The following is a 72,089-nucleotide window of genomic DNA, read 5'->3' on the forward strand; positions in this document are numbered from 1 at the left end:
CCTTTCTCTGTACAGCTGGTCCCTGATGGCTTCTATCTGATAGCTGTTTCCCAAAGTTTCCCTTTATCTTATTCAAAGGACTCAGTAATAACTCTCCACATTCAAATTTAGGCTGAAGCATTCTCATTGCTTCCCCAGTTCCAGAGATGCCACACCCTGAGGCCCAGACTCTACACTTGCCACAAATTCTGCCTCAAACCAAGCCCAAAGCTCTGGTTCATGTCTGCCCCAAGTTCACCTTGAAACTTTTTCTCCAGTTTCTGCTCCTTCTCCCTACAAAGAGTCAGTTAGGTGTCCTCCATAAACCAAAATGAGATATGGTCTCTAACCCAAACTGAAACTCAGCAAACTCTGCAGAGCGGCACTGCTGCAGAGGCAGCTGGACAATGGGTGGGGCTTGCCCCCCTCCCCCAGCCCCCCGAGGTTCAAGAATCTTGGAAAGCATTTAGTCCTTTATCTCCTAATCTTTCTGCTTACAACCTCATCTTCTGTGGATCAGCCTCCATCCTTCCCACAGCGTTCCCCCCTCACCCAGTAGCACGTTCTGAAAGCAGCTGTCTGCTGGGGTGTGGCCCACAAGAATCAAGAGTCTCGAGCACTCATGAAACATCAGAGCAAATTTCCAAAGATATTGCAGTCCAAGAGCAAAAATGGACTCTCGTGGCTTCTTGGTTAAGGACCAAATGAGCAAAACTCCAAGGGTTATAGTGTCGAGGCGCTCAAGAAACTTTCATGTGAGCAACTCAGGAAACAACCAACAAGGAAATGACCTGTAGGAGGTTCTAGAGCAAGTCTGAGGAGAGGCCCAAAAGATCATTTATCAAAGGGCCTAGAATGCTGTCCCACAAGGGGTCTGGGGACTGACTCTGAAGGAGGTAGAAAAGGATTTAATGAGTCTCTGAAGGAATGATTCAGAGAGTGACTTATTGGGATCTCGAAGACCTGGAGAAGAGGGAAGTAGAAAACACCTTCATGGTACGTCTGGGCAAGAGCTGGGACAGATCAATCCAAGTAGGATCCCTGTCCATGGCGTGCCACCCATGGCTTGCTGCCAGCTGCACATTGTCCTCCCTGGGTAGTTCCATAGCCACTTCCAGATCAGAAATTTGTCCTCGCTGGGTGGGAACTTGGCCTGACAGTACAATGAGAGTATTTTTCCCCTTGATGCAGCTTAACCAATTCAAGTCCATACTATGTGACTTGGGTGTGGCAGATGTGGGATTTCCCTCCTAATCTCCTTGAATCCATAAAACTGCTTCAGTTGAAAGAGGCCAATCCTGGCCCCATTCCCTCCTTTGTCACTCATGTTTCAGGGGCTGACCTCATAGTAAAGTTTGCCAAATTCTTTGGAGGAAATTCTCAGACAGGTTGCAAAGATAAGGTACTGTAATCAGGTGTTGAGCTAAGTTGCTTCAGTCATGTCTAACTCTTTGCAACTATGGACTGTTAGCCCGCCAGGCTCTTCTGTCCATGGGATTCCCCAGGCATGAATACTGGAGTGGGTTGCCATGCCCTCTTCCAGGGCCCAAACCAAGGGTTTAACCCATATTTCTTACATATCCTGCATTGGCAGGCAGTTTCTTTACCAATAGTCACACACACACACACACACACACACACACACACACACACACACAAATTGGCCCCCACCCCAAACAGATAACCCTTTATCTTCTCCCTGCCCTCTCACCTCAGCATAAACAAGGGCCAAAGAGTGCTGAGACTGTCCCCTCTGATATTGGCCATGGCTTCAGAGGGCCCTGAGATGAGGGAAGAGAGCAGACTCTTCAGTCCCTCATACCCAGCCTACACACAGAAGCTCTGCCTTCTGATATAATGAAGTTCAGTTCAGTCGCTCAGTCATGTCCGACTCTGCGACCCCATGGACTGCAGCACACCGGGCCCGCCTGTCCATCACCAACTCCCAGAGTTTACTCAAACTCATGTCCATTGAGTCAGTGATGCCATCCAACCATCTCATCCTCTGTCATCTCTTCCTCCTCCCGCCTTCAATCTTTCCCAGCATCAGGGTCTTTTCCAGTGAGTCAGTTCTTCCCATCAGGTGGCCAAAGTATTGGAGTTTCAGCTTCAGCATCAGCCCTTCCAATGAATATTCAGGACTGATTTCCTTTAGGATGGACTGGTTGGATCTCCTTGCAGTCCAAGGGGCTCTCAAGAGTCTTCTCCAACACTATAGCTCAAAAGCATCAATTCTTAGGCACTTAGCTTTCTTTCTTTTTTTTTAATTTAATTTTATTTTTTTTAATTTAATTTTATTTTTTTATTTTTAATTAGTTGGAGGCTAATTACTTCACAACATTTCAGTGGGTTTTGTCATACATTGACATGAATCAGCCATAGATTTACACGTATTCCCCATCCCGATCCCCCCTCCCACCTCCCTCTCCACCCGATTCCTCTGGGTCTTCCCAGTGCACCAGGCCCGAGCACTTGTCTCATGCATTCCACCTGGGCTGCTGATCTGTTTCACCATAGATAATATACATGCTGTTCTTTCGAAACATCCCACCCTCACCTTCTCCCACAGAGTTCAAAAGTCTGTTCTGTACTTTTGTGTCTCTTTTTCTGTTTTGCATATAGGGTTATCATTACCATCTTTCTAAATTCCATATATATGTGTTAGTATGCTGTAATGTTCTTTATCTTTCTGGCTTACTTCACTCTGTATAATGGGCTGCAGTTTCATCCATCTCATTAGAACTGATTCAAATGAATTCTTTTTAACAGCTGAGTAATATTCCATGGTGTATATGTACCGCAGCTTCCTTATCCATTCATCTGCTGATGGGCATCTAGGTTGCTTCCATGTCCTGGCTATTATAAACAGTGCTGCGATGAACATTGGGGTGCACGTGTCTCTTTCAGATCTGGTTTCCTCGGTGTGTATGCCCAGAAGTGGGATTGCTGGGTCATATGGCAGTTCTATTTCCAGTTTTTTAAGAAATCACCACACTGTTTTCCATAGTGGCTGTACTAGTTTGCATTCCCACCAACAGGGTAAGAGGGTTCCCTTTTCTCCACACCCTCTCCAGCATTTATTGCTTGTAGACTTTTGGATAGCAGCCATCCTGACTGGCATGTAATGGTACCTCACTGTGGTTTTGATTTGCATTTCTGTAATAAGGAGTGATGTTGAGCATCTTTTCATGTGTTTGTTAGCCATCTGTATGTCTTCTTTGGAGAAATTTAGCTTTCTTTATAGTCCACTCTCACATGACTACTGGAAAAACCGTAGCTTTGACTAAACAGACCTTTATTGGCGAAGTAATGTCTCTGTTTTTTATTTTTTTATTTTTATTTTATTTTTTTTTTGGGAGGCTAATTACTTTACAATATTGTAGTGGTTTTTGTCATACATTGACATGAATCAGCCATGGATTTACATGTGTTCCCAATCCTGATCCCTCCTCCCACCTCCCTCTCTACCGATCCCTCTGGGTCTTCCCAGTGCACCAGGCCCGAGCACTTGTCTCATGCATCCAACCTGGGCTGGTGATCTGTTTCACCATAGATAATATACATGTTTCGATGCTGTTCTCTCGAAACATCCCACCCTCACCTTCTCCAATGTCTCTGTTTTTTAATATGCTGTATAAGTTGATCATAACTTTTCTTCCAAGGAGTAAGCGTCTTTTAATTTCAGGGTTGCAGTCACCATCTGCAGTGATTTTGGAACCCCCCAAAATAAAGTCAGTCACTGTTTCTGCTGTTTCCCCGTCTATTTGCCATGAAGTGATGGGACCAGATGCTATGATCTTAGTTTTCTGAATGTTGAGTTTTAAGCCAACTTTTTCACTCTCATCTTTCACTTTCATCAAGAGGCTCTTTATTTCTTCTTCGCTTTCTGCCATGAGTGTGGTGTTATCTGCATGTCTGAGGTTATTGATATTTCTCCTGGCAATCTTGATTCCAGCTTGTGCTTCATCCAGCCCAGCATTTCTCGTGATGTGCTCTGCATATAAGTTAAATAAGCAGGATGACAATATACAGTTTTGATGTATTCCTTTTCCTATTTGGAACCAGTCTGTTGTTCCATGTCCAGTTCTGACTGTTGCTTCCTGACCTGCATACAAATTTCTCAAGAGGCAGGTCAGGTGGTCTGGTATTCCAATTTCTTCAAGAATTTTCCACAAATTTCCAGTTTGCTGTGATCCACACAGTCAAAGGCTTTGGCATAGTCAATAAAGCAGAAATAAATGTTTTTCTGGAACTCTCTTGCTTTTTCGATGATCCAGCGGATGTTGGCAATTTGATCTCTGATTCCTCTGCCTTTTCTAAATCTGGCTTGAACATCTGGAAGTTCACAATTCACGTACTGTTGAAGCCTGGCTTGGAGAATTTTGAGCATTACTTTGCTAGTGTGTGAGATGAGTGCAATTGTGTGGTAGTTTGAGCATTCTTTGGCATTGCCTTTCTTTGGGATTGGAATGAAAACTGACCTTTTCCAGTCTTGTGGCCACTGCCGAGTTTTCCAAATTTGCTGGCATATTGAGTGCAGCATTTTCACAGCATCATCATTTAGGATTTGAAAAATCTCAACTGGTATTGCATCACCTCCACTAACTTTGTTCATAGTGATGCTTCCTAAGACCCACTTGACTTCACATTCCAGGATGTCTGACTCTAAGTCAGTGATCACACCATTGTGATTATCTGGGTCGTGAAGATCTTTTTTGCATAGTTCTTCCATGTATGCTTGCCACCTCTTCTTAATATCTTCTGCTTATGTTAGGTCCATACAATTTCTGTCCTTTATTGTGCCCACCTTTGCTTGAAATGTTCCTTGGTATCTCTAATTTTCTTGAAGAGGTCTCTAGTCTTTCCCATTCTTTTTTTTTTCCTCTATTTCTTTGCATTGATCACTGAGGTAGGCTTTCTTATCTCTCCTAGCTATTCTTTGGAACTCTGCATTCAAACGGGAATATCTTTCCTTTTCTCCTTTGCCTTTCTCTTCTTTTCTCAGCTATTTGTGAGCCCTCCTCAGACAGCCATTCTGCCTTTTTGCATTTCTTTTTCTTGGGGGTGGTCTTGATCCTTGCCTCCTGTACAATGTCACGAACCTCCGTCCACAGTTCATCAGGCACTCTGTCTATCAGCTCTCATCCCTTGAATCTATTTCTCACTTCCACTGTATAATCATAAGGGATTTGATTTAGGTCATTCCTGAATGGTCTAGTGGTTTTCCCTACTTTCTTCAACTTAAGTCTGAATTTGGCAATAAGGAGTTCATGATCTGAGGCACAGTCAGCTCCCAGTCTTGTTTTTTCCTGACTGTATAGAGCTTCTCCATCTTTGGCTGCAAAAATATAATCAATCTGATTTTGGTATTGACCATCTGGTGTTGTCCATGTGTAGAGTCTTGTCTTGTGTTGTTGGAAGACGGTGTTTACTATGACCAGTGCATTCTCTTGGCAGAACTCTATTAGCATTTGCCCTGCTTGATTCTGTACTCCAAGGCCAAATCTGCCTGTTACTCCGGGTATTTCTTGACTTCCTACTTTTGCATTCCAGTGCCTTATAATGAAAAGAACATCCTTTTTCTTGTTGTTAGTTCTAGAAGGTCTTATAGGTCTTCTTAGCCTTGTAGGTCTTCATAGAACCGTTGAACTTCAGCTTCTTCAGCATTACTGGTCAGGCATAGACTTGGATTACTGTGATATTGAATGGTTTGCTTTGGAAATGAACAGAGATCATTCCGTCGTTTTTGAGATTGCATCCAAGTACTGCATTTTGGACTCTTTTGTGTCCAATTTAATGCAATCTTACCTCAAATTCCAGCTCCCTTTGACCCTTTCTTCAACTTTCTGCCTCTATCCTCACAGTGGATGTTCTGGGCCCCCACGGAGGAACTAGAAGTCACCCTAAGGGAACTTTTCATTTAAACACCTTAAAAAATACTTGCCTGCCATCCCGGTTTTTCTCTTTCCTTCCTGCTAGGGTGAAGATCCCCCAAATTAGAACTGATGCCCTGACGTCCCCCATTACAGCACTCTTCACACTGTGTTGTAACTTGTGGCTTAACTGTCCATCTTTCCTGAGGTTGGAGGCTCTGCTTACCTTTCCTGATGCTCTACTCCCAGCATATGGCGCTTAACATCCAGTAGGTACTCAGTCTTCCGGGAGAATGAGGATCCTCAAGGGAGCATACCTGGGTGAGAGGTTCCACTCTGGGGGCAGGGAGGGGGGGCGAGGCCAGTTCCTACACACGGGCAGCTTCCTAGAGGCACCTCTCTGGCTTCATAAGTAGAAGCTACCTTGTCTCCATGGCTTCCAGAAGATGGAGTTGGAGAAATAATCTCACTGATGAGGTTCTGCCAGAGTTTTCTAGATCCTTGAGGGATCTTTAAGCCTCCCTGGCCTGAAAGATTCAGCTGGGCAAGAGTGACCCAAGCAGAGCTCTTCAGAAAACGTACTCTAAAGTTCTGGGCGTGCTTGCTAGGTCACTTCAGTCATGTCCAGCTCTTTGCAACGCTATGGACTGTAACCCGCCAATTTCCTCTGTCCTTGGGATTCCCAGGCAAGATTACTGGAGTGGGTTGCCATGCCCTCCTCCAGGGGATCTTCCAACCCAGGGATCAAACCCCCATCTCTTAAGTCTCCTGCATCGGCAGGCAGGTTCTTTATGACTAGTGCCACGTGGGAAGCCCACTCTAAAGGTCTAGGTTGGGCTAAATAACACTTCCTCTGATCAATATCTAATTATTTATTTTACTGAAATTATCATTTTAAGTGTATATCTCTCTACAGCAGAACACTTGGGGTACAAGTGATAGAAATCCAAACCAAACTATCTTAAGAATAAAAGAAACAGCTGCTACCCCGGAACCTAGGTGGGGGGGCGGGGGGGATGGGGGGTGGGGGGTGCCAGGGTCGGGGTGCGGGGCATCCCTGGAGTAGGGGCTGTGGCGGTGTGCAGGGACCCAGTGCAGTGGCTGGGATTGCTGCGGAGCTGATGAGAGACTGCTAAAGTTCCTGTGGAAGCCAAATAGAATTTCATAAGAACATAATGGGTGGAGAAGAGAAAACCTATGGTGGCTTGAGGGCCCTGATGCCATGTATGTCAAACTGATATCTTCAGATGGTTGTGAATTTATTGTAAAGAGAGAACATGTGCTAACACCGGGACCAGTAAAAACCATGTTGAGAGGCCCAGGTCAGTTTGCTGAGAACAAAATGAATGAAGTCAGTTTTAGAGAGCTCCCTTCACATGTGCTATCAAAAGTATGCATGTATTTTACCTACGAAATTCAATACACTAACAGCTCCAAGGAGATCCCTGAATCCCCAATTGCACCTGAAATTCCACTGGAACTGCTGATGGCTGCGAACTTCCTAGACTGTTAAACAAAATAAATTACAACAAACGGCTAACTCTTTTTCAGTATTTAATACCTGTAGTTCAGTTAGCAATTTTTCGTATATAGCATGTTGCCTGTGTGCAGTTGAACTTTAAAGTTCATTGCAAAGCAGATTATCTTTTGTTCTTTTGCATAGCAATCAGACTTGAAGTTTGCTTGCTACATCAACAAATTAAGAACATTTTCACAAATTGAGAGGGAAACAAATATACAAAAAAAAGAAAACATCTCCACATAACCAGGGCAGGGAAATCCAGGGAGGTAACTAGCTTCTGGCCCTACTGAATCCAGGGGACCAAACAATGTCTTTGCGGTTTCTCATCCCGGCTCTCAATTCTGCTTATCACTGCTTGGCTTTGCGCTTCAAAAAGAATTGGTTCTTTCCATGTGGTAGGCAAGATGGCCACCAGTGTCCTATACTTCCTGTCCCTAGATAAAAAATCCTAGAGGAAAATGAAATTTTTGCTGTAGCCACATATCAATCCCTACTAATGACCTACCTTATTAACCTTATATGAGTCATGTGCTTATCTCTAAACAAAAGGCTATGGCCAAGGGGACGGAGCTTTGTGATGGGTCAAACAGATCCTCCACATCAATACGGCTTACAGTTTTTTGTTTTGATAAACTGGCTAAATATCTGTTTTTTAGATATTTATTTTGATGCTCAAATAGTCACAGATTTGTTCAGTGGGAGCCCCTGGAATCTACCTTCTGTGTCATTTTGACAAATTTCTTCATCCTTTGAATGCTTACTTCCTTTCTTCTTCAACAACATGGTCCAAACTCATCTTGCATATTCCCAGCACCTGTCCAGAGTCAACCACTTCTCTAAGTAGTCTTGTTTCCTTTTAGTAGACAATGGTAGTTAGAAGTCAAGATCTAGATACAAAGTTTTCTGGTTGCTATTGGTATTGTGTTATTCTTCCCAAGCCCTTTCAGTAGACAAGACTAGAGCACCAAAGAATTGATGCTTTCAAACTATGGTGCTAGAGAAGACTCTTGAGAGTCCCTTGGACAGCAAGGAGATCAAACAAGTCAGTCCTAAAGGAAATCAACCCTGAATACTCATTGGAAGGACTGATGCTGAAGCTGAAACTCCAATACTTTGGCCACCTGATACGAAGAGCCGACTCATTGGAAAAGACCCTGATGCTGGGAAAGATTGAAGGCAGAAGGAGAGGGTGACAGAAGATGAGGTGGTTGGATGGCATCACCAATGCAATGGACATGAACTTGGTCAAACTCCTGGAGATGGTGAGGGACAGGGAGGCCTGGCAGGTGGCAGTCCACAGGGTCGCAAAGAGTCGGACACGACTTGGCGTCCGAACAAAAACAAAATGTATATATATGGATATGTGTATACATGTGTATAAGTGTGTATACATATTTAAATCTATATTTACTTGTATGGAAAACCATGGGCTCACAATACCTCCAGTTTCAGTCCAAAATCAGAGCAGAGTTTTTGCCTTTGCATATTTGTAGCTCCTTTCTCTATAAGTAAGAAATCTTATTAATATAGTCATTTATTCAATCTGCCCCCTTTACGAAAGCAATTTCCCATCACTGCCACAACCCTCTTCCATGTGCAAATACCCTCCTTACTTTCACTGGGCTCCAACAAGCCACGCTGGGCAGCCCTCCTATGTGACCACAGTACTCACCCAGGTGAATCTGGACAGCTCTCCTGCACATGCAGTGCCCTCCTTCAGCTCATGCTCAGATTCTCCAAGACACTCCACCCATTCCCCAAACCCTCCACAGTGTCAATGCCTGCCTTAACTTGACTCATCGTTACGGCGTTGAGTGAATTCAGCACCTCATTTTTTTTAATGTTATTTTATTACTAGGTATTAAATTATAATGTATATCTATGTCCTTATTTTTTAATTATAGCATTGCAAATAATACTTAAGTCTCTTTTGACAATTGGCCTCAACTTATGGTGTTTTCTCTTTCTCTAGTAGTAACACCTGCCTGCCATTAGCTTAATGTATATTCTTGTATTTTTGAAGTTTATATTCATATATATATGTTTATGCTCCCCAAAGAAGCATAATGTACATCTTACATGGACTTCACTGGTGGCTCAGACAGTAAAGAATCAGCGGGCAATGCAGGAGACCCAGGTTAGGTCCCTGGGTCAAGAAGATCTCCTGGAGAAGGAAATGGCAACCCACTCCAATATTCTTGCCTGGAAAATTCCATGGACAGAGGAACATGGGGGCTACAGTCCATGGGGTCACAAAGAGTTGGACACAACTAAGCAGATTTTATTTTGGGGGGCTCCAAAATCACTGCAGGTGGTGACTGCAGCCATGAAATTAAAAGACGCTTACTCCTTGGAAGGAAAGTTATGACCAACCTAGACAGCATATTAAAAAGCAGAGACATTACTTTGCCAACAAAGATCCATCTAGTCAAGGCTATGGTTTTTCCAGTGGTCATGTATGGATGTGAGAGTTGGACTGTGAAGAAAGCTGAGTGCCAAAAAATTGATGCTTTTGAACTCTGGTGCTGGAGAAGACTCTTAAGAGTCCCTTGGACTGCAAGGAGATCCAACCAGTCCATCCTAAAGGAGATCAGTCCTGGGTGTTCATTGGAAGGACTGACGCTGAAGCTGAAACTCCAGTACTTTGGCCACCTCATGTGAAGAGTTGACTCATTGGAAAAGACCCTGATGCTGGGAGGGATTGGGGGCAGGAGGAGAAGGGGACGACAGAAGATGGGATGGCTGGATGGCATCACCGACTTGATGGGCATGGGTTTGGGTAAACTCCGGGAGTTGGTGATGGACAGGGAGGCCTGGCGTGCAGCAATTCATGGGGTGGCAGAGAGTCGGACACGACTGAGCGACTGAACTGAACTGAACTGAAGCAGCTAACACTTTCACTTTCACGGTCTTTCCCCTTCACTTGGTTCCCCCTTTTCTAGGATTTAGTGTAGAGCTGAAGGTTACAGTAATTTCAGTCTGCTGCCATCTTTTTTAATAACTTTAGTTATTTCTGGCTGTCCTGGATCTTGGATGCTGTGCGGGTTTTTCTCTAGTTGCCGTGAGCAGGGCCTACTCTCTTGCTGTGGAACTCGGGCTCTAGGTCATGTGGGCTCAGCAGTTGCAGCTCCTGGACTCTAGAGCACGCTCAGTAGTTGTGGAGCTTGGGCTTAGTTGCTCTGAGGTGTGTGGGATCTTCCCGGCCCAGAGATCAAACCCGTGTCTCCTGCGTTGGTGGGTGGATTCTTTAACCACTGAGCCACCAGGAAAGCCCCTGCTGCCGTCTTGAAATCGAGAGCTGTATTTTACTTTTCCTCCAGCACGTGGCCCAATGACTAGGATGTAGTGGTTACTCAATAAAGTGTTGTTCTAATTTGATTTCTTAAGCTAGATTTCAGAAATCAAGTTATTTATTTTTTATACTTTTTATTTTGTATTGGGGTATACCCAATTAACAAAAATTGTTGTGACCATTTCAGCTGAACAGTGAAAGGATGCAGTTGTATATACACATGTATCCATTCTCCCCCAAAGTCCCCTCCCAACCAGACAAAATTTTTTTTAGTCTGCAAAATTATTAGAAGAAAAGAGGTTAGATTTTTCTACCATCAGGATAAATGCTATGCTTATCAGGGCTTACAGTGAGATCACTGTACTTACCACATATCTCACATATTTGACTCTTTTAGCATACTATTTAAATGGTAGCAATATTCATGTGAAATCTCCAACTTAGGAGGATCTTAACATATGATGATTTATTTATGATGATTTGATTCATTGGTCACCTCATTTTAGAATTATTATTATTGAAAATAATGGCAGAATGGTGATGACAAATTTTCCTCTATAAATGTCCACTTGATTCAGACCAGGTCTGTGCAGTCAAAGATAGCAGAAATCAATATTCTCTCATTTACAAAGTAGAATAATTCTGACAGGATGAACGTATTATGCAGACAGCAAGTTCCCATGTCTCCAAACATAGCAATAATTCCAGCACAGACTTAATTTTCTCTTTGAAATACCTAAGATTCTGCCTGGGTAGGACATCAAATGAATAATTCTTCAATGTGAAAAATGTATGATTTTATCACTACAAGAATAGAAATGTTGGCATAGCATGAGAGTTCTATTTATCCATTTAGGCAACCATGGGACTTGGAGTCAGGAGACCTGTCCTGCCCTTAGCTGGAGATTCTCAAAACTAAGAGAAATGAGCCATCCTCAGTTTGAGTTGTCACACAAGTAAGTGAGGATAATAAGAGGTTACCTGTCTCAGTGTGGCTCAGACGGTAAAGCGTCTGCCCGCAATGTGGGAGACCCGGGTTCGATTCCTGGGTTGGGAAGATCCCATGGAAAAGGAAATGGCAACCCACTTCAGTATTCTTGCCTGGAAAATCCCATAGATGGAGGAGCCTGGTGGGCTACAGTCCATGGGGTGGCAAAGAGTTGGACACGACTGAGCGTCTTCACTCACTTTACCTCATAGCATTACCCCCCATGAGCTAAGTATTTTTAAATGTAGATATGGTATGATGAGTCCAAAGCATCATATAATTAGCTATTGCTAATAGAGTCCTAGGTGGCTCAGTGGTAAAGAATTTGCCTGCCAATGCAGGAGCCTCCGGAGATGCAGGTTCAATCCGTAGGTTGGGAAGATCCCCTGGAAAGGGAAATGGCAACCCACTCCAGTATTCTTGCCTGGAGAATCCCATGGACAGAGGAGCCTGGTGGGCTACAGTCCACAGGATCACAAAGAGTTGGACATGCCTGAGCGATGAAGCATGAAGAGAGAGGCAGGACAAATGGTTAGTTTTAGAATATTTGAAGTGTAACTTCCAAGAACATCCTCCAGAGGCAGAAGGAAGGAGCCATCTCAGAGCACCTTGAGTCTTTCTGAACCCTTGAAACAGACATATGGGACAATATTATTCTCATTTAAGAGAAGTAAATTCAGAGCAATACCTTTGCCCAGAGTTACACAGTCAGAAATAGCAGAGTTGGGATCCGATCTCGGCCCTTTTTGATTCCCAAGGCCAGTTTCCTTACGCTCAACGTACTCTCCCCAAAGCTAAATTGGGACGGGAGCAGCACTGAGAGGAAGTGGGTGAGGGGAGGAGAGTGAGGTTGATCTGGGGCAGAGCAGGAGTCAAAAAACAAGGCAAGAACGAGAGGAACACTGTGGCAGAGTCTGCAGGTGACCACTGCCGGGGGATCTGGGCAGAGGTGGTCGTGTGTGAGTCTGTGTGTTACTCGCTCAGTCGTGCCCGACTCTGCGACCATGTGGACTGCAGCCCACCAGGCTCCTCCGTCCATGGGATTCTCCAGGCAAGGATACTGGAGTGGCTTGCCATTTCCTTCTCCAGGGGATCTTCCCAATCCTGAGATCGAACCCAGGTCTCCCGCATGGCAGGCCGGTTCTTCACCATCTGAGCTACAAGGAAAGCCCAGGCAGAAGTAGTTAAGTCTGAGTATTTCAGAAGTTGACAAGAAGAGGACTAAATTATTTAATCCACTGATTTATTTGATAAACTAATTTAATGATTAGCTAATTTAATTTTTAGAAAACTAAGATTTAAAAAAGAAAACTGTTGGAAAGAAAATAATTTATACTTAAAATAGAAAACCACCAGTAATGTGAGACTCTCAAGTTAGTAGCTATGACCATGCCCACACCTCTTACACCAGGTTGTTAAGAGACCCGATAGCCCTTTGAACTTTGAAAATTCTCTGGGCAGAGTCATCCCACACTGGGGTGATCCAGCTAGAAAGTGAATGCCACAAGGCGGGGACCTTGTTTTGTATATGGATGAATCTTTAGCACCCAGAACTGTGCCTGGAATTTTTGAAAGTAATTACACCAAGTATTTTTTGAAAGAATCTGAAAATTTGTGAACTAAAATATGGCATCATCTCTGAGGACCCACTGGAGCAGAGAGCTGCATGTTCGTTCCCCTTTCAAGAGGAAAATCTGACGACTGCTCCCTATCTAGAATCAAGTGTTTAGGTTGAACCCACAGACTACAAAGCATTTTAGGGCCTGATTGCCTATAACATATGACAAAGGATAAAGTCTGCTTCAGGTGTTGGTAAGTAAGACAGAGCAAAAGTGAAGCATTTGCTGTCCCAGTCAATAGAGTCGTGGATACGAGGGTGAACAGCGGTCAGGGCGTGCTCCGTGCAGTTGGTGACGGGGCTCAGATTCTCCTTTCCTTTAGCAGTGAGGCCATGAAAATCCTGGCAATCTGTTACAGAGGAGGGGGAAAGTTAGAACTGTGGTAACACATTAACTTGAAAAGAAGTAGGAGGAAATACAAGGTACAAGCAATGTTGGGGGAGTGGGGGAGTGCAAGACAGGAAGAGAGTGGTTTTCCAGGTCTGAGGCTGGGTGGGGGCTGCTGGAGGCTGTTCAAGAGGGTGCAGGGCAGGGCTCAGGGCACAGGCTGTGCGGTCCCGCACTGCGGCCAGAGCCACATATGGCATAAGAAATGTGGTCAACCTGATTGAGATGCACAATAATATAAAAATTCACATTGGCTTGCAAAGACTTAGTGCAAAGAGAGAATGTAAAATATCTCAGTCGTAATTTTTTATATTGATTTGTTAAAATGACAGCATTCTGGATAGAGTCTGTTCTAAATTAAATTCACCTGTTGTTTTTCTTTAATGTGGCTATTAGAAAAATTGAAATTGCATATGTGGCTTACAGGTTGTGGCTAACATTGTATTTCTATTGGGTTAAAGTTGTCTTGAGCAACATTATGTGTGTGTGTATGTGTGTGTTTGTGTGTGTGTGTATATGCACGTGTTTGTGTGTGTATGTGTGTGTATATATGCGTGTATGTGTATATGTGTGTGTATGTGTATGTGTGTATGTGTGTATATGAGCGTGTTTGTGTGTGTGTGCGTGCGTGTGTGTGTACATGCATGTGTGTTTATATGTGTGTGTGTGTGTGTCTGTGTGTGTGTGTAACACACACACATGTATATTTGTGTGCATGCTCAGTCACTCAGTCATGTCCAAACATTGCAGGATTCAATTCATCACTCTGCCACTGACTTGCAGAGTAATCTTGGGAAATGACTCAATATCTCAGGCTTCAGTTCCCTTGTGTGTAAATGAGGGATAACCGCAGCACTTTCCTTCGAGGGTCACGAGAACTGACAGGGTTAATTCTGCCCCAGCACCTGGCACAGAGCTGGCATCTGCTGGGGTGCTGGGGCTCAGGGGACCGGACAGTCCGTGGAGCGGGAGGGACAGCAGCCAGTGAGCAGGCCTCCTGCTGTGCACACACGGGCTTGAGGAGTTAACAACGCCGCCACCCCACTCTGGGGGAATAGAGGAAGAACTCACAGTCTTCAAAGTGCTTTTGTCCGTAGCTCTCTTTCACCCCTGGGGACACTCGCCTCCAGATCCCCTCGAGTACATCCTGCCTATTGTCAGGGAAAACGGATGTTTTGTACTTTCCAGGTACTATGAGAACAACACGAATGCCAAAATGACTGAGCTTCCTTCTGAAACATAAGGTGAGAGAGTGTTAACCAAGGAAACGAGATCGATGTCTGACCTAATCAATCCCACCCCTGCTTAAGCAAAGAATGCCCAAGGCAAAATGCTCCAAGAAAGGCATCTGGGTCAGGGAAGAATATGAAGGCGTACACTCAAGCATCTTGGGAAGATGTTGAAGTAAAATGAGAAGGGCCAACACCCAGAGATTGCTTTCTGAAAAGCTTCGGGCCTGGGCTTTGATGCTGCCTCTTGCTGCCCATCCCGCACCGCTCTCTTACAGAGCCTCCCCGTCCGTGACAGCTCCTTGAGCCCCTGAGCCTCTTCCTCCTTACCCACTGCTGAGGTTAGAACTCAGCGTCTCTGTGAGGCCATCCTTGGCCTCTGCCCCAGGGAAAGGTAAGTCACCCCCTTGTCGGGGCCTCTGTGCACCAGCACACACTCACGTTCACATTTGCTGTACGCCCACCCCAGAGGTTTTCACCCACAGAACTGAGCTCAGATCCTGGCTCAACCTCACACTTGACCATAGAGAATCATCATGTCTTATGCATGAGTTTTCTGTGAGGAGCGGATAGAATGCTTGGCCCAGAGCTTTCCCTTTAACCCACCAAGGTTCAGTCTTCCCTTATGAGAACTGTCAGTCAGGTTTAGTGACTTAAGGTACTTAATTAATAAGGCAAATAATTTTTTAGTGACAGACTCTTATCTTTCACATGTGAAGTGTACATTACACACATAATATTCATGTATATTTTATACACATATATATCTTACAGAAATATATCCAATTTACTTGAAATTACATAGAAATCTTATAGGAGTGGCAATTAAGACCAAATTAATCCTAATACATTTTTCACATTCCCTAATGTACTACCTTATATTGTGAAAATATTTGGACATTCCATTTCCAAAGTTTCTCATTTTAGTTGCCATCTACATATCAGGAACCCAGGCTCACCATTCACAAATACATTCTTGGCCACAGTCAAGTCCTCCTCAGAGGTTGGGCCTTACCTCAGACTGTCAGAAAAAGCTTCTACCCCATACTTAGAAATGCAGTAGCCACCGCCAAATAGGGACAGTCTCCCAGCTGGACTAGAAACACTGACTGCTCTTCCCCTGGTCCTTCTGATCAGGGGAAGAAGGCTCAGGGCCACCTCGATGAGGCCAATCAAGTTCACATTCAAGATCTTGGAGAAGTCATCTTTGGTCAGCCATTCATTCGGGGCAACAGGCAGGAGGATGCCGGCATTGTTCACCAAACCCCAGAGGCCTGGGGTAGAAACAAACGGTATTAGTTAGAGACAGAAAACCCATCTGTGAATCATTTCAGTGTTCAAACCACATCCTCTTGAGGAAGATAAGCAATGAATCCAATAGGTTGGCAAATTATGTTTCACGTGTGCATGGTAAGTCACTTCAGTCGTGTCCAACTCTGTGTGGCCCCATGGACTGTGCCCGCCGGGCTCCTCTATCCAGGGCATTCTCTGGGCAAGATTACTGCAGTGTGTTGCCATGTCCTCCTCCAGGGGATCGTCCCGCCCCAGGGATCGAATGGCATGTGGCCTCCTGCATTGCAGCCAGATGCTTTCCTGCTGGCACCACCTGGGAAGCCTGATAAAGAATGTTAGTAGTGTTAGTTGTCAGTTGAGTCCAGCTCTGCGATCCTGCGGACTGAGCCCGCCAGGCTCCTCTGTCCCTGGGATTCTCCAGGCAAGGACACTGGAGGGGATTGCCATTCCCTTCTCCAGGGGATCTTCCTGACCCAGGGGTTGAACCTGGGTCTCCTGCACTGCAAGCAGATTCTTTACGGTTTAAGCTACAGGAAAGACCTAAAGTGTGTTAGTAAGTGTTAGTCACTGAGTCGTGCCGGACTCTGTGCGACCCCATGGATTGCAGCCCACCAGGCTCCTCTGTCCATGACATTTTCCAGGCGAGGATACTGGAGTGGGTTGCCAAGATGGTGGTAAATAGTAATGGATTTAAAAAGCTGGTGAGCATGACTGGGTGGGCTTTTGAGGACTGTTTGCCACCATACTGAGTGAGGTGGTTGGGACAAGCTTCCTAGTAAAATAGAGAACTGAGCAAGTTCTATTTTACAGAAGAAAAATGGGTCAAAGAACCATCTGGAGCTTAGGTAGGTTTAAGTGGGAAAAAAAAACAGCTGCAATAAATACTGCCAGGCAGGAGGATGCCTGGCCTGATGGAGGAACAGCAAGAAGACCAACGTGTCTGGGGCAGAAGGCAATAGTTGGGGGACAGCAGAGAGTCGGTCAGGGACGCAGTGGGATGCCAGATAATACAGTGCCTTGCAGGTCGTTTTAAAGAGTTTAGCTTTTACTTCAGGTGACAAAGGAAGCCATTGTAGGACTTTTTTTTTTTTTTTTTTTTTCTTTTTTCGCGATAGATCTTCATTGCTGTGAGCAGGTTTTCTCTAGTTGCGGCAAGCAGCGAGTGGGGGTGACTCTTTGCAGTGTACGGGCTTCTTGTTGTGATGGCTTCTCTTTTTTCGGGACACAGGCTCCAGGCACACGGGCTGTGGTGGCTCAGCTCGCAGACTCAGGAGTTGTGGTACATGGGCTTAGTTACTCTGCAGCATGTGGAACCTTCCCAGACCAAGGATTGGACCCGTGTCCCCTGCATTAGCAGGAGGATTCTTAACCACTGGGAAACCAAGGAAGTCCCATGGTAAGGTTTTGAGTAGAGCTGTGACATAATTGAATTTATTTTTTGAAAGGTACTCTGTGTCTGCTCTGTTGAACTGACAAAAGTTGATCCAGAAGCACCTGGAAGGATGTTATTGCAGTGATCCAGGCATGAAATGATGACGCCTAGAGCTGGATTGCTAGAACAGCTGTATCAAAGAAACAGAAAAACCTCTGAACAAATTTTAAAGACACAATATAAATCTCTGACTTTTTGAACATAGTGAGGGAGAGAAGTGACACCAAGAATGATTCTTCTGAAATGAACAACAGAATGAAGTTACGATTAATGAAATGGGAAAGGCTGGGAGGTGGGCAATAATCAGGTGTTTGGCACACGAAGGTTAAATTTGAGGTGTTTCTCAAGATATCCAATTGGAAGCTATTAGAAATTTGAGTCTGGAACTCAGGATAGAGATATGGCTTGGAAATAGAAGTGTAAATATCCTCAGTTCAGTTCAGTCTCTCAGTCGTGTCGGACTCTTTGCACCCATGGACTCCAGCACGCCAGCCTTCCCTGTCCATCACCAATTTCCGGAGCTGGCTCAAACTCATGTCCATTGAGTCAGTGATGCCATCCAACCATCTCATTCTCTGTCATCCCCTTCTCCTGCCTTCAATCTTTCCGAGCATCAGAGTCTTGTCAGACAAGTCAGTTCTTCGCATCAGGTGGCCAAAGTATTGGAGTTTCAGCTTCAGCATCAGTCCTTCCAATGAACATTCAGGACTGATCTCCTTTAGGATGGACTGGTTGGATCTCCTTGCAGTCGACAGCACTTTCAAGAGTCTTCTCCAACACCACAGTTCAAAAGCATCAATTCTTTGTCACTCAGCTTTCTTTATAGTCCAACTCTCACATCCATACATGACCACTGGAAAAACCATAGCTTTGACTAGGTGCACCTTTGTTGGCAAAGTAATGTCTCTGCTTTTTAATAGGGCCATCTGTCATAGCTTTTCTTACCCTAGATGTCCAAAAATTAAACCCTGAGAGCGTTCTACATTAAAGATCTGGGGGAAATGGAGAAACCAGCAAAGGAAACTGAGAGAAAATACTGAGACAAAGGAAATAAGTTGTAAGAGAATGGTGTTATGGAAACAAGGATAGAGGGTGTATCAAGAAGGGAAGATATGGAGAAAGTAGTCAAATGTTGCTATGGTGAGTAGAGTAAGGACTGAGAATTCCCTTGGGTGTAGAAGGTGGAGGTCATTGAATACCTTGATAAAAAGCAGTTTCGGAAGAGTGGGTGCATGACTGGAAACATTTAAGTAGAAAATAGGAAGAGGGATTGAAGGCTGTGAGCATAGACAAATCCACAGAGGAATATGGTGGTAACAAGAAAAAGATTTGGTGGTGGTGACTGGAGGTAGCAGTTAGGGGATGGCAAGATAGAAGAAATAGGTGGTGGAGAGCAAAACATTAATGGTTCAGCAGATAAGATAGAGGGTAGAACCACTGGAAGGGTGTGCTGAATGGGCTGAAAGGGATATGCTCTATTGTACAAGTGAGTGGACTGGATTTATACAGAAGGAAGGTAGGGTAGGCTGTGTTGGTACAGATGATGGTAGGTGGGTAGACGAGATAGGAAGAGTCTGGGGAAATTCTCTCCCAATTGCTTCAGTCTTTCTCAGTTAAGTAGGCCATCAGCCCAGAGCAAGGGTTTGAGGGAATAAGTTGGAGGTATGAAGAGAGGAAAAGTTTGAAATAGTTGTTTGGAAATTAGGAGAATGAAAGGAGTATAACCATATACAACAACAACAGCATAAAAGCTCACTAGAGGGTTGTGGTCATGAATTTTTCCACAAGGGCAGGCACGGGGCAGTGAGAGACGGTATTACCCAGGCTTGTGGTTTGACCAAGTACTACTAAGCGAGAAAAGGGGATGAGAGAGTGTCAGGCATATGCAATGGGGTGATCATAGTAACAGATCATGGAATGAAGACAGGTAATATCAAGGGGTGAGGATTTATGAAAAATACTTGGATCGATGGATTGGAAGTCCTGGTGGGTCTGAAAACTTGGGATCTGGGGGAGAGATGCAGTGAGCTGGAAAAAGTAGAGGTGGTTGTTATAAGAATGGGATGCAACTAAGATGTCTCAGGCTTCTAGGAAAGTAATGAGCCAAGCAGGCCTCAGCCCCATTGCCCTGTCTTTGCTTTGAAAACCTTGCTGCTGCTGCTGCTAAGTCGCTTCAGTCGTGTCCGACTCTGTGCGACCCCATAGACGGCAGCCCCCCAGGCTCCCCCATCCCTGGGATTCTCCAGGCAAGAACACTGGAGTGGGTTGCCATTTCCTTCGCCAGGAGATCTTCCCGGCCCAGGGATCGGACCCAGGTCTCCCGCATTGCAGGCAGACGCTTCACCTTCTGAGCCACCAGGGAAGACAAACTTAGTAACTCAAATATTAATTTTAACCAATATTAATTTTAATTAAAATATTAATTTTTAACCAATAAATTACTGTACCATCCTCGTGATTTTTTATACATCCTGGCATTTTCACACACACTGACCAAGAATTGCCAATGTTGGGCGATGTGCAGAGTAAACTGACCCAGGTGGCAGGGTCCTGGCAACAGGGCAGTAACTCAGAGAGAACGGATTGTAACTTACAAAAGTTAACACAGGGAAAGGTCTTAAATTTCATGTTCCTTCCTGTGTGTGTGTGTGCTAAGCCGCTTCACCCCAGGGACCATAGCCTGCCAGGCTCCTCTGTCCATGGGATTCTCCAGGCAAGACTTCTGGAGGGTTGCCATGCCCTCCTCCAGGGGATCTTCTCAACCCAGGGATCAAACCCACATCTCTTACATCTCCTGCATTGGCAGGCAGGTTCTTTACCACTATCACCACCTGGGAAACCCCTTCACATTTCTTTCACTGTCTCACAATTCCTGGTCTTCTCTCCACCACTCTCATAACCCAAAAAGACTGGAAGGAAGAGAATATACGCTCTTGTATTGTGAGAATGGTCTTTAAGTAATGATTCCCCAATATCAGTATTACTTTTTTTTTTTTAACAATATTCCTTTCTCTCCTTTATTCATTTTTTAGAACTTTGCAGAGGATGGGGATGTGAATAGAAAAGAAGTGACATCTGCCACAATTTATGTCCTTGGCTCAAAATCTCAACAGAGGCCACTCTCCACTTCAGAGATCCCATTCTCAAAAGGCAGGGAGTACCTGCTGCGTCTTACAGTGAGCTCCGAGCAGGGCCCTGTGATGACCCAGGTGGTGGGATGGGGGACAGGGTGGAGGAGAGTTCTGAGAGGGAACACATGTGCTTATAGCTGATTCATTTTGCAGTACAGCAGAGACCAACACAATGTTGGAAAGCAAGTATATCCCATTTTCTTTTAAGGGGAAGAGAGTGGGGATCTGTGCTGGGTGTTCACTGGTTCTTATGTGCCAGTGTCGTCCGGTTTCATAGGAGACTGTGTGTGTAAATAATGTATATGCGAATAGTTAAGACATCAATCATTCCCTCAAGAAATTTAAAATTGCTTGCAATAAAAGTTGTATTGGAAAAAGGGACTACGCTGGGTAATTAGTACAACCAAGATTAAATTCCAAAAAGTCAGAAAAGTGTGCGTAACTAGATTAAGAGAGAAGGCTTCAGCCAGGAGTGGCCTTTAAAGGAGAGGCTCTAATTCAGAGATGAAGAATGAAGAAAAAAGTGACCACAGGAAGCCATGGGCATCAGCAGTCCCCAAAGGCATCAGATTTAGCTCCTTAAGGAGGAGGCTTATTTCTGGAACATTGAGGGTGTGAGGTTTTGAGGCTTCAACCTTTCATTAACATATGGAGACTTATCTCTGAAAGGGTCAAACCCCCTTTTCATTTTTCTCTCGTTACTGTGGGAGAGGGAGAGAAAAGTGAAACTTCACAGGAGACATGCATCCTGGGGCTCAAGGAATTTTGGGGTGTTTGTAAAAATACTTGAGTCAGTAAAAAGTCCTTATTCACTCCAAGATCTTGAAACAACAGTGACCAAATAGAACACTTTTTGAAATAAATGATTACAAAATACATTGCAACCTAATTAATGGTTCATTGTTCTGTAAACAATTTAAGAGTTCAATTTTCTCACATCAGCAGAATTTCCAAGTGTTGGTAACGATAGCTACAGAGTCACAGCCAATCACCAATTAAAATGAATTATAGTTAGTTGTGATAGTTTTATTTCCAGCTCTAGTTTGTTTTCAAATAAAGCTTTATTTTAAAATTTACTTTTTAACTAAGAGAAAGTCTTTTCTCTACGTGGGTGTGGATGCATTCCCACGCCTTTGATCTGAGGTGCAGTGCGGGGCCTCTACAGCGACCAGCTGGACATTCAGCCTGAAGCAAGGCAATATCTCACCCTCTTTTATGTGGCCTCAGTAGCTATGTAGCTCAAATAAAAATTTAATAAGTTTTTTGGTCATGAATTGAAACTAGAAAATCATGCTGCTCTCAGTAATTGTGAACAAGCATGTTGCCAAAGTGCCCAAAGAAGACATTTAAACAGCAATGCCCCACCCCCCCACCAACAAAATGGTCCCAGAGCCTTTTACAAAAATAAGGATAAAGTGTCCTCCACCTGTGCCAACGACTGGAACACTTGCAGCTGAGAGGACCACACAGCATGGACAGAGGGAATTAATTCTTGATTTCCTTTCAGCACTGGGAGCAGAAGGGCTATGCAAGGAAGAAACTTGCAGAACTTGAGAGAAAGCAGCAGTTCCTTCAGGCTTCCCAGGTAGTGCTAGTGGTAAAGAATGCGCCTGCCAATGCAGCAGATGCAGAAGATGTGGGTTTGATCCCTGGAGTGGGAAGATCCCCTGGAGAAGGAAATGGCAACCCGCTGCAGTGTTCTTGCCTGGAAAGTCCCATGGACAGAGGAGCCTGGCAGGCTTCAGCCCACTGGGTCAGACACGACCTAGTGATTGAGCAGCAACAGCAGTTCCTTTATGCTGAGCGCAGCACGGGCAGAGGGACGGTCAACGTGCCTTTCCTTGGCTTCAGCCTCTCTCTCAGGGATCCCCTGTATTCAGAGTTCTTGCCCAGGATGCACATGGGTCAAGGCCAGGTGAGTGCAAGGAAGGGAGAAAGAACCAACACCTACAGCTATTAGTCTGCAGAATGCTCACTCAGCTGAAGGACACCACTTTCAGATCCCAAATGGTTGGCCCTGGACTTTCTTCTAGAAAATTGAGAAATCTGGCTGCTCCCTTGCCAAAGGTCAGGCACCTACTTAGCTTCACAGGAAGCCCTCTCTGCTGCTTGCCTGGGCTGTCTGAGAAACTCATGCCAGGACTGATAAGAGGGGACAGTACACACAGATTTTCCTTGGGTCTTGGTGACAAGAGTTTGGGTATACCTTGATCTCAATTATTTTCTCAAATTCACTGTCGGCACAGACTGAACAATAAAGACATTTCCAGAACCCTCCCTGTATACAGTAGGTTTTTCTGATTCTCACCATTTGCTAAGTTTGAGAAAGACAGGTTTATACTGTTCCCAAGAAAAGACATGTGAAATTATATATGAGCAACATAATGGCAGCCTGCTCGGGCAGAGTTAACATTTTTACTCTGGGTTTTCAGAGGACACCACACATGCAAATTACGGTTTCTGCACCACAGTCAACTCCTTCCCCTCATTGCCTTTCTAGCCTTCATCCTATCTTCCCTACCTATACATACTCTTACCTATTAAACATGCTTCCTCACTGTTTTACCTTCCGCTCTGACACACACATATTCCATACAACCTGACTTTTTTAGGCCAGTCCCAAATATGTTCACTTACTCCATGAATGCTAATGTATTTTGGGGTCTTCATGTAATTAAACGTGTCCCAAATATATCTTCACCCTGATCCCCAAGACTTTTCACCTGGCAGGATTTTTGTTAATTCTAAAACACTGAGGACAAAGCAGCCTATCCAATGGACAGACTTCCCCTGGCCATACCTCTGTCCCCCACACGCTCCTTCACCCACTCGGTGGCCGCAGCGACGCTCTCTGTCTTGGTGACGTCCAGGATCACCGTCTGCAGCCTGTCTGACGTCTGGTTCCTCAGCTGCTCGGCCCCCTGCTCCGTCAGACACCCAGCCAGGACCCTCAAGCCCCGCAGGTCCAGCTGCCTGGCCAGCAGGTTCCCGAAGCCCGAGTCACAGCCCGTGATGAAGACGAACTTGTCCCGGAGGTGGGTCACCACCTGCCTCTCCCGGTACCAGCGCAGGAGGTAGTAGAGGCCCACGAGGACCGCCAGGTGCAGCCACAGGGAAGGCAGAAACCTGTCCTTCCCTTTAAGAAAAAAGAAAATTCTTCCAGACTCAAACAGGTTAACGTATGTTTGCCTGCTTTTTTATTGTTTTCTAGTTTACCCTTAATCTACTCAATTTAGTTAATGACTCCTATAAAGATTAACTTTCGATATAATAATTCTGAAGTTTGGTTATTTAAGAGGCTTTTGAGGAATGTATTTGGAAATAGGAAAGCAGGATGATTCTATCAGGTTTAGGAATTAATATGAAACTCCTATTCTGGTCAGGCTGTTTTAAAAAAGGAATATCTGACAAAAATTTAGATGTATTGATATTAGGTAAAGAAAGGAGATAATGAGTCAGTTGGCAACTTCAAGCATTCAGAAATAGATACATCTTGATTCTTCAAAATTGAGTTTGTCAAAATTAAAAGTGTTGCTATTAAGATATGCAGACTGCAAATTGGTTTTTCCTTCTTTGTTCTCTCCTCCTTTAAACAAACAAACAAAAAAATACATTTAAGCAACTTTATAGAATAGAGATCATAACTATAATTAATTTAATCTTAATTTTATCTGATATTTAATGTTCAATTCAAAAGTATTAATTTATTTTAACATCCCTATTATGTAAAGACAGTGAAGGGGAAAGATAAATAAGTAAATATGCATACTTAAGATCAAGAAGGGAAACTCAAGAAATACACGAAAACTATTGTAAAAACACTAAGAAGTGATAACTAGATGCTGGGAGGAGAGCAGGATGAATGGGTAAAAGGTAGACAATTTTTAGGACAGTGAAACTATTCTAGATGCTAGTGCAATGGTGGGCATGATCTCAGACAGCCAGCAATGAGCAGTACTGAAAAGAGTTCTTTGTTCCCTGCCTGAAAGTTGAACCGGGGTAGCCTGGATGAAAACTGGAAACCCTGGTCACTAGACCTCCAGGGGATAGAAGCCAGAAGCACATTTTTCCTGGCTCTTACTCCCATGGAAAGCAAGGATGTTTCAAGGAGGCAAAAACTGTAAAAATAGGTACAAAGTTTATTTTTGCAGACACAGCATTACTTGTAGGAGAGCATACAGAGAAACTATTTAAGACAGAAGCAAGGTAGATATTACACACCCAAAGAAAAAGAGTGTGGGCATCCTATCTAATGAGGAGGAGCCCAGTAAAGAGGTGACTTAAATCACTTATATAGGATGATCTTTCCTGGTCTTTGTTCACCTTTAGCCAATTATCTTGTTGTGTTTTTTTTTTCCCCACACCTGATTGGTTCTAGGACCCTCTGCAACATTCGAGCACAACTATTTGCTAAGATGGACCCCACCACAGAGGCCTGTGGGTGTATGTCCACACTAATTCTGGGTGGCACCCCCTCCCTTTTTGACCCCCAAGGGGCCTTCCTCCACGTGTTCAGACAGCGGAGCTTTTCTTGACCTCAGGAGGGGTCATTTTATCTCTTCACTTCAGCAGAGCTCAGCTTCTACCACTAGCTTTGTTCTTGGAGTGTCAGGGTGGGAAAAAAAAAAGCTTCAATTCTACTCCACTTGACAAACACTAGCTGTCCAGGCCACAGGCCCACCTATCTCCTACCACAGATACCTGTCATTATATATTTGTTAAAAATCACAGAAGGTATGACACGAAGAGTGCACCCAGTGTAAGCTATAGACTACAGGTGATAATGATGTGTCCATGTAGGTTCATCAACTGTAACAAATATACTATTCTGGTGTGGGACATTTCATAGTGAGAAAGGCTATCATGCATGGGTTCAGAGTGTATATGGGAACTCTATACTTTCTATTTAATTCTGCTGTGAGTCTGAAACTTCTCTAAATTTAAAATAAAAAGAGAGAGAGAGAAAGATAAAAGCCATGAGATGTACCAAGATCAAAGAGGAAAGATAGATTATATCTGGCTGTAGAAATGAAAGCTATGAGTAACTTCTAAAGGGCTGAGACTCTCCCAGAGTAACTTTAATTGATATTTCTCTTAGAGAATTCATATTCATGTACCCGACTGCCTTCTTGACATCTCTGTTATACAGAATCACAGGTTCATAAAAATGGTAACCTATAAAATATAAAATACAACACTCAAATAGAAATAACATATCAGATTTAACATCTTGAAAGAGAACCATTATTCATCTTCCTGCCCCAAATTACTTCCTTCTTAAATCTTTCTTATTTTAATAAATAGCATCTCTCCACCCAGTTACACAAACCAGACACCTGAGTCATTCCTAACCCTTCTTTCTCCCTCAGGCTCCATGTGCAATCCAGATGTTGATTAGATGTACCTTTTTTTTTTTTTTAATTGGGGTATAGTTGCTTTACAATGTTGCATTAGTTTCTGCAGAACAGTGAAAAAAACTACATGAAGTGAAGTTGCTCAGTCGTGTCCGACTCTTATTGCGACCTCATGTACTGTAGCCTATCAGGCTCCTCTGTCCATAGAGTTTTCCAGGCAAGAATACCGGAGTGGGTTGCCGTTTCCTTTCTCCAGAGGATCTTCCCGACCCAGGGATCGAACCCAGGTCTCCCGCATTGCAAAGTAAAGCAGATGCTTTACCGTCTGAGGCACCAGGGAAGCCAAAGTGAAAGCCACTCAGTCGTGTCTGATTCTTTGCAACCCCATGGACTATAGGGTCCATGGAATTCTCCAGGCCAGAACACTGGAATGGGTAGCCTTCCCCTTCTCCAGAGGATCTTCCCAACCCAGGGATCAAACCCAGGTCTCCCGCATTGCGGGCGGATTCTTTGCCCGCTGAGACACAGGGAAGCCTAATATCCTAACACCGCCCGAACAGGGACTTGAACCCTGGACCCTCAGATTAAGTCTGATGCTCTCCCGACTGAGCTATATACACAAATCCTGGAACTCCCAGGTGGCGCAGCGGTAAAGAATCCGCCTGCCTCTGCAGGAGACGCAGGAGACGCGGGTTTGACCCTCGGGTCAGGAAGATCCCCTGGTGAAGGAAATGGCAACCAAGTTCGGTTCAGTCGCTCAGTCGTGTCCGACTCTTTGCGACCCCATGGACTGCAACACGCCAGTCTTCTCTGTCCATCACCAACTCCCGGAGCTTGCTCAACCCGCTCCAGTGTTCTTGCCTGGGAAATCCCGTGGACAGAGGAGCCTGGTGGGCCACAGTCCATGGGGTCACGTGGAGTCCGACACAGCTGAGCGACTGAGCATGCGCGCATCATATATCCGCTCTTCTCTGCTTTTCCTTCCCGTTCGGGCTTTCCTGGTGGCTCAGTCTGTAAAGCGTCTGCCTGCGATGCGGGCAACCCGGGTTTGATCCCTGGGTCAGGAAGACCCCCTGGAGAAGAAAATGGTGACCCACTCCAGTACTCTTGCCTGGAAAATCCCGTGGACAGAGGAGCCTGGCGGGCTACAGTCAATAGGGTTGAAAGAGTCAGACGCGACTAAGCAGCTTCTCTCTCCGGTTTAGGCCATCACAGAGCATGGAGTAGAGTCCCCTCCACTGCGTCTTATTGATTCTGCTTCTAAAATAAGCCTAGAATCCAACAACTTCTTTCCATTTCCACAGTCTATCCAGAGACTCTACCACGCCTAGGCTGAACCTTAAAATTGTCCCTCAAACAAGATTCAATGGTCTCTGAATCCTGCTTGATTTTCTGTAGTCCTTCTCCACCCAAGGGTTGGAGTAGTCTCACAAAGCTACAACGCAGGTCGCGTCTCCCCGGCATGGCTTCCTTTTGTCCTTAGCACAAAGCCTCCTATCAAACCAGTGACAAGGCCTGATGGGACAAGTCCCTTCTTCAGCTCACACCCTGTTCTCCCTTGCTCACTGCTTCCAGAGTATGGAAGATGCCCTGTGACCTCTATGCTGGACGCTGTTTTCCCCAGTCTTCATCTGAATAAACATCTAGTCATTTTCATTTCTTGACTTTCAGTACATCTGGACTGTTCTGACCCAGCAATTCGAATTAGTCAGACCTTCCGGGATCACTTCTCATCATTCATTTGTCTTTCCAGCTGATAAAGAAGGGTCCGCAAAAGACAATATGCACCAACAGGATATCAGAACTGAGCACGGTGCCTTTACTGTAACTGTAACAGCCAAAGATACTAGAGAACTGTGAACTTTGAGCAAATGGGGTATGTCAGATCCTGGTTAGACCTAAGTGAAGAATCACTACTGACTAAAGAACAGTGGAGCTTGTTTTAACCAATCACACATGGACTTCTACCCAAGCCACACAGGCTTTCCTTACTGTGCATACCTGCAATGAACTCCTTTTTAGCACATGAAGATATCCAACTTCTGTCTTCTGTGAGGCTCCTTCTGAGTTTCTACACTGCTGCCTGTTCCGCTACCCACATTTTGTTGGATTTTTCTAAGTGGTCTTTTTCCTTAGTCTACATAGTAGTTATCAGAGTTTGTAATTATGTATCTATTTGTGTCTTTAGTTATTTAATGTATGTCTCCCCTGCAAGGCTCCAGGAGGGCAGGGGCAGTGTCTATTTCGTCTCCAGCTCAATCCCCAGAACCTGACTCACATAGAAACCAACCAATTTTTTCTTACTAAAAGAATTATTTTAATGAAAATAATGAGCCTATTAAGCTTTCATTATATGTTTCCATTCTTTTTCTTATTATAAATTGTGTTGCTACTCAGCCATTAAAAAAGAATGAAATAATGCTATTTGCAGCAACAAAGCTCAACATTCAGAAAACTAAGATCATGGCATCTGGTCCCATCACTTCATGGCAAATAGATGGGGAAACAGTGGAAACAGTGTCAGACTTTATTTTTCTGGGCTCCAAAATCACTGCAGATGGTGATTGCAGCCATGAAATTAAATGACGCTTATTCCTTGGAAGGAAAGTTATGACCAACCTATATAGCATATTAAAAAGCAGAGACATTACTTTGCCAACAAAGGCCTGTCTAGTCAAGGCTATGGTTTTTCCAGTGGTCATGTGTGGATGTGAGAGTTGGACTGTGAAGAAAGCTGAGTGCCAAAGAATTGATGCTTTTGAACTGTGGTGCTGGAGAAGACTCTTGAGAGTCCCTTGGACCACAAGGAGATCCAACCAGTCCATCCTAAAGGAGACCAGTCCTCGGTGTTCATTGGAAGGACTGTTGCTGAAGCTGAAAGTCCAATACTTTGGCCACCTGATACGACAAGCTGACTCATTGGAAAAGACCCTGATGCTGGGAGGGATTGGGGGCAGGAGGAGAAGGGGACGACAGAGGATGAGATGGTTGGATGGCATCACCAACTCAATGGGCATGAGTTTGTGTAAACTGCGGGAGTTGGTGATGGACAGGGAGGCCTGGTGTGCTGCTATTCATGGGGTCACAAAGAATCGGACACGACTGAGCGACTGAACGGAACTGAGAGATTATCATAGTAAGTGAAGTAAGCCAGAAAGAAAAAGACAACTATTTTATGATATTGCTTAAATGTGGAATCTTAAGAAAAAAAAAAAAAGATAAAAATGAACTGATATACAAAACAGAAATAGACTCACAAACATAGAAAACGAACCTACGGTTGCCAAAGAGGAAATGGGGGGTAGGGATAAATTAGAAGCTTGGGATTAACATAAACGCACTACTGTATATAAAGGAGGCAACCAACAAAGACCTACTGTGAGCGAAGCAAACTGTACTTAATGTTTGTGACAACCTGTGAGGGAAAGGAATCTGAAGAAAATATATATGCCTGTGTCATTGAGTCACTTTGCTGGACACACATTGTAACACAATAAGGTAAATCAACAATGATTTTTGTGAGTCAACGTTGTAAGTCAACAGTGATTTGACTTTTAAAAATGAATAACAAAATAAAATAATATTTAAGTTTTTATTGAAGTATAGTTGATTTACAATGCAGTGCCATCTCTGCTGTATAGCGAAGTGACTGTTATACACATACAGACGTTCTTTGTTTAATATTCTCTTGGGTTATCACAGGATATGGATATAGATGTCTGTGCTCAGCAGTAGAAACTTGTTGTTTATCCATCCTGTACATAGTCATTTACATCTTCTAATCCCACACCCCCACTTCTTCCCTCCCCTGCCTGCTTCCTCCTTGGTAAGCACTAGTCTGTTCTCTATGTCTACGAGTCTGTTTCTATTGTACAGATAGGTTCATTTGTGTCGTATTTTAGATTCCACATATAAGTGGTATCATGTGGCATTTGTCTTTCTTTTTCTGATTTACTTCATTTAGTATTATAACCTCTAGCTGTATCCATGTTGCTGTAAATGGCATTATTTCCTTCTTTTTATGGCTGAGTAGTATTCCATTGCATAATAATATTTAAAAATAATATAATTCCTTTGAGGAAAAAGAAGTGGAGAAGGGTGGGGTAAAGTATTAAAGAAAGTCAAAGAGAGCATAGCTGAGGTTAAATTGAACAGGAACATGAAAATCACTGCAGAGCTGGGATTTGGACTGGTGACCAACCCCCACATTGACCAGATGTCAGATTTCACAATGATTCCTCTTGTGCAGTTATTCTCAGGTTTTTTATTCCACTGTTTTTTGATCCCATTTTGCCTGCCTGACTCCATCCCCCAAATGGGCATTGCTCAGGGTCAAAAGGGAATTTTCCAACTAGAAAGAGTTCCCCTCACCAGGAACAGAATAGCAGGGTAAGCAACCAGCTTCCTCAGCCTTTTGGGGTGCTGCACAAATATCCCATGTTCGTTTCAACCCACCCAGACCAAAAAAGCTGAGATGTATAGAAATATCGAGGAACAAGGAAGAAAAGCAGGGGCTGCCAGTAGCAGCCACACAGCAGGAGCGATCACGGTCCACAGTGACCTGCTCTCCAGCAGATTTCAACAGTCACCCTGGAGATTACACAGGTTTTCACCCTGTACTCTGTGCCACCCCATGACCCAGCACTCCAGAGTGCCCCCAACGGCAGGTGAAAGTCTTCCCTTACTGAAGTCAGCCCACAAAGTCTGGAGGAAGGGACTGCTTCTTCAAATGCACAGACATCTGCACAAGGCTACAAGGATCACAAAGAATCAGGGAAACATGACTCTACCAAAAGATTACAGTAAACCTCTCGTAACTGGCCCTGAAGAAATGAAGATGTGGGAACTGCCCAACAAATAGTTCAAAATAATAGATCTAAAAGATGCTCACATTGCTACAAGAGAACACAGATAATTTAATGATATCAGAAAAATAGTACAAGAACAAAATGAAAAGTTCAAAAAAGAGAAAACAAAACAAAAGAACCAAACAGAAATCTTGGAGCTAGAGAACAGAATGATTGAACAAAATAATTTGATAGACAATTCCAGCAGCAGACTTAATCAAGCAGAAGAAAGAATAGATGAGCCTGAAGATGGATCAGTTGAAATTATCCAGGGAAGCAGAAAGAAAATTAGGCTTTAAGCTCTGAATCAGCCTCACCCACCAGTGGGCAGATGACAGCCCCAGAACAACTGTAGCCACTCACATCCAACCAGCCCACTCACAAGCAGACCCTGGGACTAGCTGAACCCCAGCCTCACACACCAGTGTGTGAACATCAGCCCCAGTACCACCACCGCCCTGTAGCCTGGGGGCCCAACTCACCCACCAGCAGACCAACACAAGTTCTGGGAACCCCAGACCTTGCAGCCATCATCAGGAACTGGCCCCACCCACCAGTGATTTGATACCAGCTCTGGGGCCTCCTGACCCTGAAGCCAGACACCAAGAGATGGCTCTGCCTGCCGGTGGGCTGGCACAAGCACCAGGGCCTGGTGGACAGGCACCGGCCCTGGGGTCTGCTGAACCCAACCCTCCAGTTAGTGACAGGGTCCCCGGGGCTCCTCGCCCGCTGCCTTGTGCCCCAAATCTTTAACAAGTAGCCAGCAGTCTCTGCACAAGGCAGAGCCTAGCAACCGACCAGACCAGGGGCCAGCCAACCCTACCAGATTGCTCAAAGTGTCACCCACCGCAACAGAAGGACCCATGCGGTCCACTTACAGGGAACTCTGAGAGCACATAGCTCTGGGGACAAGAAGAAAATATGCTGCTGGGATACATAGGACTTCTTCTACAAAAAGCCGTTTCTCCAAGGCAGGGAAATACAACCAGATATAATACATGAAAAAAATATTAATACATGAATACAAAATATTAATACATGAAAACATATGTTAATACCCGAAATCAAAAAATGGTAACTTAGGCAAAAATGAGGCAATAGCCTCATTAACAAATGAAGAAACAAAATAAAATCCCAGAGGAAGAAGATCTAAGTGAAGTAGAGATAGATAATCTACCCAAGACAGGGCTCAACGCAGTGATCATTATCAAAGTGGGGTTTCACTGGTAGCCTAGTGGTTAAGAATCTGCCTTCCAATGCAGAGGATGCAGATTCTATCCCTAGTTGGGGAACTAAGATCCCATATGCCGTGGGGCAACTAAGTTTGTGCACTGCAGCTAGAAAGCTTGCATGCCACAGCTAGAGAAGCCTGCTTACCACAATGAGGAGCCCACAAGCCACAACTAGAGAAAGCCCTTGGGCTGCAGCAAAGAGCCTGTGTGCCACAACAGAGACCCAGCACAGTCAAAAAAATGATTTTTTTTTTTTTTTAAGGAAAATAGACATTGGAGCAGAGCAGACAATGGCAGCCCACTCCAGTACTCTTGCCTGGAAAATCCCATGCACGGAGGAGCCTGGTAGGCTGCAGTCCATGGGGTCATGAAGAGTCGGACACGACTGAGCGACTTCACTTTCACTTTTCACTTTCATGCATTGGAGAAGGAAATGGCAACCCACTCCAGTGTTTTCGCCTGGAGAATCCCAGGGACGAGGGAGCCTGGTGGGCCGCCGTCTACGGGGTCACACAGAGTCGGACATGACTGAAGCGACTTAGCAGCAGCAGCAGCAGACGTTGGAGACCATCTGCACCATTGTGTATCATCAAAGGTTTGGCGACAAATTTTCAAGGAGCCTGACCCAGATATCTTAGGAAAATTGTCTCATCAGATGTCATCTGCTTCGATTCCAGGAAATCTTTACTTTTAGGTTAACAGATGATGTATAGGTCCAGTCAAATTTCAGTCCTTTCTTTAAGTGTATCACACGAATCCAGGAGTCTATTCCTTGGGGTTTGGTGGCACAGGTGCTGCTTAGCAATACCTGATAGGGACCTCTCCAACAAGGTTGAAAGGAGTTATTCTGAAGGTATCTTTTGCAAAAGATGCAATCTCCAGTTTCCAACTTGTGGTACTTAAGGTCTTCACCTCCTGCGAGTGCACTGTGAAAAGCCTGCTCTACCAAAGCATGGTGATTTTTCATAGACACATTCAGGCCTTTGCAATACTGGAACATCTCTCCTTTTGTCGGTTGTGGGTCACAATAAGTAAAAGGGCAAACTGTGTTTGGTGTCCTGTGCTCTCTCAAGGGGCGAGAGTTTATGAGTTCCGAAAGAGGCAGATGCAAGATAAAAAACGACCAACATCAATGCTTTTGGCCAACGTATTCGGAGAGTCTCTACAAATTTTGCCAAATGAGTTTTAATAATGCAGTTGGTGCATTCAACTAAGCCAGCCAATTGAGGATGGTAATCATAGTAAAGGTGTTGTAAAACTGGCCAAACAGTGCAAACTTGCCAAAGTATCTGGCCAGTAAAATGGGTTCCTTGATCACTATGTAGTTTGAGAGGAGTTCCCCAGGTAGGGATAATGTTTTCCAAATGGAATTTAGTCACAGAAGAGGCAGAAGCCTGCTTGCCAAAGAAGGCTACAGTCCAGTGTGAAAACATACAGATAATGACTAAAACATATTTATATCCACTGGACATGGGAAGTTGTAAGAAATCCATATGCCAGACCTCGATGCTCCATTAGGCAGTTTAAAATGTCAGAGAGCAGGCCAAACCAAGTGGGTACCCAATTCTACCCACCAGCAGGCTGTCACAAGCCCCAGGACACGCTTGGGCCCAGCCCCACCGACCAGCCTGTCCGCAGTTGTTGCCTTGTCCCAACAGAAAGGTCCATGCAGCCCAAGTAGGGACAGCCTTAGAGAATACAGCTCTGATGACCAGAGGGGAGTGTACTGCTGGGCCCCAAGGGCCTCTCCTCCATAAGGCCACTTCTCCAAGATTGGGAAATGTAGCCAACCTACCTATTAGTAATCCATAGAAATAAAAACAGAAAACTAGTCAAACTGAGGATGCAGAGGTAGATATTCCAAATGAAAGAACAAGACAAAACCCCAGAACAACTAAGCAAAGTGGAGACAAGCAATCTACCCAGTAAAGAATTCAAGGTAAAGTTCATAAATATGCTCAACAAACTTGGAATAAGGATGGATGACCATGGTGAGAAGTTTAACAAAGAGTTAGAAAATATACAGAAGAACCAAACAGAGCTGAAGGGCACAATAATTAAGTTTAAAACACACTAGAAGGAGTCAACGGTAGATAATACGGACGAATGAATCAGTGAATTTGAAGAGAATAGTAGGAATCACCAAAACTGAACAGAAAATATGTTTACTGTCAACGTAAATACGGGCAGCTTTGTCCCGGGCTAAAGTGCAAGCCTATGTAAGAGCATTTAATTCAGACAGCTGGGCCAGAGTTGCTGTTAGTTAAAGATACTGTCTTAACAACATCAAAGGAAGTTGCAGCAGCATACTTAGCAGTGTTTGCATCATCACCTTTTAAGTAAGAACCATCAGGGACCATAAGAAGTCAGTGTTACCTAAAGGTATTTCCTGTAGATCATCGCAGGAGTCAGAAGATGATCTGTCAGCCTTAAGACACTGTGATGGACTTTGTTGGTAATGAAGGGGAAAAAGCCAAAGGGGATGAAAACATACCAAACTTCCAGTTAAAACTACATCAGTCACGGGGATATATCATACAGCATGCCAATTCTATCAACACTGCATATTGAAAGTTGCTAAAAGAATAAACCTTTCAAGTTCTCAGGACAAGAGAAACAAATTCTGTAGCTGTGTATGGGGATAAATGTTAACCAGATTTATTGTGGTGATCATGTCACAGTATAAACAAATGTGAGATCATTACACTGTACACCTAAAACTAATCTAATGTGTAATATACACATTATCATGTATGAATCTAAGGCATAATGTCAATTATATCTCAATTTTTAAAACAGAATAACAGGTATAAAATGAGTTCTGCTGAAATATGGACATGGAGGTATTTTTAATCCTTCCCTGAGCATCATTTAAATTTATGTAATTTTTATTAAAATAATATCAAAAATGAGTAGCAAGGTTAAGATTACCACAATATAAAAGAGTAATGTGAGGGGCAGTTAACAAAAAGACTTCATAAGAGTTGAGGTGACTGACTGAGAAATGTTGAGTGTGGTGAGAGTTCAGGAAGGATTCTACTGACGTGTACAAATGCTATTTTTAAAAATGGGTAACCAGCAGGGACCTGCTGTCCACCACAGAAGCTCTGCTCGACATCCTGTAATAGCCTAAGTGGGAAAATCATTTGAGAAAGAACAGATGCATGTTATGTATAATTGAGTCATTTTGCCGTACACCTGAAACTAACACGACCTTGTTAATCAGCCCTGCTCCATATGAAAGTTAAAAAAGAGTTTACTTTCAGTGAGAACGGTCTTAGTACTACATGAGCATTGGGATAACAGGGTATGGGATAAAACGTTATTTATTGCTCAGGCCTGAACAAACCTCCACCCTCGATCCTTAGGTTTTCTTACTGTCAAAATAGGAATGTTGTAGGGGCTAGTGCAAAGGAATAATGAGGCCTTGAGCCTTGTAACAGCAGCATCAGAGCCTTGTAATCTTCTATTATGAACTTTATGCCTTGGAGGCTTTCTTTACTGACAGGGAATTGATTAATTCTGGGAAGAGGTTTTGAGAGACCTATTTGAATTTTGATGGGAGATGCACTGTAAATTTTGCCAACATCATTTGGAGATTTTACCCGTAAGAAGGATGGTAGTTGATTCAATAAACACAAACGCTGGATGTTTCCAGAATCAGCTCTAGTACTATCAGAAATAGAACAAGTAAAAGATGTCAAAATGCCATTCAATTCACCTGATGGTTTACTTTGATGACTATTGTCAAATTCTAGAATTATTTCCTCCTTTTGGGAGAAAGAAATTCTGGTGTAATACTTCTAAGAAGTCTCAAATACAGAATGAATATCAGAATGGACAGGGGCAGAGTTCCTAAGGGAAAAAAGGTGTGTCTCTGTCAAAGGGTCTAAACAAAGGTCTAAACCTATTTGGTTCAGATCAGGCCCTCCTGAGGCTCATTAAAGACCTCCACTGTTTGAACTGTTTGAGTTCTCTGAGGCAGTGGCCACTTTACAGTAGTGGGACTGAGCATCAAGAACGCGGCTGCAGTGTCGGTTAGGACTGGGAGAAATTAATCCCCACTCTGGAGAAATGATTCGCAAAGGTGATTAAGAAGGAGGGCTGGAAAGAGCACCTGTAGTTCCTTGGAGCCCCATCCGTAAGAGTTGGGAGGAAGTTGGAAAGTGATTAAATTTGGAACAGTCTCTTTCCCAATATCCTGGATCTTTGCAAAAATAGTAGAAAATAGGAGGGTTTAGTTTCATTTAGGAGCCTTCATTTTCCAGAGTTGAAGATTAAGAATTTTGGTGGTCTTCCTTAGAGATGACTCATCTAGAGAGTGGAAGAGAGCTGCTTTACCAAATTAACAAAATCTGGAGTGGACATAGTTTCTGATTCCATCCTGGTCCTTCTTACTAAGAGGGAAAGCTCCTGGTTTACCCCTTGGACGAAAGACCAGAATTTTCCTTAAAAACAATCTGAAGTTGATTAAAGTAGTGATGAACACGTTCATCAGTTTTTTGTGTGGAAGCCTGAATTTGGTTCCAATCAACAAGATTTGGAAAAGCCCTGGGCTCAACGCCTCAAACAAGAGTGGTCTGCACTGAAAAATAAACAAATGGAATCTGTGTGTGCGTGCTAAGACACTTCAATCGTGTCTGACTCTTTTCCACCCTGTGGACTGTAGCTTACCAGGCTCCTCTGTCCATGGAATTCTCCAGGCAAGAATACTGGAGTGGGTTGCCATGCCCTCATCCAGAGGACCTTCCCCACCCAGGGATCAAATCTGCATCTCTCCTGCAATGGCAGGTGGGTTTTTCTTACCACTAGCCCCACCTGGGAAGCCCCAAATAGAACCTAATTAGACTTAAAAATTTTGCACAGCAAAGAAAACATGAACAAAATGAAAAGACAACCTACTGAACGGGAGAAAATATTTCTTGATGATATGACCAATAAGAGGGTCATATCCAAAATATATAAACAGTTCATACAACTTAACATCAAAAAAAGCCCAACCTGATTAAAAAATGAGAAGACCTGAATAGACAAAAAGCATACAGATGACCAGCAAACACATGAGAAGATGGTCAGCATCATTAATCATCAGAGAAAGACAAATTAAAACCACAATGAGATATGACCTCACCCCCGACAGAATGGCTGTTATCAAAAAAGACACAAGTAACAAATACTGGCAAGGATATGGAAAAAAGAGAACTCTTGTGCACTGATAATGGAAATACAAGTTGGTGTAGCCACTGTGGAAAACAGAACAAACTAGTGGTTATCACTTGGGAGAGGAGTATATGCCTGCTCAGTCACTCAGTTATGTCTGACTCTCTGTGACCCTATGGACTGTAGCCCGGAAGGCTCCTCTGTCCATGGAGTTCTCCAGGCAAGAATACTGGAGTGGGTTGTCATTTCCTCCTCCTTGCGTCAGGGGATCTTTCTGATGCAAGCATGGAACCTGCATCTCCTGCATTGCAGACAGATTATTTGCCACTGAGCCGCAGGCTGAGGAAGCCTGGAGGGGAATATTTGTTAATGTTGTTCAGTTGCTAAGCACGTCTGGCTCTGCTGCCCCATGAACTGCAGCACGCCAGGCTTCCTTGTCCTTCACCATCACCTGGAGTTTGCTCAAATTCACGTCCACTGGGTTGGTGATGCTGTCTAACCATCTCATCCTCTGTCACTTCCTTCTCCTCCTACCCTCAATCTTTCCCAACACCAGGATCTTTCCCAATGAGTTGGCTCTTCGCATCAGGTGGCCAAAGTATTGGAGCTCCAGCTTCAGCATCAGTCCTTTCAATGAATATTCAGGGTTAATTTCCTTTAGGATGGACTGGTTTGGCCTCCTTGCAGTCCAAGGGACTCTCAAGAGTGTTCTCCAGTGGGAGAAGAGGGTGGGATGATTTGAGAGAATAGCACTGAAACATATGCATTGCCACATGTGAAACAGATAACCAGTGTGAGTTTGATGTGTGATGCAGGACACACAAAGCCGGTGCTCGGTGACAACCTGGAGGGGTAAGGTGCAGAGGCAGGAGGGGGTGAACACGTATACCTGTGGCCGGTTCATGCTGAGGTGTGGCAAAAAACATCACAATGTTCTAAAGTAATTATCCTCCAATTAAAATAAAATAAATACATTAACAACAAAGAAGAGTCTCCTCCAGCACCACAATTCAAAAGCATCAATTTTGGGTGCTCAGCTTTCTTTATGGTCCAACTCTCACATCTGTACATGACCACTGGAAAAACCGTAGCTTTGACTACAAGGACCTTTGTCAGCAAAGTGACGTCTCTGTTTTTTAATACACTGTCTAGGTTTGTCATAGCTTTCCTTCCAAGAAGCAAGTGTCTTTCAATTTCATGGCTGCAGTTACCACCCATAGTGATTTTGGAATCCAAGGGAATAAAATCTTTCACTGCTTCCACTTTTTCCCCTTCTATTTGCCACGAACTGATGGGACCAGATGCCATAATCTGTTTTTTGAATGTTGAGTTTTAAGCCAGCCTTTTCACTCTCATCTTTCACTCTCATCAAGAGGTTCTCTAGTTCTTTAGAAGGGAATATAGCCAATATTTTATAATGACTATAAATGGACTATAACCTTTAAAAATTGTGAATTTTAAAAATTTTGCTATACTGTAACTTATATCAACTATATCTCAATTTTAAAAAAGAAATTTATAAAAATAAACTGTCTGCATTTTAAGGGCCAAAGTAAGGTGGTCACCAGGCCTAGACTAGAACTGTGAGGTCACTAAGGGTCATGGAGCACACAGACAGACACGCACGCACGCACACACACAACTTGAATCCGGAAAAACCCCCTTTCTCCTATAATGTCCCTCCAGCACCCTCTACTGGCATCTACTGGCAATGCATAATTTAGGAAACTGCTTGTTGAAAAGTCCAGTCCAAAGTCTCACAGCAGTTTCTGAAGAATGAATTTGGAGTTCAGAGGCAATAAATTGATAATTGGCACAGACACTGTATTGTTCCAATACCAATTAGTGAACATTTATTCTTTTCTAAGTTATTTAAAGCATTATCCTTACATTTTCATATGTTCCTGGTTCTGTTCAGGGACTCGGTCTCCTACAAAGCTATTTGCAAATCTCTGTGTTAGCACAAGACAATTGCTTTTTGTTTTGTTTTTTTCTCGCCTGCTTCCCACTTTGGACAGTATTTTTCCAACAGTTCCAATGCCACTGTCTCCCTTGCGTGCCTTTATTACAGATTCCTGGATCACAGATTAAACTTTCTCAGAGTCTTGGGGCTTTACTGGCCTGTATGGTCTTTACTTCTATTTTCCCAGGAAGGAAAGGCTTAGGAAACGAGGCCAAATTGTCAAGAACAAGATGGAGCCAGAGCATGATAGTCTGTACCCCATACTTCTAGCCAGCACCATCTATGACCTTTGAAGAAGTCTTTGTTCCTCCCGCTGCTCTGGGTCTTAGTTGCAGCTTAAGCTTCTCTACTTGCTGAGCACAGGTCCTAGAACGCGGGCTGGTAGCCGCAGCACACAGGCATAGTTACCGCAAGGCAGGTGGGGTCCTAGCCCGCTGACCAGGGATCAAACCCGTCTCCTGCGTTAGAAGGCAGCTTCTTCACCTCTGGACCACCAGGGAAGTCTCAGTACCACGTGGTTCTATCACTAGAGAAAAACGAGTTTTGACACTTGTTGAGGCAAATTTCCCCTCATTGTTGCTTTTCAGTTATTTTTGTAATATTCCCAAGCATTTTTTTTCCAGGTGTTCTTTGTTATCAACTTGCCAAACCCAGTTGGTTTACATTAAATTCACTTGTTAACATGGATAGATTCACAATATCAGCCTTCCTAAGTACTTAAAAATAAAATTCCTTTAAAAAAATTAGCCACTGTGGAAAACAGTATGGCTTAAAAAATTAAACAAAATTACCACATGATCCAGCAATTCCACTTCTAGGTATGTAGCCAAAAGAATTGAAATTCAGGGCTCAAACAGCTATTTGTACACTCATGTTCATAGCAACAAAGCAACCTAAGTATTTACAGGTGGATGAAAGGATAAATAAATGTGATATATACATACAGTTGAATATATTCAATCTTTAAGAAGGAATGAAACTCTGATATATGCTATAACAAATAGCATAGATAAACCTCAAAGACACTGTGTTTAAGTGAAATGAGCCAGTCACAAAAGGACAAAAATCATATGACTCCACTTACATGAGATACCTAAAATATGCAAATTCATAGGGACAGAAAAGTGGTTACCAGGGTCTGGAGGAAGGAGAAATGGGAAGTTCATATTTAATGGGTACAGAGTTTCAGGTGGGAAAAATGAAAAAGTTTTGGCGACAGATGGTGGTAATGGTTGCACAACAATATGAATGCAAAAGTTATGACCAACCTAGACAGCATATTAAAAAGCAGAGACATTACTTTGCCAACAAAGGTCCATCTGGTCAAGGTTATGGTTTATCCAGTGGTCATGTATGGATGTGAGAGTTGGACTGTGAAGAAAGCTGAGTGCTGAAGAATTGATGCTTTTCAACTGTGGTGTTGGAGAAGACTCTTGAGAGTCCCTTGGACTGCAAGGAGATCCAACCAGTCCATCCTGAAGGAGATCAGTCCTGGGTGTTCATTGGAAGGACTGATGCTGAAGCTGAAACTCCAATACTTTGGCCACCTGATGTGAAGAGTTGACTCATTGGAAAAGACCCTGATGCTGGGAGGGATTGGGGGCAAGAGGAGAAGGGGACGACAGAGGAGGAGATGGTTGGATGGCATCACCGACTCGATGGACATGAGTTTGGGTAAACTCCAGGAGTTGGTGATAGACAGGGAGGCCTAGCGTGCTGAGAATCATAGGGTCGCGAAGAGTGCTACTGAACTGTACATTTTCAGTGATTCAAATGGTAGACCTTATGTTATATATATTTTACTACAATAATAATAGAATGTGCACATTTTGTTTTATTAATTATAAAATGATACACACACAATATGAAAATACAGAAAACATGAAAAAAGTTATCCATAATCCTATCAATTAAAGATGATATTTAAATTACTGATGTGTTTCCTTCTAGTTTTTAAATAATGTTTATACATACATGGTTGAGATTATGCTTGATATGCAGCTTTTTTTTGTATCCTGCCTTTTTAACTGAAGCACTTTCCTTATGAATTAAACTTCTTCAAAATATCATTATAAGGAGTTCCAAAATGGCGGAGCAAAGGAGTAGGTGGTCATGGAGTGCATCTCTCTCCACAGATGCATCAGGAATCTATCTACAGACACAACAGTTCTCACAGAACACTGGCTGAATACTAGCCAGGGTCCTTGACCACCGGGAAGGGCCATATGGATCCATGCATAACTGGGTAGGACGAAAAAAAGAAGGGAGTAGCAGAGCAAGCAGGACAGAGCCTGAACCCCAGGGTGGGGGAGCGGAAGCAGGAAATGGATTATTGCGTCTGGGGAAATTGGCTGGGACCGAAGGGAAGCATTTGAGGCTACTGGAGGAGGGTGAAGCAGCTGATCTGTGACAGTCTGGTTAGAGTAAGAACCACACAGACAATCCGTACTCCACGAACCGTACGTACCCTGGACTGGAACACATGTATACTGGTGTGCACAGGGCCTGGAAGCTAGAGCGTGGGTATTGGAGAGCAAGCCTGGGGCAAGCACTGCTGTTGGCAGCAGGGAGATGACCCGAGGAAACAGGGTGGAGGAAATCTGCAACAAGAAATGCCTTTGGAGGAAAACCGAACTGTCACGAAAGCAGGGCACTGCTACTGAGTCATGTGCAAGGGTTGGAGCCCAAGAAGGACCAGCCAGAGCTGCCTCTTGCGCGCCTGCTGCAGGAGGCTAAAAGGCTCCTTGCAGAGCCTCTTGCACCATAGTCACCAGCTTCCCTGCACACCTGGCACCGTTGGGCCCCCCCACGATTCAGGCAGCCGTGCCCCTTGCACGCCCTATCCCCACTGGGGCAGACCCCAGTCCTCCAGGGCAGCCTCAGGAGCAGACTCCCGTGGCCGGCCCACAGCCAGAGGTGGGGCTAAAACCACAGCTGAGTTCCGGCAGTGGAGTAGCTAAGGAAGAGGATTGAGGAGCTTTCCATCAGCTGCACAAACTGAAGGTTAAATCCACATGATTAACTAGGTACCTTCTGTGTCTGTGGAAAATGTGAAAGGACAGTGCGGTGTTCCCACAAAGAAAACACTCTGGCTCTGGCGGCTGTGGATACGGCAGGCAAGCACACACAAGAGTAGGGCCCGATTACTGCCCAAGCTGCCCCACAGGCCCCACACCGGGTCCCGAGGCCAGCTCTCCCCAGCGTGGGGAGGGTTCCCAGCCAGGCAGAGCTGGGCTGCGGCTCACGGCGGGGGCAAGGACACTGACAGGCGGAACCATAAGAAAACATTTATTATTATTATGTTTTGATTCATTCTATTGTTGATTCTGGGTTTTTTCCCCTGTTGTGGTGGTCGCTTTCATTATTATTTCTGTTTAAGTGTAGAGGATTTTTTAATCATGCTTTTCATTATGTTATGTATTTCTACTTTTACTTTGGCTTTCTAATGTTCTGTGTTTTTGCTGTTGCTATTTTGGTTCTTTTTGTTGCTGTAGTTGTTTACCACATACAGATCTTTTTAATATATACTTCTATTTTAACTTTGCCTTTCTGTTGTTCTTTCTTTTTTATTTTTTTTATTATGATATTTTTTATTATGATCTATTTCCCCTCTGTAGCATTGAGAGAGTCAATTCCTAGGCAGATTGATAAAGTCCAGGGTCCCCCAAGGAGGATAAAGTCCAGGGTCCCCTGACATGTCACATGACATCACCTGACATCACCTGGAATTCTCAAGGAGGAGAAAAGGACAAACATTTTTATCCCTCTACGTTCCTTCAGTCTACCACCAGTGAAGTCGCTCAATCGTGTCCAACTCTTTGCAATCCCATGGACTGTAGCCTACCAGGCTCCTCCATCCATGGAATTTTCCAGGCAAGAGTACTGGAGTAGGTTGCCATTTCCTTCTCCATGTTCTTTCTTTTTTAAATCATTTCTGTCTGCTTTGTTTTCTTGGCTTTATTCCTCAGTTGGCATTCTGCTTTGGCTTTGTTTTCCATTTGTGTTTTAGTTGGTTTTCTTTTTAATTGGCCAATCTCACTTTTGGTTTCTCTTTTTCATCTGGTTGCTCTCTTGTACTTTGCTTTCGTCGGCTCAGTTTTGGTTCTTCGGTGTGTATGTGTTCCTTTGTCTTTGCTTCTGCTTGTTTCTGTTTGGCTGATTTTTCTTTTACCATTTACCTGGGTTTCATATTTTCTTTTTTGTTTTTGTGCATGTTTGCTTTTTTGTATTTTTCAAATCCCCTTTATTGCCATGACAAACAGCATGTGGGATCTCGGTTTGGTTGCCAAAAGTCGGGGCTGAGTCTCTGGGGTGAGAGCACCAAGTCCAGACACTAGACCACCAAAGATTCCCGGCCCCAGAGAATATTAATCAGTGAGAACTCCCACAACGGCCTCCTTCCAAATCCAAGACCTGGTTCCACTAAAGTGCCTGCAGCACCCAGCGCTGAATGCCTCACCCAAACAATAAACAAGACAGGAACACAAACTCAGCAGTCAGCAGACAGACTGCCTAAAGTCATACTAAGCCCACAAACACCCAAAACACATCACCTGACGTGGCCCTGACATGTCACATGACATCACCTGACATGGAGGGAAAGTTCCCTCCATCTGCCAGGACTCAGGCGCAAACCCCACCACCACGAAGCCTACACAAGCCCCCGACCAACCTCACCCACCAGGGACAGAGACCCGAAGCAAGAACTGCGACCGTGTAGCCTGAGCACAGGAGACATCAAACACGGAAGATTAAACAAAATGTAAAGACAGAGAAATATCATGCAGGTGAAGGGTCAAGGTACAAACCCGTAAGACCAAATAAATGAAGAGGAAATAGGCAAACTACCCGAAAAGAAATACAGAACCTTACTAGTAAAGATCCAAAATGTCGAAGATAGATTGGAGAAGATGAAAGAAACATCTAAAAAGGATCTAGAAGAAATGAAGAATAAACAAACAGTGATGAACAACATAATTACTGAAAGTAAAAAATACTCTATAAGGAATAAATAGCAGAATAACTGAGGTAGAAGAACAGATACGTGAGTTGGAAGATAGAATGGTGGAAATAACTGCTGAAGAACCAAATAAAGAAAAAAAAAATGAATAGAATTGAGGACAGTCTCAGAGACCTCTGGGACAATATTAAATGCACCAACATTCTAACTATAGGGGTCCCAGAAAAAGAAGAGAAAGAGAAAGGGTCAGAGAAAATATTTGGAGAGATTATAATCAAAACCTTCCCTAACATGGAAAAGGAAGTAATCAATTAAGTCCAGGAAGCACAAAGTTCCATACAGGATAAACCCAAGGAGAAACATGCCAAGACACATATTAGTCAAGCTAACAAAAATTAAGCACAAAGAAAAATATTAAAAGCAGCAAGGGAAAAAAGACAAATTACATACAAGGGAACCTCCATGAGGTTAACAGCTGATCTTTCAGCAGAAACTCTGCAAGCCAGAAGGGAGTGGCAGGATATATTCAAAGTGATGCAAGGGAAAAATCTACAACCAAGATTACTCTACCCAGCAAGGATCTCATTCAGATTTGAAGGAGAACTCAAAAGCTTTACAGAGAAGCAAAAGTTAAGGGAACCCAGCACCACCAAACCAGCTTTACAACAAATGCTGAAGGAAGTTCTCTAGGCAGGAAAAATACAAGAAGAAAAAGATCTGCAAAAATAAATGCAAAAAAATTAATAAAATATCAACAGGAGCATATATATCAATAATTACTTTAACTATAAATGGATTGAAAGCTCCAACCAAAAGACACAGATGGCTGAATGGATACAAAAATAAGACTTGTATATATACTGTCTACAAGAGACCCACTTCAGGGGCTTCCCTGGTCGCTCAGTGGTTAAGAATCCACCTTGCAATGCTGTGGAGGTGGGTTTGATCCCTGGTCAGCGAGTAAAATCCCACATGCCACAGAGTAACCAAGCCCATGTGCTGTAACTACTGAGATCCTGTGCTCCAGAGCCCATGCACCACAACTAAAGAGTCCACATGTTGCGATGAAAGATCCCACATTACACAACAAAGATCTTGCATGCTGCAACGAAGAGCCAACACAGCCAAATAAATAAGTATTTTAAAGAGAGAGAGAGAGACCCACTTCAGACCTAGGGACACATACAGACTGAAAATGAGGGGATGGGAAAAGATATTCCATGCAAATGGAAATCAAAAGAAAATTGGAGCAGCAATACTCATATCAAACAAAATAGATTTTAAAATAAAGATAATTACAAGAGACTTGAGAGTCCCCTGGACAGCAAGGAGAACAAACCAGTCAATCTTAAAGAACATCAAACCTAAATATTCATTGGAAGGATATATACTGAAGCTGAAGCTCCAGTACTTTGGCCACCTGATGCAAAGAGCAGACTCATTGGAAAAGACCTTAATGCTGGGAAAGATTGAGGGCAGGAGCAGAAGGGGGCAACAAAGGATGAGGTGGTTGGATGGCAAACTCAATGGAGATGAGTTTGAGCAAATTCTGGGAGATAGTGAAGGACAAGGAAGCCTGGTGCGCTGCAGTCCATGGAATCACAAAGAGACACAACTGTGTGACTGAACAACACCAGCAAGGAACAATGAAGGACACTACATAAGGATCAAGGGATCGATCTAAGAGTGTGTGTGCGCTTAATCGCTCAGTCGTATCTAACTCTTGGCAACCCCAGGGATTGCAGCCCACCAGGGTTCTCTGTCCCTGGGGATTCTCCAGGCAAGAATACTGGAGTGGGTTGCCATATCCTCCTCCAGGGGATCTTCCCAACCCAGGGATCAAACCCAGGTCTCCCATACTACAGGCAATTCTTTACCAACTGACCCACCAGGGAAGCCCCAGTTTAAGAATAAGATGTAACAATTATAAATATTTATGCACCCAACACAGAAGCACCTCAATATATAAGACAAATGCTAACATATATAAAAGAGGAAGTCAACAGTAACACAAGAATAGTGTGAGACTTTACCACGCCACTTACACAAATGGACAGATTATCCAAATAGAAAATTAATAAGGAAATGCAAGCCTTAAATCACACATTAGATCAGATGGACCTAATTGATATTTATAGGACATTCCATTGAAAAGCAGCAGAATACACTTTTTTTCCAAGTGCACTTGGAACATTCTCCAGGATAGATCACATCTTGGGTCACAAATCAAGCCTCAGTAAATTTAAGAAAATTTAAATCACATTAAGCATCTTTTCTGATCACAACACTATGAGATTAGATATCAATTACAGTGGAAAAGCTGTAAAAAACTCAAACACATGGAGAATAAATAATATACTTCTAAATAACCAAGTGATAAGTGAAGAAATCAAAGAGAAAATAAGAAAAAAAAAACATAGAAACAAATGACAATGAAAACCTGACAATCAAAAACCTGTGGGATGCAGCAAAACTAGTTCAAAGAGGGAAGTTCACAGCAATACAATCCTACATCAAGAAACAAGAAAAACCGCAAATAAAAAACTTAGCTTTACACCAAAAGCAACTAGAAAAAGAAGAATAAAAGCCACAAAATTAGTGAAATAATAAATCATAAAGATCAGAGCAGAAATATATGAAAAAGAAATGAAGAAAACAATAGCAAAGATCAATAAAACTAAAAGCTGCCTCTTTAAGAAAATAAAATTGATAAACCATTAACCAGACTCATCAAGAAAAAAAAGGAGGTGGGGGATAAGACTCAAATCAATAAAGTTAGACATTAAAAAGGAGAAGTTACAACAGACACCACAGAAATACAAAGGATCATAAGAGACTACTACAAGAAATTATATGCCAATAAAATGGACAACCAGGAAGAAATGGACAAATTCTTAGAAAATTTCACCAGTCCAAGACTGAAGACTGCCCGCAATATGGGAGACCCAGGTTCTAAACCTGGGCCAGGAAGATCCCCTGGAGAAGTAAATGGCAACCCACTCCAGTATTCTTGCCTGGCAAACCCCATGGACAGATGATCCTGGCAGGCTATAGTCCATGTGGCCACGAGAGTTGAACATGACTTAGCTACTAATCCACCACCACCACCAAGACCGAACCTGGAAGAAGTAAAAAATGTGAACAGACCCATCACAAGCACTGAAATCAAAACTGATCAAAAATCTTCCAGCAAACAAGAACCCAGGGCCAGATGGTTTCATGGGTGAATTCTATCAAATGTTTAGAGAAGAACTAACACCTATTCTTCTCAAACTCTTCCAAAAAAATTGCAGAGGGAGGAACACTTCCAAACTCATTCTACAAGGTCACCATTACCCTGATACCAAAATCAGACAAAAATATTACCAAAAAAAGAAAACTGCAGGCCAATATCACTGATGAACATAGATGCAAACATCCTCAACAAAACACTACAACAGAATTCAACAACACACCAAAAGAATCATACACCATGATCAAGTGGGGTTTATCCCAGGCATGCAAAACTTCTTCAATATATGCAAATCAATCAATGTGACACACCATATTAACAAATTGAAAAACAAAAAGCATATGATAATCTCAATAGATGAAAAAAAACTTTTGACAAAATTCAACACTCATTCATGATTTAAAAAAAACCTCTCCAGAAAGTGGGCATAGAAAGAACTTACCTCAACATAATAAAGGCCATATACAACAAGCTGACACCAAACATTATTTTCAATGGTGAAAAACTGAAAGCATTTCCTCTAACAAGACAAGGGTGCCCACCCTTGTCACTCATCAAAGCATAGTTTTGGAAGTCCTAGCCACAACAATCAGAAAAGAAAAAGTAATAAAAGAATCTGGACTGCAAAAGAAGTAAAACTGTCACTGTTTGCAGATGACATGATATATACATGTGTGTGTGCATGCTCAGTCACTCAGTCTTGTCTGACTCTATGCAATCCCCTGGTCTGTAGCCCACCAGGCTTCTCTGTCCATGGGCAAGAATACTAAAGTGGGTTGCCATTCCATTCTCTAAGGGATCTTCCTGACCCAGGGATTGAACCTGCATCTCCTGCCACTCCTGCATTGGCAGGTGGTCTTTACCCCTGAGCCACCTGGGAAGCCCATACTATACATGGAAAAGCCTAAAGAATTAGGATTTAGCCACCAGAAAATTACTAGCATTAATCAATGCATTTCAAAATCACAGGATAAAAAAGTAATGCACAGAAATCCCTAGCATTCCCATACACTAACAACCAAAATTCAGAAAGAGAAATGAAGGAAACAAACCTATTCACCATTGCAAGAAAAAGAGTAAGTACCTAGGAATAAGCCTACTTAAGGATATAAAGACCTATGTACAGAAAACTATAAGGCACTGATGAAAGAAATCAAAGATGGCATGAACAGATGGAGAGATATGCTATATACTTGGATTGGAAGAATCAATATTGTGAAAATGACTATGCTACCCAAAATAATCTACAGATTCAATGCAATCCCTATTGAATTACCAATAGCATTTTTCACAGAACTAGAACAAAAAATTTTACAATTTTTTTAAGAAACACAAAAGACCCAGAATAGCCAAAGCAATCTTGAAAAAGAAAAACAGAGCTGGAGGAATCAGCCTCCCTTACTTAAGACTATATTACAAAGCTACAGTCACCAAGACAGCATGGTATTGGCACAAAAGCAGAAATATAGATCAAAGGAACAAGACAGAAAACCCAGAGATAAGCCCATGCACTTGTGGGCACCTCGTGTTTGACAAAGAAGTCAAGAATATACAGTGGAGAGAAGGTAGCCTCTTCAGTAAGTGTTGCTGGGAAAACTGGACAGCTATGTGTAAAAGAATGACATTATAACACTTCCTGACACCATACACAAAAATAAACTCAGAATGGGACCTAATTAAACTTTGATCCATTTTGAGTTACCTTTTGCGTACAGTCTAAAGTGAGGTTCCGCTTCATTCTCGTGCATGTGTATATCTAATTCTTCCCACACCATTTCTTGAAAAGGCTGTTCATTTCCTATTAAATTGTCTTGCCATCTTTGTTGAAAATCAGTTAACTATAAATGTAAGGGTTTATTTCAAGTCTCTAATTCTATTTCCTTGATCCATTTGTCTATCATTATGCTGATACCACACTGCAGCTTTGCATTAAGTTTTGAGGTCAGGAAGTATGACTCCTCCAGCTTTGTTCTTCCTTTTCAATATTGTATTTGATATTCAGAGTCCTTTGACTTTCCATGTGAATGTTCGGATAAGTTTGTCGGTTTGTGCAAAGAAGACAGCTTGGAATTTAAGGGGGAATGAATTGAAATTATAGATGAATTTGGGGGTTATTGCTAGGAGATCCAACCAGTCCATCCTAAAGGAAATCAATCCTGAATGTTCATTGGAAGGACTGATGTTGAAGCTGAAACTCCAATACTTTGGCTACCTGATGTGAAGAGCTATTCATTTGAAAAGACCCTGATGCTGGGAAAGATTGAAGGCGAGAGGAGAAGGGGACGACAGAGGATGAGATGGTTGGATGGCATCACTGACTCAATGGACATGAGTTTGAGTAGACTCCGGGAGTTGGTGATGGACAGGGAGGCCTGGCGTGCTGCACTCCATGGGATCGCAAAGAGCTGGACACGACTGAGCGACTGAACTGAACTATCTTAAGAATCTTAAGTCTTCCATTCATGAACATGTAATGTCTTTACATTTATTTGGATCTTCTTTAATTTCTCTCTACAATATTTTGTAGTTTTTAGTGTGCAAGTTTTACACTTGTTTGATTAAACTTACTCCTAAGTATCTTATTCTGCTTGGTACTATTGTCAATTGAGTTATTTTCTTAAATCAATTTTGTATTGTTCATTTCTATTGTGAAGAAATACAATTGATTTTTGTATATCGATCTTGCATTCTGTAGTCTTGTTGAACTTATTTATTAACTCTGATAGCTTACTTTCTTTTTTTAATTGAAGTATAGGTGATTTATAATACTATGTTAGTTTCAGGTGCCCAGAACAGTGATTCAGTCTTTTACCGATTATATTCTGTTATACATTATCTTCTCTTCCTTTGGAGACTAGGAGGGAGAGGAAGCTGTCTGAACGGTTTCATTTATAATTGAACTCTAGGGTTTCCCTGGTGGCTCATCTGGTAAAGAATCTGCCTGCAATGTGGGAGACCTGGGTTCAACCCCTGGGTTGGGAAGATCCCCTAGAGAAGGGAAAGGCTACCCACTCCTGTATTCTGGCCTGGAGAATTCCATGGACTCTGTAGTCCATGGGTTTGCAAAGAGTCGTACACGACAGAGCAATGACTTTCACTTTCATAGGTTATTATAGGATATTGGATAATGGGTAACAAAAACAAACAAATCTTTGTCCCTATCTATTTTACAAATAGTATTCAGTATCTGTTAGTCCCATATTCCAAATTTGTCCTTCCCCTTGCCCTTTCTGCTTTTGTAATCGTAAGTTTGTTTTTTCTGTCTGAGAGTCTGTTTCTGTTCTGTATATGCAATCATTTGTATTATTTTTAAGATTCTACATATAAGTGTTATAGTATTTATCTTTCTCTCACTTATTTCACTAAGCATTATATTCTCTGAGTCCATATTGTTGCAAATGGCAATATTTCATTCTTTTATGACTGAGTAATATTCTATTGCATGTATATACCATGAGCTTCTCAGGTAGCACTAGTGGTAAACAGCCCGCCGCCAATGCAGGAGACTAAGAGATGTAGGTTTGATCCCTGTGTCGGGAAGATCCCCTGGAGGAGGTCATGGCAACCCACTCCAGTATTCTTGCTTGAAGAATCCCACGAACAGAGGAAACTGAAAGGCTAGAGTCCACAGGGTCTCAAAGAGTCAGACATTATTGAAGTTATTTAGCATGCACACATACCTCAATAAAGCTGGGGGGAGAAAAATCTAGTGAGATATAAATGACAGAATGAAATGAACATTCATTGAAGACCTACTACATGCCACTGTAGTGAAATCTGTCTATATTCATGTACACATACATACACACACACACAATCTCATTTATCTTCGTGTGGTTCCTGCCTCTTACAGGCCCCACATTTTCCATTAAACCTGATCTCTTACCAGGGTTCCCCAGCATGAATGTTCCCTTTAGGGAAGGTACCTTCTGCCCCAACTCACACCTGCAGAGGTCTGCTCAAACACTTTGACTCACGTTATCCAATTTAACAAGTACCTATTGAACTGCTACCAAGTACAATGACACAGACATGTAGAAGATTGGGTCCCTTGCCTAAAAGAGCCATCAGTCTCTTCTGAGAAACCAGTTCAGTTCAGTTCAGTCACTCAGTCGTGTCCGATTCTTTTTGACCCCATGAATCACAGCACACCAGGCCTCCCTGTCCATCACCAACTCCCAGAGTTTACTCAAACTCATGTCCATCGAGTTGGTAATGCCATCCAGCCATCTCATCCTCTGTCATCCCCTTCTCCTCCTGCCCCCAATCCCTCCCAGCATCAGGGTCTTTTCCAATGAGTCAACTCTTCACATCAGGTGGCCAAAGTATTGGAGTTTCAGCTTCAGCATCAGTCCTTCCAATGAACACCCAGGACTTATCTCCTTTCAGCTTCAGCATCAGTCCTTCCAATGAACACCCAGGACTTATCTCCTTTCAGCTTCAGCATCAGTCCTTCCAATGAACACCCAGGACTGATCTCCTTTAGGATGGACTGGTTGGATCTCCTTGCAGTCCAAGGGACTCTCAAGAGTCTTCTCCAACACCACAGTTCAAAAGCATCAATTCCTCGGCTCTCAGCTTTCTTCACAGTCCATACATGACAACTGGAAAAACCATAGCCTTGACTAGACGGACTTCTGTTGGCAAAGTAATGTCTCTGCTTTTTAATATGCTGTCTAGGTTGGTCATAACTTTCCTTCCAAGGCGTAAGCGTCTTTTAATTTCACGGCTGCAATCACCATCTGAGGTGATTTTGGAGCCCAAAAAAATAAAGTCAGCCACTGCTTCCACTGTTTCCCCATCTATTTGCCATGAAGTGATGGGACCAGATGCCATGATTGTAGTTTTCTGAATGCTGAGCTTTAAGCCAACTTTTTCACTCTCCTCTTTCACTTTCATCAAGAGGCTTTTTAGTTCCTCTTCACTTTCTGCCATAAGGGTGGTGTCATCTGCATATCTGAGGTTATTGATATTTCTCCCAGCAATCTTGATTCCAGCTTGTGCTTCTTACAGCCCAGTGTTTCTCATGATGTACTCTGCATATAAGTTAAATAAGCAGGGTGACAATATACAACCTTGATGTACTCCTTTTCCTATTTGGAACCAGTCTGTTGTTCCATGTCCAGTTCTAACTGTTGCTTCCTGACCTGCATACAGGTTTCTCAAGAGGTGGGTCAGGTGGTCTGGTATTCCCATCTCTTTCAGAATTTTCCACAGTTTATTGTGATCCACACAGTCAAAGGCTTTGGCATAGTCAATAAGGCAGGAATAGATGTTTTTCTGGAACTCTTTTGCTTTTTCAATGATCCAGCGGATGTTGGCAATTTGATCTCTGGTTCCTCTGCCTTTTCTAAAACCAGCTTGAACATCTGGAAGTTCACGGTTCACGTATTGCTGAAGTCTTGCTTGGAGAATTTGAGCATTACTTTACTAGCGTGTGAGATGAGTGGAACTGTGTGGTAGTTGTACGGTAGAAACCAAGTAGATGCTAAAGAACTAGCTACTTAAGGATGAAAAGTTATCTACAACTTAGAATATATAATTTGTTGTCCAAACCAATTCATTTTTGAGAATGAATAATTGTGCTGAGGTAATAGGGATAAAGTGGGCAAGAAGTAGAAATAAAGTAGGTATATGAATCCCATAAAGAGAACAGATCTGCATTACTGAAGAACCCTTTGTTTGCTGAAGAGTAAGAGGTACTTGGACTTGCCACATGGGGCAGGAAGTGGGACCAAGTGGGACAGGAAGTGGGACCAAGCTAAATCAGTCTGCAAGGTGGAGAAGTTGATATTTTCAGGGAAAACTCAGAGCAATGGAATGAAGTCAAGAGGCTGGGTGCAGCTAAAAGAGCTTCAGGGAGAGAAACCCCTGTAACAAATGTAGTAGAGAATAGGTTTGAGGAAATCAAATCAAAGTCAATTATGCATTTTAAATTCCTTGCTTTGAGGCATATAACTACCTTGTGGCTTCTCTCCCACAAGAATCCTCAGTAAAAGCTACATTTCTCACCACTACTCTTTTGTAAGTGGACTCTGGGGAAAATTTGGAGAGATGTTCTGCTTTGTGGTTTAAGTGGAGCAAACACACAGACACTACCAGAGCTAGAGGACAGAGAACCTCCACATCTGGTTAATCAACAAAAGCAACTCTTCTGTGTATATATCCTATACTGATGAACTTTAGCGGCTTTATGCATTTTCATTCATCTTTAAACAAGTTTCATTCCTTGTACAGTTCCAAAGTGTGTGATATAGACTACAGGTACCACAGGGAACAATCTAAGAAGGAAGAAGTTTGGGTCAGAAAAGGCTTCTGAGAGGCTTAAGAAAGAAAAAGAAGGGAAGATGATCCAAGAGGGATAGCATGAGCACAGATGGTGATTAAAAAAAAAAAAAAAACAAGCTGGGTATTAACAGGGAGAGTGAGGAGGCCAGTCTCTTTGGAAAAAAAATGTTATACTGAGGAGCAGGAACAATGCCAGGGAAGCTGAATAAAGGTTTCAGTATCTTTAGTCAGCAGAATTAGAGAAGGGAAAAAGCACCAGCTGCAGCCTATTCACAAAAAGCCGCAGTGCTGCCTTTCATCTTGATCTATACGCTTTCAGTCATTTGACCTATTTTTTAAATTTTATTTTTATTTATTTATTTATTTGGGCTGCACTGGGTCTTTGTTGCTTGCTGTGTGGGCTTTCTCCTAGTTGTGGTGAGTGTGGACTACTCTTAGCTGTGGTGTGCGGGCTTCTCATTGTGGGAGCTTCTCTTTTTGCGGTGTGTGGGTCCTAGAGCACATGAGCTTCAGATGTTATGGCTGGCGCTCGGGCTGAGTTACCCCATGGCATGTAGGAATCTTCCCGGAGCAGGGATCAAACCCATGTCCCCTGCATTGGCAGGTGGATTCTTAACCACTGGACCACCACAGAAGTCCCTGGCCTGTATTTTTAACAAAATATGGGTCCTATGAAACATAATCTACATGTTACTTAACCATACGTCACAAACATCTCCCATTTATTAAGCGTCATCCTTCTACCATTTGATTTTTAATGGCTCTTTTTTACTCTTTCACAGATAAAGTATGCATGAAGTTTATGAGCAAGAGAACTGAGGTTGCCACCAAAAAAATTTTCTGAAAAGAAGGTTGGAGCAGTGAAAGCTAGACACGGAAGGCCCATTCAGAGGCCAGGATAATCTTCCCAGAGCCTGTGGAAGCTCCTGGAGAGACCGTGAGAAATGCAAAAGGTGCTAGCTCTCAAGGGCAGCACAACAAATGCACACAAGAAGATGTACAGTGCAAAGCACCCAGGGTGAAGCCAGAAACTAGCTCTGCAAGAACTCGTAAGAGGATGGGAGGGGGTCAGGGAGCAGGGATTGGCACGTGGGGCAAGGGGGCTCAGCAAGGACAGGCTGTCTTGAAAGAGCATGACATGCACTTGGGCCTCTTCCTTTCTGTCTGTTGTCTATTAGTCTTCATGTTCTGTTCTTCAAATGAGAGTAGAAATTTCTCTTCCCTACTCCTCTTTCCATCGGGAGACTCTGTTTTCACTTACTTTCCCCGACCCTCTCAGGAAAAGACCAGCCCAAAGAAACTCCAGCCACAGGGAGAATGACTCAGCATAACTTTTAACTGATTCCAAATCCTTGAAGATGATTTTTGATGATCTCACATTTCATTGACCACCCACTTCATGTTTAATCAGTTGTGGCTTGTAAGGCCTTTCTCTTTAAAACTTAACACACATACACGCGCAGTTTCTTTGGCAGCAAATTTCTGCTTCATGGTCTAGCTCATCTATCTGTGACATTCTCCGAGAAAATCTCCCCCAGCTTCTTTTCTTTCTTCCCACCCCTCCAAAGTAGTGGCTTCTTACTCTGAGCCCTACAGTCCTAGTCTCAGTCATCGTCACAACCACACAATGGGATAGGCGCCACACAAGGTGCCTGCCTTAGTCTCAACAATATGCTCTCCAAAAGCAGAAATTCTGCCTCCTGGCCTCTGTGGCCCCAGTACCTGGCCTAAAGGAACTCAGCATTGTTACATGGACACCAACTTGAAAAAAGAAAAGTGAAAGAAAAGTTTAGGGGACATCAGATTTCCTTGGGCATAGACTCAAGAGTCCTCAGCTCTGAGTAACTTTTTTTACATAATCACATCAGAAACTTTTTATGGCACTATTTTCCATTCAACTGCCTCCATGTCCTACATGTTCCACATAAAACCACCATCTTATTACCACTTCCGCCCACACCAAAAACCTGCAGCAATCTCAATGAACAACTTTTCATATCAGCAAAGCTATGAAGTGCCTGTCTCTGCTTTCTCATTCAATGAATATTTATTAAGCAACTATTATATTCAGGGAACAATCTCTCTTGACATCCCCTGCAGCACCCTTGAGACCCATTGCTTCAGACAAACAAAGGCGCTATTATAAACATACATCCAGACACTGAATAATGATGGATGAGGGTGCATCCAGCTTTCTTTCTGCAACTCACGCTTTCAAAGTCATTACATCCTGTACTTCCTGTGTCCCAGCTTTCCTTGTGCCTTTTAAACCTTTATAACTTGGAATATCAGCATGATACAAGCCATCTAGAAACAACATTTTAAAGTAAGGCTATTAAACTTAAGGGAAACTTTGTTGTACATGAAGCACATGTGTTCAGTCGTGTCTGACTCTTTTGCGATCCCATGGGTTGTAGCCTGCCAGGCTCCTCTGTCCATGGGATTTTCCAGGCAAGAATCCTGGAGTGGGTTGCCATTTGCTCCTCCAGGAGTTATTCCCGACCCAGGGATTGAGCCCATATCTCCTGCGTCTCCCGCACTGGCAGGTGGTTTCTTCACCGCTATGCTATTTTGCACATATATTCTCCTCTCAGCTGCCATGGTTAGTGAGAAGGGGCTACAATACATACGTCTGTGTATTGTACAGTGTACAGGGTATCCTCATGAGAGGCTAACAGGCAGGAAGGCCAGGGGTCTCCAAACGGAGGAAATAGGCTGCAAGTGTCAGACATTTTTTCTCTCTCTCTCTTAAGTGGCAGGAGAAAACAAACGTGTTATATTTTTTCCTCTTCTCTATACAAATGTAAAAAGAAGTTTCTCTGAAAATTCTGTGCTGCCTAATGACAGCTGGTCCCACCTGAACTTAACTTTTCTCAAACCTTGAGCTAACCGATACATTTTTCTTATGGAAATGTTTGTCTTAAGCTATGTTAAGGTACTATGTATTTACCCTTGACTGTCTTCAAGTCAGTTCCGCCTAAAGACTCAGAACCAGTATGTTATACTGATACATTGTTCTCCTAATCTATGTTAATGAAACTATATATTTGTATGGAAATCTGCCTTTCTTCAAGATTCATGTCAATCGGTTTATGGCCCAGGATGACTCACCTGGTGCCAAGATTATCTCAAAATGCATCTGTGGGTGAGGGGCCTTGTGCCATTCTCTGAGTTTTGAGACATTTCCTTTCTTTATTAGCAGACTGCTAGAAGCTGTATAACATCCAGCTAAAGACTAGCTGGGGGAGTACTCTTTCTGTCCCCTTCTGATGTCTATGTCAGAAGTTTTCTCTATCTCTTTTAATAAAACTTTATTACACAAAAGCTCTGAGCAATCAAGCCTCGTCTCTGGCCCCGGATTGATTTCTTCTCCTCCGGAGGCCAAGAATCCTGGCATCTTTTGTGGTTCAGCAACAACCTTTCACTCAGACCAGCAGAATAGAAGAACTTCTCTGCTGCAACAAAGCACATTACTCTTCCTCCTAAAACTAAACAGCATTGAAATAGAAATTCAGTTTCTAACTCAATAAAGAAGTTTACAAAGTTGGGTCTATGTAGAGAACAGAGCTGGTGTTGAAAGGTTGTTGGAGAAGGGACAGGCTACCCATGGGGTCACAAAGAGTACACCACAACTGAGGGACTTACACTTTCACTTTCTCTGTACTATACAGTGGGACCTTATTGTTTATCTGTGCTTTTGAACTATGGTGTTGGAGAAGACTCTTGAGAGTCCCTTGGACTGCAAGGAGATCCAACCAGTCCATCCTAGAGGAGATCAGTCCTGGGTGTTCATTGGAAGGACTGATGCTGAAGCTGAAACTCCAATACTTTGGCCACCTGATGCAAAGAGTTGACTCATTGGAAAAGACCCTGATGCTGGGAGGGATTGGGGGCAGGAGGAGAAGGGGATGACAGAGGATGAGATGGCTGGATGGCATCACTGACTTGATGGGCATGAGTTTGAATAAACTCCGGGAGTTGGTGATGGACAGGGAGGCCTGGTGTGCTGCGATTCATGGGGTCACAAAGAGTCGGACATGATGAGCAACTGAACTGAAATGATCCTATCTATGGTCTTTTGTACCTGCTGATCTCAAACTCCTAATTTATATCTAGCTACCCTTTGGTGACCATAGGTTTGTTTTCTATGTCAAGAATCTGTTTCTGTTTGTAAATAAGTTCATTTGCATCATTTTTAGATTCCATATATAAGTAGTATCATAATGGTATTTGTCTTTCTCTGACTCATATCACTAAGTATGATAATCTCCAGGTCTATCCATGTTGCTCTAAATGGCTTTATTTCAGTCTTATTATGGCTGAGTAATAATCTATTGTGTGTGTGTGTGTGTGTGTGTATGTGTGTATATATATATATGCCACTTTTTCTTTATCTATTCCTCTGTCAATGGACATTTAGGTTGCTTCCATGTCTTGGCTATTGTAAATAGTGTTACTATAAACATTGAGGTGCATGTATCTTTTTTTAGTACTTTCTTAGGTTGTTTTTTTTTTTTTAATTTTGTTTCTGTCTTTAAGCCAAATGAGACTTTTAAAAAATATTTATTTACATACAGCTGCACTGGGTCTTTATTGCTGCTCTGGCTTCTCTCTAGCTACAGTGAGCAGAGGCTCCTCTCTGTTTGAGGGGCTTGGGTTTCTGGTTGTAGTGGCTTCTCTGGCTGCTGAGCACAGGCTCTATGAGGCATGAAGGCTTCCAGCAGTTGTGCTTGGGGGCTCTAGAGCACAAACTCAGTAGTTAGGCTCATGGGTTTAGATACCCCGTGGCATGTGGAATCTTCCTGGACCAGGGATGAAACACATGTTCCCTTCATTGGCAAGCAAATTCTTAACCACTGGGAAGTCTGGGATGCATGTATCTTTTTGAATTAGAGCTTTCTCCTGATATATGCTCAGGAATACAATTGCTAGATCATATGGCAACTCTATTTTTGTTTTTTTAAGGAAACTCCATGCTATTCTCCATAGTAGCTGTATCAATTTACATTCCCGCCAATGTGTAGAAGGCTTCCCTTTTCTCCACAGCCTCTTCAGAATTCATTTTTTGTAGACTTTCTGATGATGGCCATACTGACCAGTGTGAGGTGATACCTCATTGTAGTTTTGATTTGTATTTCTCTAATAATTAGTGATGTTGAGCATCTTTTCACGTGCCTACTGATCATCTGTTTGTCTTCTTCACAGAAATGTTTCTCTAGGTTTTCTGACCATTTTCAATTGGGTTGTTTGGTTCATTTTGATAATGAGTTGAATGAGCTGTTTGTTTATTTTGGAAATTAAATCCTTGTCAATCACATCATGTGTAAATATGTTCTCCCAGTTCATAGGTTGTATTTTCATTTTGTTTATGATTCCCTTTGCTGTGCAAAAGCTTATAAGTTTCATTAGGTCCTATTTGTTTATTTTTGCTTTTATTCCTATTGCCCTGGGAGAGTTACCTAAGAAAACATTGCTACAATTTATGTCAGAAAAAATTTTGCCTACATTCTCTTCTAGGGGTTTTATGGTATCATTTATGGTCTTATATTTAAGTCTGTAAGCCATTTTGAGTTTTTGTACGTATGTGTATGGTGTATGGGAGTGTTCTATCTTCATTGATTTATATGTGACTGTCCAACTTTCCCAACAATTGCTGAAGAGACTATCTTTTCTCCATTGTATATTCTTGCCTCCTTTGTTGAAAATTAATTCACCATGGGTGTGTGGATTTATTTTGGGGCTCTCTATCTGGTTCCATTGATTCATATGTCTGTTTTTGTGCCAGGACCCTGCTGGCTTGATTACTATGGGTCTTTATTATTGTCTAAAGTCTAGCAGGGTTATGCCTCCAGCTTTGTTCTTTTTCCTCAAGATTATTTTGGCAATTCTGGGTCTTTTGTGGCTCCATATAAAGGTTCAAACTATTTGTGTTAGTTCTGTGAAAAATATCATGGGGAATTTGATAGAGATCACATTAAATCTGTAGATTGCTTTGGGTAGTATGGCCATTTTAACAATATTAATTCTTCCAAAACAGTTAGAATCATTTCACACACAACCCTACAGAAATTGATATATGTATATGTACACACACAAATTTAATTTTACAGAGGTTTCATACTATTGTGGGAGTTAAGAATAGGCTTCCCCAAGATATGATACTTTGGCATGTGGATTATTTTGAATGAAAGGCAATGGAAGTCCGAGTTCAAGAGAAACTATTGCCTCTCCCTTGTCTGAGGAGGTCTTACAAATACCTAAGAAAAGAAGAGAAGTGAGAGGCAAAGGAGAAAAGGAACGATATACCCCCTTTGAATGCAGAGTTCCAAAGAATAGCAAGGAGAGATAAGAAAGCCTTCCTCAGTGATCAATGCAAAGAAATAGAAGAAAACAATAGAATGGGAAAGACTAGAGATCTCTTCAAGAAAATTAGAGATATGAGGAAACATTTCTTTTTTTTTTTTTTTTTTTTTTTATGAGGAAACATTTCATGCAATGATGGGTGCAATAAAGGACAGAAATGGTATGGACCTAACAGAAGCAGAAGATAGTAAGAAGAGGTGGCAAGAATATGCAGAAGAACTGTACAAAAAAGATCTTAATGACCCAGATAACCACAATGGTGTGATCACTCACCTAGAGCCAGACGTCCTGGAATGTGAAGTCAAGTGGGCCTTACAAATCATCGCTACAAACAAAACTAGTGGAAGTGATGGAATTAAAGTTGAGCTATTTCAAATCCTAAAAGATGATGTTGTGAAAGTGCTACACTCAATATGCCAACAAGTTTGGAAAACTCACCAATGGTCACAGGACTGGAAAAGGTCCGTTTTCATTCCAATCCCAAAGAAGGACAATGCCAAAGAATGTTCAAACTACTGCACAATTGCACTCATCTCACATACTAGCAAAGTAATGCTCAAAATTCACCAAGCCAGGCTTCAAAACTACATGAACCATGAAGTTCCAGATGTTCAAGCTGGATTTAGAAAAGGCAGAGGAACTGGAGATCAAATTGCCAACATCCATTGGATCATAGAATAAAAGCAAAAGAATTCCAGAAAAACATCTACTGCTGCTTTATTGATCACGCCAACGCCTTTGACTGTGTGCATCACAACGAATGTGGAAAACTCTTAAAGAGATGGGAATACCAGACCACCTTACCTGCCCCCTGAGAAATCTGTGCACAGGTCAGGAAGCAACAGTTACAACCGGACATGGAACAACAGACTGGCTCCAAATCGGGAAAGGAGTACGTCAAGGCGGTATTTTGTCACCATGCTTATTTAACTTCTATGCAGAGTACATCATGCAAAATGCGAGGCTGGATGAAGCACAAGTTGGAATCAAAATTGCCAGGAGAAATATCGACAACTTCAGATACACAGATGACACCACCCTTATGGCAGAAAGTGAAGAGGAACTAAAGAGCCTCTTGATGAAAGTGAAAGAGGAGAGTGAAAAAGCTGGCTTAAAACTCAACATTCAGAAAACTAAGATCATAGCATCTGGTCCCATCACTTCATGAGAAATAGATGGGGAAACAATGGAAACAGTGCCAGACTTCATTTTCTTGGCCTCCAAAATCACTGCAGATAGTGACTGCAGCCATGAAATTAAAAGACACTTGCTCCTTGGAAGAAGAGCTATGACCAACCTAGATGGCATATTAAAAAACAGAAACATTGCTTTGCCAACAAAGGTCCATCTAATCAAAGCTATAATTTTTCCAGTAGTCATGTATGGATGTGAGATTTGGACTATAAAGAAAGCTGAGCACCGAAGAATTGATGCTTTTGAACTGTGGAGAAGTGTTGCAGAAGACTCTTGAGAGTCCCTTGGACAGCAAGGAGATCAAACTAGTCCATCCTAAAGGAGATCAGTCCTGAATATTCATTGGAAGGACTGATGCTGAAGCTGAAACTCCAATACTTTGGCCACTTGATGCAAGAACTGACTCATTTGAAAAGACCCTGATGCTGGGAAAGATTGAAGGCAGGAGGAGAAAGGGACGACAGAGGATGAGATGGTTGGATGGCATCACCGACTCAATGGACATGAGTTTGAACAAGCTCCAGGAGTTGGTGATGGACAGGGAAGCCTGGTGTGCTGCAGTCCATGGGGTCACAAGGAGTCAGTACGACTGAGTGACTGAACTGAACTAACTTCCTAGAAAAATTTAAATTGGGGAACTTTTTCCAGAAAAATAATTATTACCAGATACAACTTGTTTTTCATCTTTTGCCCATACCACATGGCATACAGGACCTTCATTCCCCAACCAGGGATGGAACCCGTGTCCCCCTGCAGTAGAAGCTCAGAGTCTTAACCACTGGACCACCAGGGAAGTCCCTGTCACATATAGCTTTTATCTAAGTAACCCCATATATGTGGCAGAGCAAACCTCTAATTACTAACATCGGCTGCTCTTGTGTACTATTAATAACTCTCTTGTCCTTGGAAGCCCCAAGGCCCTATCCCATTCCTTAGCCTGGGATGGCATACATATCTCATTTTACCTTTCTGTCTCTGAACCTCTCATGTCTGTGGGGTTCTCACACATATAAAATTCAATTCAATTTTCTTCAGTTTATATGTCTCATGTCATTTTAATTATTTGACAAAAAAGATCCAAAGAATGGAAGGATAAGGCAACTTTTCCTCTTCCTAACACTATACATGTGACCCTGTGTTTTTGACTTAATGATGTATGTGTCTTAGACACAGCCTTTCATGTAGATAAGAAGTTAATGATTTACAGATTTTGCTGAAGCCATTTCCAGAAAGATCACTGTTTTATTTACCCTGTCCACCAGATCTAAATTAATGTTCTGAGGCTTCCAGCATTACTCAATAGTGTGGTCCGTGGGGGAAGACTCCTAACCATGCATAGAGAGATCTTACTCTTCTGTGTCCGGTCAACAATTTAAATTCTGACTCTTGCTGCTAGAATTGCTAACTTCTCAAGAAAATCTCCCTCCCAAAGTATCAGAGAAAAAGCCTTTACTTTTCACATAATTTTACATTTCCTATATTTGTTTCATTCAGCAAGTATTTATTTAATAACTACTGGGTTATTAAGTAACTTAGGCAAAGTCCTAGAGATCCACATTTTATTGACATATTTACTGATGTTTTCCTTCCCAGGGACTAAGCTATTTTATAATGCTGGTGCCCTCTAAATGTTCTATTCCTCAATCAGTTGACAAGATAGAAAAGTCCGTCTATCAATGATCTACTTGAACAAATTTTTTAAAACATTCTTTGGCCTCACTAAAATTTCCAACAATATCCACTAAAATGAAAATATATAGAAGTAGATTAAAATAACTACTCTCTATTGAAAAAAAGTTTATTATTTACAGTCAACATTTTTTTTTTTTTTTTTGAACTGTTACTACACACGAGGCATGGGGGCTTCCCAGGTGGTGCAGGCAAAGAACCCACCTGCCGGATGCAGGAGACGTAGGAGGCCCAGGCTCAGTCCCTGGATTGGGAAGACTCCCTGGGGAAGGGAGTGGCAACCTGCTCCAGTGTTCTTGCCTGGAGAATCCCATGGACAAAGGAGACTAGCAGCTCACTGTCCATAAGGATTGCAAAGAGTCAGAAGTGACTAAAGGGACTTAGTTGGCCAGCTGGCCACACGCAAGGCATAGGAAAATGTATTTAAAGAGGTTGTTCCTATAGTTTGAGATTAAACAGATGATTATTACTTCTTTTTAATTTTAGTTTTTATTACTAAATATTTGAGTACTACAAAACAGTATGTATGTTAATTAACATCTGCACCTGTGTTCAGTTCAGTCAGTTCCGTTCTGTCGTTCAGTCGTGTCCGACTCTTTGCGACCCCATGGACTGCTGCACGCCAGGCTTCCTTGTCCATCACCAATCCCGGCACCTACTCAAGCTCATGTCCATTGAGTCAGTGATGCCATCCAACCATCTCATCCTATGTTGTCCCCTTCTCCCGCTTTCAATCTTTCCCAGCATCAGGGTCTTTTCAAATGAGTCAGTTCTTTGCATCAGGTGGTCAAAGTATTGGAGCTTCATCTTCAGCATCAGTCTTTCCAATGAATATCAGGATTGATTTCCTTTAGGATGGATTAGTTGAATCTCCTTGCTGTCTAAGGGACTCTCAAGAGTCTTCTCCAACACCACAGTTCAAAAGCATCAATTCTTTGGTGCTCAGCTTTCTTTATAGTCCAACTCTCACATCCACACATGACTACTGGAAAAACCATAGCTTTGACTAGAGGGACATTTGTTGGCAAGGTAATGTCTCTGCTTTTTAATATGCTATCTAGGTTGGTCATAGCTGTTCTTCCAAGGAGCAAGCATCTTTTAATTTCCTGGCTGCAGTCACCATCTGCAGTGATTTTGGAGCCCCAAAAAATAAAATCTGTCACTGTTTCCATTGCTTCCCCATCTATTTGCCATGAAGTGATGAGACCAGATACCATGGACTTAGTTTTCTGAATGTTGAGCTTTAAGCCAACTTTTTCACTTTCCTCTTTCACTTTCATCAAGAGACTCCTTAGTTCTTCTTTGTTTTCTGCCATAAAGGTGGTGTCATCTGCATATCTGAGGTTATTGATGTTTCTCCCAGCTATCTTAATTCCAGCTTGTGCTTCATCCAGCCCAGTGTTTCTCATGATGTACTCTGCATATAAGTTAAATCAACAGGGTGACAATATACAGCCTTGATATACTCTTTTACCGATTTGGAATCAGTCTGTTTTTCCATGTCTGGTTTTAACTGTTGCTTCCTGACCTGCATACAGATACACCTGTGTATTGAACACCAAACTTGGGAAATACAGTATTATTATTTCAACTGACATTTCCAATATAGTCTTCCTCAAACCTCAAAGGTAATTACCATCATGAATTTGCTGTTTTTTTTTTCTTAAGAAAATCTTTAGTACTTTTCCTATATAGATACATATCCATGAATAGTATATGACACTTCCTGCTAGTTTTAATACTTTAAACAAAAGATATCATACCACTATTCATATCTTCTGCAACTTATTTTTTTCATTATTATGTTATTAAGTTTTACCCACATTAATACACATAGTTTAGCTTTATTCATGTTAAGCATCAGGTGGATAGACAGGGAGATACTGAGACAGAGACAGATAGACTGACCATTGTATGAACATACTACAGCTTATCCATTCTCCTGTGAATGGACAGACCAATTGTCTCCAATTTATCCTGATTCAAACAATAGAGCAGTTAAGATTCTCATACTAATCTTCTTGTGTACATGATACTAATGATACACATCTGAGAGTGCAAATGCATTTCAATTTCATCAAATATTTTCCAAATTGCTCACCAAAGGATTTTACAAATTAACCCTTGCACCAGAAGTGTAGGATCTCCCCTTGATCTACAATTTCGCTCTTTGTATTGGCTGGCTTTTTAATTTTTTGCTGTGTGATGAATGTGAAATTGTATCTGGCTATGGTTTTACTTTGCTTTTCTCCTATTGCTAATTAAAATGAGCATATTTTGAATATTTATTGGCCATGCAGACTTTCTTTCCCTTTGTCCATTTTTCTACCAAAATTTCTTTTGCTTATTAATTTCAAGGAGTTCTATTTCTTAACAGTAAGACTTTGTGGTTACCTCTGATGCAAATATACCTGCCAACCGGCGTCTTGTCTTTTGACCTATGTAAGGTATACATTTTTTAATATTATTTATTTATTTGGCTTCATAATAAATGCAGTTGCCATCTATGGTCTTAGGTGCCACACACTGGCTCTCTGATGTGGACGTGGGGTTAGTTGCCCCATGGCATATAGGATCCTAGTCCCCAGACCGGGGATTGAACTCACATCCCCTGTATTGCAAGGCAGATTCCCAACCATTGGACCACCAGGGAAGTCCCAAGGCATGCATTTGATGTAGCTTTGCTGTAATCAGTACTTAGTCACTCAGTTGTGTCTGACTCTGCAACCCTATGGACTGTAGCCCTCCTGGCTCCTCTGTCCTTGGGATTCTCCAGGCAAGAATATTGGAGTGGGTTGCCACTTCAGTGGAACTGGATGCCCTCCTCCAGGGGATCTTCCCGACCCAGGGATGGAACTCGTGTCTCTTATGTCTCCTGATTGACAGGCAAGTTCTTTTTTTTTTTTTTCCCCTTGCATTTATGCATATCTTCTTTTTTTAAAATTAATTAATTTTTTTTTACTTTAAAATATTGTATTGGTTTTGCCATGCATTGACATGAATCCACCATGAGTGTACATGTATTCCCTATCCTGAATCCCCCTCCCACCTCTCTTTCCATCCCATCCCTCCGGGTCATCCCAGTGCACCAACCCCGAGCACCCTGTATCATGCATCGAACCTGGACTGGCAATTCGTTTCACATATGATAATTTACATGTTTCAATGCCATTCTCCCATATTATCCCGCCCTCACCTTTGCCTTCGCCCTCTTCCACAGAGTCCAAAAGGCTATTCTATACATCTGTGTCACTTTTTCTGTCTCACATACAGGGTTATTGTTACCATCTTTCTAAATTCCACATATATGTGTTAATACACTGTATTGGTGTTTTTCTTTCTGGCTTACTTCACTCTGTATAATAGGCTCCAATTTCATCCACCTCATTAGAACTGATTCACATGTATTCTTTTTAATGGCTGCGTAATATTCCATTGTGTATATGTACAACAGCTTTCTTATCCATTCGTCTGCTGATGGACATCTAGGTTGCTTCCATGTTCTGGCTATTATAAACAGTGTTGCAATGAACATTGGGGTACATGTGTCTCTTTCAGTTCTGGTTTCCTCAGTGTATATGCCCAGCAGTGGGATTGCTGGGTCATATGGCTGTTCTATTTCCAGTTTTTCAAGGAATCTCCATGCTGTTCTGCATAGTGGCTGTACTAGTTTGTATTCCCACCAACAGTGTAAGAGGGTTCCCTTTTTTCCACACTCTCTCCAGAATTTATTGCTTATAGACTTTTGGATAACAGCCATTCTGACTGGCACGAACTTGTACCTCATTGTGGTTCTGATTTGCACTTATCTGATAATGAGTGATGTTGAGCATCTTTTCATGTGTTTGTTAGCCTTCTGTATGTCTTCTTTGGAGAAATATCTGTTTAGTTCTTTGGCCCACTTTTTGATTGGACTGTTTATTTTTCTGGAATTGAGCTGCAGGAGTTGCTTGTATATTTTTGAGATTAATTGTTTGTTTGTTGCTTCTTTTGCTATTATTTTCTCCCATTCTGAAGGCCGTCTTTTCACCTTGCTTATAGTTTCCTTTGTTGTGCAGAAGCTCTTAATTTTAATTAGGTCCAATTTATTTATTTTTGCTTTTATTTCCAATATTCTGGGTGGTGGATCATAGAGGATCCTGCTGTGATTTATTTCAGAGAGTGTTTGGCCTATGTTTTCTTCCAGAGTTTTATAGTTTCTGGTCTTACATTTAGATCTTTAATCCATTTTGAGCTTATCTTTGTATATGGTGTTAGAAAGTGTTCTGGTTTCATTCTTTTACAAATGGTTGACCAGTTTTCCCAGCACCACTTGTTAAAGAGATTGTCTTTTCTCCATTGTATATTCTTGCCTTCTTTGTCAAAGATAAGGTGTCCATAGGTGCATGGATTTATCTCTGGGTTTTCTATTCTGTTCCATTGATCTATATTTCTGTCTTTGTTCCAGTACCATACTGTCTTGATGACTGTGGCTTTGTAGTAGAGACTGAAGTTAGGCAGGTTGATTCCTGCAGTTCCATTCTTCTTTCTCAAGATTGCTTTGGCTGTTCAAGGATTTTTGTATTTCCATACAAATTGTGAAATTATTTGTTCCAGCTCTCTGAAAAATACCATTGGTAGCTTGACAGGGATTGCATTGAATCTATAGATTGCTTTCAGTAGTATACTCATTTTCACTATATTGATTCTTCTGATCCATTAACACAGTATATTTCTCCATCAATTTGTGCCCTCTTGACTTCTTTCATCAGTGTTTTATAGTTTTCTATATATAGGTCTTTTGTTTCTTTAGGTAGATATATTCTTAAGTATTTTATTCTTTTCATTGCAATGGTGAATGGAATTCTTTCCTTAATTTCTCTTTCTGTTTTCTCATTGCTAGTGTATAGGAATGCAAGGGATTTCTGTGTGTTGATTTTACATCCTGCAACTTTCTTATATTCACTGATTAGCTCTAGTAATTTTATGGTGGAGTCTTTAGGGTTTTCTATGTAGAGGATCATGTCATCTGCAAACAGCGAGAGTTTCACTTCTTCTTTTCCAATCTGGATTCCTTTTACTTCTTTTTCTGCTCTGATTGCTGTGGCCAAAACTTCCAAAAGCATGTTGAATAGTAGTGGTGAGAGTGGGCACCCTTGTCTTGTTCCTGACAAGGGGAAATGCTTTCAATTTTTCACCATTGAGGATAATGTTTGCTGTGGGTTTATCATATATGGCTTTTATTATGTTGAGGTATGTTCCTTCTATGCCTGCTTTCTGGAGGCTTTTTATCATAAATGGATGTTGAATTTTGTCAAAGGCTTTCTCTGCATCTATTGAGATAATCATATGGTTTTTATTATTCAATTTGTTAATGTGGTGTATTACATTGATTGATTTGTGGATATTGAAGAATCTTTGCACTCCTAGGATAAAGAACACTTGGTCATGATGTATGATCTTTTTAGTATGTTGTTGGATTCTGTTTGCTAGAATTTTGTTAAGGATTTTTGTATCTATGTTCATCAGTGATATTGGCCTGTAGTTTTCTTTTTTTGTGGCATCTTTGTCAGGTTTTGGAATTAGGGTGATGGTGGCCTCATAGAATGAGTTTGTAAGTTTACCTTTCTCTGAAATTTTCTGGAAGAGTTTGAGTAGGATAGGTGTTAGTTCTTCTCTAAATTTTTGGTAGAATTCAGCTATGAAGCTGTTTGGTCCTGGGGTTTTGTTTGCTGGAAGATTTCTGATTACAATTTCAATTTCCATGCTTGTGATGGGTCTGTTAAGATTTTCTGTTTCTTCCTGGTTCAGTTTTGGAAAGTTGTACTTTTCTAAGAATTTGTCCATTTCTTCCAAGTTGTCCATTTTATTGACATATAGTTGCTGATAGTAGTCTCTTATGATCCTTTGTATTTCTTTGTTGTCTGTTGTGATCTCTCCATTTTCATTTCTAATTTTGTTGATTTGATTTTTCTCCCTTTGTTTCTTGATGAGTTTGGCTAATGGTTTGTCAATTTTATTTATCTTCTCAAAGAACTAGCTTTTGGCTTTGTTGATTTTTGCTACGGTCTCTTTTGTTTCTTTTGCATTTATTTCTGCCCTAATTTTTAAGATTTCTTTCCTTCTACTAACCCTGGGGTTCTTCATTTCTTCCTTTTCTAGTTGCTTTAGGTATAGAGTTAAGTTATTTATTTGACTTTCTTCTTGTTTCTTGAGGTAAGCCTGTATTGCTATGAACCTTCCCCTTAGCACTGCTTTTATGGTGTCCCATAGGTTTTGGGTTGTTGTGTTTTCATTTTCATTCATTTCTATGCATATTTTTATTTCTTTTTTTTTTTTCTTCTGTGATTTGTTGGTTATTCAGCAGCGTGTTGTTCAGCCTCCATATGTTGGAATTTTTAATAGCTTTTCTCCTGTAATTGATATCTAATCTTACTGCATTGTGGTCAGAAAAGATGCTTGGAATGATTTCAATTTTTTTGAATTTACCAAGGCTAGATTTATGGCCCAGGATGTGATCTATCCTGGAGAAGGTTCCGTGTGTGCTTGAGAAAAAGGTGAAATTCGTTGTTTGGGGGTGAAATGTCCTATAGATATCAATTAGGTCTAACTGGTCTATTGTATCATTTAAAGTCTGTGTTTCCTTGTTAATTTTCTGTTTAGTTGATTTATCCATAGGTGTGAATGGGGTATTAAAGTGTCCCACTATTATTGTGTTATTGTTAATTTCCCCTTTCATACTTGGTCGCATTTGTCTTACATATTGCGGTGCTCCTATGTTGGGTGCATATGTATTTATAATTGTTATATCTTCTTCTTGGATTGATCCTTTGATCATTATGTAGTGTCCATCTTTGTCTCTTTTCACAGCCTTTGTTTTAAAGTCAATGTTATCTGATATGAGTATTGCTACTCCTGCTTTCTTTTGTTCTCTATTTGCATGGACTATCTTTTTCCAGCCCTTCACTTTCAGTCTGTATGTGTCCCTTGTTTCAAGGTGGGTCTCTTGCAGACAGCATATATAGAGGTCTTGTTTCTGTATCCATTCAGCCAGTCTATGTCTTTTGGTTGGGACATCCAACCCATTTACATTTAAGGTAATTATTGATAAGTATGATCCCGTTGCCATTTTCTTTATTGTTTTGGGTTCGAGTTTATACACCCTTTCTGTGTTTCCTGTCTAGAGAAGATCCTTTAGTATTTGTTGGAAAGCTGGTTTGGCAGTGCTGAATTCTCTCAGCTTTTGCTTGTCTGTAAAGCTTTTGATTTCTCCTTCATATTTGAATGAGATCCTTGCTGGGTACAGTAATCTGGGTTGTAGGTTATTTTCTTTCATCACTTTAAGTATGTCTTGCCATTCCCTTCTGGCCTGAAGAGTTTGTATTGAAGCTCAGCTGTTATCATTAAGGGAATACCCTTGTGTGTTATTTGTTGTTTTTCCCTTGCTGCTTTTAATATTTGTTCTTTGTGTTTAATCTTTGTTAATTTGATTAATATGTGTCTTGGGGTGTTTCATCTTGGGTTTATCCTGTTTGGGACTCTCTGGGTTTCTTGGACTTGGGTGATTATTTCCTTCCCCATTTTAGGGAAGTTTTCAACTATTATCTCCTCAAGTATTTTCTCATGGCCTTTCTTTTTGTCTTCTTCTTCTGGGACTCCTATGATTTGAATGTTGGGGCGTTTCACATTGTCCCAGAGGACCCTGAGGTTGTCCTCATTTCTTTTAATTGTTTTTTCCTCTCTGTTTCATTTATTTCTACTGTTCTATCTTCTTATCCTATCTTCTGCCTCCGTTATTCTACTGTTGGTTCCCTGCAGAGTGTTTTTTATCTCATTTATTGCATTATTCATTATATATTGACTCTTTTTTATTTCTTCTGTGTCCTTGTTAAACCTTCCTTGCATCTTCTCAGTCCTTGTCACCAGGCTATTTGTCTGTAACTCCGTTTTGTTTTCAAGATTTTGGATTATTTTCCCTATTATTATTCTGAATTCTTTATCAGGTAGATTCCCTATCTCTTCCTCTTTTGTCTGGTTTGGTGGGCATTTATCCAGTTCCTTTACCTGCTGAGTATTTCTGTGCCTTTTCATCTTGTTTAGATTGCTGTGTTTGGGGTGGCCTTTCTGTATTCTGGCAGTTTGTGGAGTTCTCTTTATTGTGGAGGTTCCTCGCTGTGGGTGGGTTTGGACAGGTGGCTTGTCAAAGTTTCCTGGTTAGGGAAGCTTGTGTCGGTGTTCTGGTGGGTGGAGCTGGATTTCTTCTCTCTGGAGTGCAATGAAGTGTCCAGTAATGAGTTCTGAGATGTCAGTGGGTTTGGTGTGACTTTGGGCAGCCTGTATATTGAAGCACAGGGTTATGTTCCTGTGTTGCTGGAGAATTTGCGTGGTATGTCTTGCTCTGAAGCTTGTCGGCCCTTGGGTGGTGCTTGGTTTCAGTTTAGGTATGGAGGCGTTTGATGAGCTCCTATCGATTAATGTTCCCTGGAGTCAGGAGTTCTCTGGTCTCAGGATTTGGACCTAAGCCTCCTGCCTTTGGTTTTCAGTCTTACTCTTACAGTAGCCTCAAGACTTCTCCATCCATATAGCACTGATGATAAAACATCTCCTTTTGAAGACAATGGGCTGTCTTTCTGGGTGCCTGATGTCTTCTGCCAGCATCAGAAGTTGTTTTGGGGAATTTGCTTGGTGTTCAAATATTCTTTCGATGAATTTGTGGGGGAGAAAGTGGTCTCCCCGTCCTATTCCTCTGCCATCTTAGGACCGGCAGGCAAGTTCTTTACCACTAGTGCCACCTGGGAAGAATTTTAACTATAGGCAGACTTGATACTCTTCCTTTTATGATTGTGTTTTTGTGTGTCTATCTTATATAAAAAGCCTTTCCTATCCTAAAGACATAATATATTCTCAAGGTTTTGACAGTTTTAAATTTTGGCTTTTCACATTTAGGTATTGGTTCCTCTGGAATTCATTTTTGTATGTGGGGTGGGGTAGGGATCTAATTTTAATGTATTCTTTAAGAAAAAGCTGTTGTTTTATCACCGTTCCTGAATCGTTTCCCCACTACCTTGTTATGATACTGCTGT

General features: G+C 42.2%; 1 protein-coding gene and 1 pseudogene across 1 annotated transcript; one reads left to right on the forward strand and one right to left on the reverse strand.

The window, feature by feature from the left end:
* Positions 1-7,027: 7,027 nt before the first annotated feature.
* Positions 7,028-7,365, forward strand: LOC133042662 (elongin-C-like; annotated as a pseudogene).
* A 6,060-nt stretch (positions 7,366-13,425) lies between these two features.
* Positions 13,426-38,242, reverse strand: LOC133043432 (retinol dehydrogenase 16-like). Its single transcript, XM_061124252.1, has 5 exons — positions 38,161-38,242; positions 23,546-23,881; positions 15,905-16,163; positions 14,732-14,892; positions 13,426-13,622 (listed from the first exon to the last, which is right to left on the reverse strand). Exons 1-5 carry the CDS (start codon positions 38,240-38,242, stop codon positions 13,426-13,428), a joined length of 1,035 nt encoding a protein of 344 aa, XP_060980235.1.
* Positions 38,243-72,089: the final 33,847 nt, after the last annotated feature.

This window comes from Dama dama, chromosome 3 (genome assembly GCF_033118175.1).
Source record: "Dama dama isolate Ldn47 chromosome 3, ASM3311817v1, whole genome shotgun sequence".
Classification (NCBI taxonomy): Eukaryota; Metazoa; Chordata; class Mammalia; order Artiodactyla; family Cervidae; genus Dama; species Dama dama.

Bases quoted from the DNA above. Each gene is read 5' to 3' on its own strand.
- LOC133043432 (XM_061124252.1), bottom strand. From the start codon at position 38,242: ATGAACCGGCCACAGGTATACGTGTTCACCCCCTCCTGCCTCTGCACC. The intron at 23,882-38,160 runs GTGTGTCCTGCA...TTTTTCTTAAAG, and splicing joins TGTCACCGAGCACCGGCTTT to GGAAGGACAGGTTTCTGCCT. The intron at 14,893-15,904 runs GTAAGGCCCAAC...CTTATGTTTCAG, and splicing joins GCTTTTTCTGACAGTCTGAG to AAGGAAGCTCAGTCATTTTG.